Here is a 64,633-nt window from a genome sequence, read left to right on the forward strand (position 1 = left end):
CAGTCAGTTGAGTGCATTTTGGGAATTTAAAATCCATTATGGTGGGAATATTTACACCATGGTAATTGGCAAATCCTATGAATCAGGAAGTCCTCCTTGCCCTCCAGGACACAACCATTGGACATGAATCTTCTGTAAGTTGGAAATATTTTTTCCCAGTTTTTAACTTGTCTTTTTGTTTTGCTTATGATGTTTTTTGCTGTGCAAAAAATTTTATTGTTGCTGTTGTTTTGGATAATGCAAATTTCAGTCTTTTCCTTAATTGCTCCTGAATTTTGAGTTTCAGAGTTTCTCCAATTCCTCCATTACTGAAGAATCCACTCTCATTTCCTTCTAGTACTCACGTAGATTTATTTCTTTCAAAAAATTTTTAAAATCTTTGACCCATTTGGAATTCATCTTGTGTGGAAAAACAGATATAATTGTCTGGCTATCCACTTACCCCCATACTATTTATGAAGAGCGCCTTTTTCCTCCATTGATTTGAGATGCCACCCTTATCACATATTAAATTTCCAGATGCAATTGTTTTTGGATTTTTCTTTTTTTTTAAGATTTTATTTATGTATTTGACAGAGAGAGAGAACACAAGTAGGCAGAGCGGCAGGCAGAGAGAGAGGGAGAAGCAGGCTCCCCGCTGAGCAGGGAGCCCGATGTGGGGCTTGATCCCAGGACCCTGGGATCATGACCTGAGCCAAAGGCAGATGCTTAACCAACTGAGCCACCCAGGCGCCCCGTTTCTGGATTTTTCTACTTTATTTTATTGATCTATGCATTCAGGTCCCAATACCTTAATCTTATTATCCAGGCCTTATAATGTTTTACTAACTGGTAGGGCTAGCCTCTCTTCATTTTCTTCTTTCTCAGGGCTTTCCCAAATATTCTTGGTTATTTAATCTTCCAACTGAGCATTATAATAAAATTGTCTTAACTCTAAGGCTCCTTCTTTGTTGCTTTTGCCAAGTGTTAAAAAAAAAATACGGCCTTGTATTTTCTGACTTGTGACTCCTCTGGTCTGTACCCCCACTTTAGTGGGGACCTTCTCTTTCTTCCCCACCCCCATGTCCTTGTTCTGGGTAATTTGAATTCTACTCCCAGGCGTTTCCTCGCAGAGAAAGCATTTTGTAAACTTCATCTAGCACTTCTGGAAATCACTAATTCTGGTGCTGAATAGCTAAGAGATTTGGAACAAAACCATTTCCAGATTTTTTCAGCTATACACTGTAAATTAAAAAATACTCTATTTCATAGGGGTTTTGTTTTTGTACAATTAGAAATCATTTTCAGTCCGTTCTCAGTCTAACCAGCAACTGAGTATCAGCGGAATTGGACTACTGTAAGCACTCTCTCTGTGAAACACATTTGGCTGACCCCTCTTCTCCTCAAGCTCCTTCAGTGTTTCCTCCTCAGCCTCCAAATGGTAGGGCGCCCCAGAACTCAGATTTCAGACCTCTTCTCTCATCTAAACTCACTCCCTTAGTAAGTTCATACTATCTGGAGAATTTAACTGAGGACTTCCAAATTCTATATCTCCAGCCTGGGCCTGCACGACGTCCTCAAAATGTGTACCTCTAACCGCTTCCTTATCAACTCCCACTGGATTTTTTAGAGAAATAAAAATTTATTTTTATTTTCTTTTTTAAAGAAATAAAGCTATGTAAGTACTAGAAAGGCATCTCCAATTTAACTTATCCCAAAACAATTCTGATATTCTCCCCCCAGACCAGTTTCCCTTACAGTCTTCCCAAGCTCACTTAATGACAAATCTGTTCTCGTAGCTGAGGGGAAAAACTTTCTGTCCACTCTTGAATCCACCTACCCCTGGGTTCACTCATGCGACCACAGGGAGCAGCTCGGCTGGACCGGCTGGAGTGACAGAGCCAGGCAGTCTCTCTCCACACTGGTCTATCTAGGGCTTCTTCAGGCCCTGGCTTCAGCAGGATTCCTAGAGGGCAAGCCCCAGCATACAAGCCCTTCTTCTTCTTCTTCTTCTTTTCTTTTTTAATTTTGTTTATTTGACAGAGAGACACAGCGAGAGAGGGAACACAAGCACAGGGAGTGGGAGAGGGAGAAGCAGGCTTCCCGCCGAGCAGGGAGCCTGATGTGGGGCTCGATCCCAGGACCCCGGGATCATGACCCAAGCCGAAGGCAGACGCTTAACGACTGAGCCACCCGGGCACCCCATCATACAAACCCTTCTTAAATCTCTTCTCGACTTACAGCTTCTGATGTAGCAATAATGAGCTCCATGTCTTTGCCACTGGAACAAGGGAACTGGTCCCCCAGATGTCTATGTATGGCGAAATGACTGTGCCAGGTCCAGCTGCCAGGAGATTCCCACAGTGTGGCAGTTACTTACTCATTTGTAATCAACAAACTTTAGCAAAGCTGCAGTTAGTTGGCAGCTTTGCGGGGCCTGTTGATGTGACCACAACACTCAGCTTTTCCTCCCCAATGACAGGATGATTCCTCAGCTCTTTTGTCTAAATGCTTTTTTTTTTTCTAAGGCAAATTCCCCCAGGATTTTCTTTTAGGGCTCTTTTGCAGCTAAAACCTCACATGTCCCCAGCTTTGGGGAATAGACGCCTTTGCTCTACACTTTCAGGTCTCCTAGTTGTTTCACAACTTGTACCTGCCCAGACTTTTCCCATCTTTTGTTAGTTCTGTTTTGTAAATTTTCCAGTCCTTTCACGTATGTTCTTTTTCTTTACATAATCCCTTCCTTTGATTTCCTTGGGTTATTTTCATGTCCTTTTTCTAATCACAGGAACTGAATGTTTAATTCATTTGTTTTCACTCTTTCTTAATCATATTATAAGCCATTAAATTTTTCTTTTTTTTTTAATAGATACTGACTTATTTGAGAGAGAGAGAGCACACAAGTAAGCACAAGAGGGCAGGGAGCAGACTCCCTGCCGAATAGGGAGCCCAACTTGGAACTCGATCCCAGGACCCTGAGATCATGACCTGAGCCCAAGGCAGATGCTCAACCGACTGAGCCACCCAGGTGACCCCAAGCTATTAAACTATTAAATAAGTAAACCACCTTCTACCCATTAAATCCCCCCATCCAGTCACCCAGCTCAGATACTACCCTGTAGCTGGCATTGTACTTTATACATATTATATTTACAACCCATACTAATCTTCCATGCCCATTTTACAGATGAAATACGCACTCAGATGTCTGTCCTGGGGCGCCCGGCTGCCTCAGTCAAAAGAGCATGTGATTCTTGATCTCAGGGTCGTGAGTTCAAGCCCCACGTTGGGTGTAGAGATTACTAAAAAATAATAATAATAATAATAATAAATTTTAAAAATGTCTGTGTTGTGTTTCTCTTCCTGGGACATTTGACCATTCAGTTTCAAGGCTTCCCCCTAGACTGTGCCCCTCTCCCTCTGTCTCCTAATTCAATACTCATGGCAAATGCCGTTTCTTCAAAGTAATAGGTTAGTCAAGCACTGACCACCTGATCTAAAGCAGCCTCCCTCCACACTTTGACACATGCTATTTTATTCTGTTTATAGCACTACCTCAAATTATCTTGTTCATTTATTTGTTTCCTTGCGATGGTCTGCCTCCACCACTGAACTTTAAACTTCAAGGAACAGACATTTTTGTCTTGTTCAACACTGCGTTCCTGGGGGCTCCTCAGAGGAGCTGGCGTGCAGTAAACGTGAGTAAATATTTATGGAATCAATGGATTGCCGAAAGCAAATAATGCAGCGTGTGGAGGAGCCAGCACTTCTGGACTCGGCCGGAGTAAAAGCAACAGCTACTTTTGAATCCGAACGTGTGATCCTGGGAGGTAAGAGGCACCCCTCCATCGATGTGACTTGGAGCAGCTCACTGAATTTCAGCTAGGTGTCCCCTCCTGTGACAAGGGGAGGGAACGATCGTAGTCACCCACTGTGCTAAGACACAAATACAAACGTACCTCACAAACTAGCGTGAAAAAGCAAGAGAGGAGGAGAGGTGGCCCTGCAGCACAGGGGGAGGCAGGGACAGTCTGGTGACCCGGGATTGGTGGCGAGGGGGGCGCAGGGCTCGGGAGCGGCACGAGGGAGCGCCTGGGCAGGACCGGGCGCGGGGGGGGGGAGCTGAGGGAGGCGAGGGCGCGAGGGGGGGGCGCCGAGGAGGCCTCCGGGGCCCGCGGCGGCGGGGGGCGCGGGGGCGCGGGGGCGCGGAGGGGCGCGGGCCCCGCGTGCGCGGGCGGGGCGGGGGGCGGGGCGCGGGGCGGGGGCGCCGGGTCGCCGCGGGGCAGGCGCTGGAGCCGGTCGGGGGCGGGCGGGGCGGCCGCAGTGGCCGTCGCCTCACTTCCGGGAGCGCCTGGGCGCCGCGCCCGCCTTCTGTGCGCGCCGCAGCCTGCCGGCCAGCCCCGAACCCGCAGGCGAACGAGCGCGCGGCCAGGCCGGAGCCCCCCGCGCTCGCCGCCCGGGCGGCTCCCTCCGGCCATGGGGGCGTCCGCGCGGCTGCTGCGCGCGGTGATCATGGGGGCGCCGGGCTCGGGCAAGGGCACCGTGTCGTCGCGCATCACCAAGCACTTCGCGCTGAAGCACCTCTCCAGCGGGGACCTGCTCCGAGACAACATGCTTCGGGGCACAGGTGGGAGCCGGAGCCGGAGGGCTGGCGGTGCGCCGTCGCCGGGGCCGGGATTTGCGGGCGGGGTTGCGGATCTGGGGAAAGTGGGGCCCCGGGATGCGGGATCGGGGGTGCGGGTCCCGGGATGCGGGTTCCCGGATGCAGGTCCAGGGATGCGGACGCGGCATCCCCCTCCCGCCGCCCAGGGGAGAGACCTTAGGCAGCTGAGCAATTGCGTCCCGAAAGCTCCAGCCTCCGGGGCAGCTTTGGGCGGGTTATTGGGGGAAAAGACTCGAGAGTTAGGACAAGTTCGAAGTTCAAAGTTTAAAGTGAACTGCTTGGCTTTGTTTGAGAAGCACGTCCAGGTCCAGTCGCTGCTGCTCGCTTAGGAACACGTGCCCTTCCACCTGGAGAACTGAAGTTTGACCTGAAGGGTTTGCTCTTCCTTTTTTTTTTTTTTTTTTTGGTTGAACTCTGGGATTTTCCGGATCCACCCTTTCTCCCATAATCTGAAGGCCGGCTATTTGTGCTCGTTGCAATAACAAAATTGGCTTAGATCTTTGATACCCCAGAGATTTCTTAGGAAAGCTATTCTTGTGCGTAGTTATCTGAAAGACTGTTTTGTTTCTCATACCATGTAAATTCTAATAACTCAGCACCAAATCCAGTCAACAAACTCTATACTTTACAATGGATGAATTTTATGTTAAGCAAATTATATCTTAAAAAAGCTGTTATGTTTTAAAATTTTTCTAAAAAAGATTTTAAAATATTTTTCTTAAAGTAATTTCTACACCCATCGTAGGACTTGAACTCACCACCAGGAGATCCGAGATCGAGTCTCATGCTCTACCGACTGAGCCAGCCAGGGCCCCAAGAAAGCTACTTTTAAAAAGTCAACAGTAAGATGAGGTTTTTTTCCTCAAAGGTGTTGACCTTTATTTTCCAAAACAGAACTCATTTTGAGCCTCCTTTTAAAAAATTTTAGAAATAATGCCTGCACAAGGTAAAAAAAGGATCGGAAAAAGGACAGAAATACATGTAATGAAAAGTAAAGCCCTCTCTCCTTCCCTGCCTCAGTCCAGTTCTTCACAGGGGAACAGGACCTTGTGTTTCCTTTTAGAAATGTGTATTTGTGTACAGACACACGAGTATCTAGCCCTTACTTTATGCAGTATGCAATCATACTATGTATGTATTCTGCACCAGCGTGTTTTCACTTTATATCTAGGAGATTTTTCCACATCAGAACATAAAAATCCATCTCATTCTCTTCATGCTTGTATAGGTATCTGTTTTGCTGAACCTAGATCGTTTCTAGGTGGGGTTTTTGTCTGTTTCAGAATGTAAGTGAAAAAAAGAACCACCTCGATGTTTTTAGTTTGTCTCAAACAGTCTGGCAAGTGACTGCTTTTATTTTTCTCTTCTAGCATTGATCTTTTAGGAAACGTACTACAGTGTATAGTGTTTTGTGGTCAGTTAACACTTCTTCAAAAGGTTAAATTGTTTGGCCTGCTTGCTAAATGCTCTTCATGCAACATACTTAAGTAGTTAGGTAACAGTGAACAGCCTCTAACCAGGCACCTGGTGGGGGTAAGGTTACCCAGAGTGGGAAGGCATAAGGAATGCATAAGGGATTCTCTGAAGGATAACTGAGCAGTGAGGTATCACTGTGTGGTTAAAGAACACTTTCGGCAGCGAGTTAGGGTTCCATTGATTTGTGAAAACAAAGCATTTTTAAAAATTAAATTGAAAGCCAACGAAGTAAACTTTTTTCAAAATTAAGAAACAATGTTCTGTTTAGCCTTAACATCCCGGGACAGGCCCACTGTTCTCGTTCTGGCTCCATGTGGAGAAAGGAAGGCGGGAGGCAGGGGTGGGAGCATCCCTTGGAAGAAAGTCCAGCTTGCCTCAGGTGCCTGCCCATCTTTAAAAGGTCATTAAAAACAGCATTTCTTTAACAAAACAGAAAATGGAGCTTAGGGAGATGTCAGGAGCTTGTTATTACAGATGTTCTTCTGTATCTCAGGACTAAGAATATATTCTCAAATATTTTTCTCTTCTCTTTTTTTTTTTTTTTTAAGTGGGATTGGATATTTCCTACAGGATCAGAGCCAAAAAAGAGATGTAGTCTTTTATTAAAAATTACAGTTTCATATTTTTTGATACTAAAAGTAAAGTATATTATAAAGGAAGAAAAACATGTCATTGAGAATATAAAAAAGAGAATTAAAATCCGCATAATTCCACCACCCGGAAACAGTTACAGTTAACCCTTTAGTGCCTTATGTGCTTTTTTCTTTGTTTTTTACTTTGTTGCATCTGTATGTATTTGCAAAATTGTTGCATTCTAAATGATTGCTCATATACCTTTTTTCTCACTTATTGGGAGCATGTCCACCCACCACGAGGCAGTCTTAAAAATGATATTTAATTTTTTTATTTATACTTTTTTTAAAGATTTTATTTATTTGACACAGAGAGAGCGCATGTGCACACAAGCGGGGGAGGGGCAGGCAGAGCGAGAGAGAGGAGAGAGAGAGAGAGAGAGAGAGAGAGAGAGAGAAAGTAGACTCCCCGCTGAGCAGGGAGCCCCATGAGGGACTCAATCCCAGGATCATGACCTGAGCTGAAGGCAGACGCTTCACTGAGCCATCCAGGTGCCCCGAAAATGATATTTAATTTTAACCTTTTCCTATCATTGGACATTTACGTTGTTAACCATTCTTTGCTATAATAAATACTGTTATGCCTTTGTTCATGAACACTTGGCAGCATCTCTGCTCATTTCCTTCCAATATGAAATCCTTAGCGTGGAATTTCTATAAACGTGGTCCTGTCAAATAGTGCTGGGAAGGAGGGCACCAGTTTACTCTCAAACCACTATTTCATCAGGGTGCTGTGTTTTGTAACCTGGAGCTGTATTTTTTAACTAAGGTTTAAAATCAACGCAAAGGATGTAACAAGGACACTGGACACACGAGGCCACCTGCTGGCAGGAGCAGATGTGGAGTAAGGGTGGCCAGCCCTGACCCCGGAGTCAAGAGGCTGGAGCCTGACCCTTAGACATTAGGCCAGCCCTCTGGCTTAAAGATAAGCAACTGAGTGCAGGAGAGGTTGCAGAACTCACTCAATTACAAACAGCAGTTACGGGGAGACAAGATTGAACACCCAGGTCTCCTTCAGCACCAGTTAGACACTTTCCCTGATGCAGTGTTGATGGTCAAGAGATCATTCTAAGTGGACACAGTTTTTTAATCTATTTATTTCAAAGGATATTTGAAAAGCAACAAACACACCAACCCTTTATTTTTATGAACATGATAATTCATTAATTTGAAAAGCTGGGTCGCTTTGAAGAAAGTTATGCAGTAAGTAATAGTCCATCTGTGGCAGAAATTGTGAGGTGGCCATGGGATTGCCCAAAGTTTGAGAAACTGCCTTGTGGCTTAGCGCTTCTCAAAGACGGAACCCTGCACTAGATGGCTGATCCTTTCGAATGTCCTTTGTGCTCATCTGTATGTTGAGGAAACTGAACTCAGTAGAAAATCTTCAAAGTCTCTGTCAGCTCCCAAGATTCCCCAACAAAACTTTAATCATATCCACCTGTGCAGCATAAGCACCCCTAATGAGAATGATTTTGATGGTAGGGCAAATTATTTTTGTAATGGCAAAAAACCCCCAAGCCCTAATTTATAGGAGGCAATATATTTACATGGTTTGGAATTCCAAAAAATGTAAAAGGGCATTTAGTGAAAAGATCCTTCTAGAGCTATTTCATGTATATACAACCAAATGTTTACCTGTTCTTCCCCTGTTATTTCTTACACAAATGACAGCAAATTGTAATACTGTTCTGTACCTTTCATAATAGTGCTTTTGATAAGGATTGCCTCATTTTTAACAGCTTTATTGAGATCTAATATACCATATATTTTACCCATTTAAAGTTAAGATTTTATTTATTTATTTGACAGAAAGAGACATAGCCAGAGAGGGAACACAAGCAGGGGGAGTGGGAGAGGGAGAAGCGGGCTTCCTGTGGAGCAGGGAGCCCGATGCGGGGCTCGATCCCAGGACCCTGCGATCAGGACCTGAGCCGAAGGCAGATGCTTAATGACTGAGCCACCCAGGCGCCCCTAAAGTTTACAATTTAAGGGACTTTAGTATATGCACAGAGTTGTGCAACCATTAACACATTCAATTTTAGAACCTTTTCATTACCCCCCAAAGAGACCTCATACCCATTAGTCACTCCTGTCCCCCTCCCTCCCACCCCACCCCCAATCTGAGCCCCTGGCAATGCTGATCTACTTTCTGCCTCTATTGATTTGCCTAATCTGGACATTTCAGACAAATGGACTCATACAATATGTGGTCTTCTGTGTCTGGCTTCTTGCACTTAGCCTGAGGTTTTCAAGGTTCACCCATGTTGTAGTGTGTGTTGCTTCTCCATCCGTTATATTGCTGAGTGGTACTTCAAATGGATGTAGCAGATTTTATTTATCCATTCATGAGTTGGTGGACTTGTCTTCAAGTTCATACACTTTGTAACATACATCAGTTTTTTTTTTTTATGGCCGAATGATATAATTTTGTGTAGATATATCACATTTTATTTATCCATTAATCACTTGGCAGACATTTGAGTTTCCACTTTTCGGCTATTGTGAATAATGTTGCTTTGAACACTCATGTATAAGTTTTTGTGTAGATGTCTGTTTTAATTTCTCTTGGATGTGTGTGTGTGTGTGTGTGTATACCTTGGCATGGCATGCAACTGCTAGGTAAGATTGTAACTCTTTTTAACATTTTGAAAACTGCCACAGTATTTTTCCAGTTTGGCTACAGCATTTAAAACCCTACCAGCAACAGAGGAGGGTTTCCACTTCTCAACATTCTTGCCAACACTTGATATTATCTGTCTCTTTGATTGTAGTCATCCTGGTGAGTGTAAAATGGTATCTCATTGTGGTTTCCATTTCTATTTCCTTAATGACTAGTCATGTTGAGCATCTTCCCATGTGCTTTTTGGCCACTTGTATATCTGCTTTTTGTATTCAGATCTTTTTCCCATTTTTAAAAATGGGTTGTCTTTTCATTGTGTAAGAATTACGTCTTTTATTGTTGTAAGAATTCTTTAGATATTCTATATACAAGTTCCGTATCAGATACAGGATTTACAAAAATTTTCTTCCATTCAGTGGATTGTCTTTTCACTTTTGTTGTGTTCTTTGAAGCACAAAGGTTTTTAATTTTAATGAATCCAGTTCATCTATTTTTTCTTTTTTTTTTTAAAGATTTTATTTATTTGACAGAGACACAAACAGTGAGAGAGGGAACACAAGCAGGGGGAGTGGGAGAGGGAGAAGCAGGCTTCCCGCCGAGCAGGGAGCCCAATGTGGGGCTCGATCCCAGGACCCTGGGACCATTACCTGAGCCGAAGGCAGATGCTTAAGCGCCTTCATCTATTTTTTCTTTTGTTAATTGTGCTTTTGGCTTCATGTCTAAGAAACCATTGCCTGATGAAGAGTCATGAGGATTTATGCCTATGTTTTCTTTTAAGGGTTTTGTAGTTTTAGCTCTTAACTTTAGGTCTATGATTGATATTAATTTTTATATTTGGTGTGAGGTAGAGGTCTAACTTTATTCTCTTGTGTCTGGATATTCAGTTGTCCCAGCACCATTTGTTGAAAAGACTGTTCTTCCCCCCATGGAATTGTCTTGGTATCCTCATCGAAAACCAACTGATGGTAAAAGTGAGGGGTTATTTCTGGAGTCTCACTTCTGTTCTGTTAATCTATATGTCTATTTTTATGCCAGTACTGCACAGTCTTTTTTTTTTTTAAGATTTTATTTATTTATTCACGAGAAAGAGAGAGAGGCAGAGAGAGAAGCAGGCTCCCAAGGAGCAGGGAGCCCGATGCGGGACTCGATCCCAGGACCCTGGGATCATGACCCGAGCCGAAGGCAGACGCTCAACCATCTGAGCCACCCAGGCGCCCCAGTACTGCACAGTCTTGATTGCTGTTTTGAAATCCAAAGTGTGTGTCCTCCAACTTTGTTCTTTTTCAAGATTATTTCAGCTGTTCTGGGTCCCCTGCATTTCAATATGATTTTTAGGATCAGTTTCTCAGTTTCTGCAAAGACACCAGCTGGGATTTTGATAGGATTGCATTAAATCTGTTAGTCATTTTTGGAGGCTATTTCCATCTTATTAACTTTTCTAATCCATGAATATGAGATGTTTCTCCATTTAGTTAGGTCTTTAATTTCTTTCAACAATGTAGTTTTCAGATGGTCCGTTTTACACTTCTTTGCTGAACTCATTAGTTCTAACAGTTTTTTAGTGGACTGTAGGATTTTCTATATAGAAGATCATCTCATCTGCATATAGAGATAGTTTTACTTCTTCCTTTCTGGATGCCTTTAATTTCTTTTTCTGGACTAAGTGTCCTGGCTAGAATCTCTGATACAATGTTGAGCAGAAGTGGCAAGATCAAATGATCTTTTCTTAATGCTATTCTAATACTGATGAAATTAAGAACTTTTAAAATGAGCCCCATCCTCTCATTCCATTTGATGTCATTAGTTGAGGGCTTACATGAGGACTTGGTCTGAAGAGAGGTGAGCGAAGGGGCCAATCCCCGTTTTAGGAACTCAGCCTTGAAGCAGTGCAAGTTTTTACATTTTTTCCCCCAAACACTGGTGATGAGGCTGACTTCTGCTTCCCCAGAGCAGTGGTCAGAGCCTGGTCAAAGCGACAGAGAGGTGCGCACACATACTAAGTATGTGCACCTTTATAGCAGGTTATTTTATTGAAAGGATTAGAAGAATCTGTACAGTAACATGATAGCAAGCACTTACACTGAGCCACTTATAAATAATGACTACTTCAAGTTCTTACTTAAAAAAGAAGATAATTTCTAGTATTCTGTATGTTTTTTTCTGATAGAAAATTTGCAAAATACAGAACAGTGCAGATATATTAAAAAATCACTTATATCACAGAGATGACTGCTGTTAACATGGTGTCAGTAGCTTTCTATTATTTTTTCTATCTATACATTTGCATTTATATATTTTTACGTAACGGAGAATTTGAAATAGGTATAGATCATTTTGTAACTTCTGTTTTTATCACAAAAGTTGACAGTGCACATTTTCGTATGATGGTGCTATCCGGAGGTCCTCTCTAGGCTAGTGGTTTCCTAGGGGCCTGGAATGGGATAAAGCAAATACGCTCACTGATTGGTTTTTCCCTCCCTCCTCTGCTGTAGAAATTGGTGTGTTAGCCAAGACTTTCATTGACCAAGGGAAGCTCATCCCAGATGATGTCATGACTCGGCTGGCCCTTCATGAGCTGAGAAACCTCACCCAGTATAGCTGGCTATTGGATGGTAAGTGGTGTTAGAGCATTTCAGCTGTCCAGAATGATGAGCGTGGACAGAGAATGAGCATTTCGTGGCTACAGACACACATCTGGTGTGGGGTCCTCGGGGGGTGGGGCGCGCTGAGTGCTGCCATTCACCACCCTGAGGCCTTGAGCCAGTCATCTTCTCTGGACCTGCTTCTTCATCTGAGGAGAAAGAAAGAAGTGGACCGCACAATTCCTATGCTCCCTTCAGATGTGACTCGTTCCTTCACCCTCCTTTTAGAATATTTTATGAGGGGGGGGAAGGAAGGGTGGAAAGTAATTTGCAATCAGTTGTAAACTTTCTCCAGCCAGAAGTGTGGCGGGAACCTTGAGGAAAGGTTGATTTTTAGTTTTTGAAGAAACACCGATGTTTATTTTAAGGAATTGGCTCACAGGATGATGGGGGCTGACAGGTCCCGAGATATTCAGGGTGAAGACCCAGGAGAACCAATGGGTGGTCAGGCTCCAGTCTGAAGGCCAGCAGGCTTGAGACCCAAGAGGAGCTGACTTCTTTCCGTTTGAGTCCGAGGCAGGAAAAAGCGGGCGTCTCAGCTCCAGGGTCATCAGGCAGGAGGAACTCCCCCTTATTGGGGGGAGGGTCAGCCCTTCCAGTCTATCCAGGCCTTCCGTGGATTAGGGGAGGCCCACCCACATCAGGGAGAACAATCTGCTTTACTCAGTCTCCTGATTTAAATGTCACTGTCACCCAAAAACAGCCTCACAGACACACCCCAAATAATGTTTGACCAGCATCCAGGAGCCCCATGGGTCCAGTCAAGTTGACGCATAAAATTAACCAACCATCACAGTTGCCTTAGAGCTGTGATCAGCCTTCCTGGTATTACTGCTTTTGTTCAGATTGTTCATCATTAATTCTCTTCCTTCTTCCCCTCTCCCAACCTTCCGTTATTCTTTTTTTTTTTTTTTTAATTTGTAAAGGTTTTCCAAGGACACTTCCACAGGCAGAAGCCCTGGATAGAGCTTATCAGATAGACACAGTGATTAATCTGAACGTGCCCTTTGAGGTCATTAAGCAGCGTCTCACTGCTCGCTGGATTCATCCAGCCAGCGGCCGAGTCTACAACATCGAATTCAACCCTCCCAAAGCTGTGGTGAGTTGTTGTGGTGGCACAGACGGTCTCTGACTCTCTTGCCCTCCCAGATGTAAGTGTTAGGACGCCTGCTCCTGAGGGAATGCTCTCAGGTCATGAGGTGCGGTGGACGAGTCCAGTGCACTTAGCTTGTCGGTAAAGGAATCCGCAGGAACGATGGGGGTTTGTTACTCATTCAGAACCATTTACGGATTTCTTACTCTGTGCCGGGGAGTGTGTGAGGACTTGGGGTAAGAAGGATTAGTGACCGCTGTGGCTTATTTAGGGGTTACCGTTGGGATTCCCAGGCTATCGCTGAGTCATTTTGTATATATATGCAATTATTGAGAGGCTGCTTTTAGGAAGCCTTTTAACTCTAAGGACTGATACTGGAGATGACTCTGGGGTCTCAGGGCTCTGCGTTGGAATGATCTGTGTTTGGATTTGATTCTGTTTACTTAAAAGCACGCTTTTGTGCTTGGTGCTTGCATAGAGATGTCTAAAAATCACTTAACTGCTCATAAAAATATGCTTCAAAGATGAGATGTTTGATCTCAGCCTCTTGTAACTCCCGTTTAGGGCATTGATGACCTGACCGGGGAGCCTCTCATTCAGCGTGATGATGACAAGCCAGAGACCGTTGTCAAGAGGCTGAAGGCTTATGAAGTCCAAACACAGCCGGTGCTGGAATATTACCAGTGAGTATGTCGCTTTTCAGAACTTCTCTAAATGAAGTACTAAGTCAATTTTCGATTATCCATGCTGTACAGCTGAAATGCGAAATACCAGAAGATCCGATTCAAATTGGTTTAAACAGTACAGGAAGTGTATTAGCTTGCATAACAGACACTTCCAGAAGGTAGGTTGGGCTTCAGTCACGACTAGGTTTGATCAGAGTCTTGCCATTCTTTCAGCTCTGCGTTGGCTGTGTCTGTAGACTCCTGGCGTAGTTGCACGCAGTTTCCAGGAACAGGTGGGGCATCCTTTTTCGTGGAGAGATGAGTGATCAGCTTTCCCCCAAGTGAAAAGCCCCACATGTCACAAAGGGGGCACCAACGTGAACAACCACTGTGGTCAGGGAATGCCTTGCACTAACTGTTTTAGGCCTAGGTTACTGCCCGTTCTGGAACCAGCTCCTGGTTGGGAGGAAATAGGCTGGTTGGTTACCCCCTGGAGTGGGGAGTCCCCCCAAAGTCTGCCATCAGGTAGAGGGCAGGCAGCCGTGGGTGCTGGGGAGGAAGGTCTGATAATGCCCACCACCCGTGCCGTTAGAGGATGTTTAGAAGCCTCAGATGGCAACCTACCCTCAGATCATTTGTTTGGCCAATAGTCTTTAAAAGCTTATATCTGAACACAGTCTTGTGTGCTCGTTAGGGAGTTCATATGCCACAACAAATACGGGAACTATGCTGAATAAATATTTGACGCAGTGCCATCTGCTTACTCAGTCTTTCCGTCTGCTCATGGAGTGACTGCATCCCCTTTGCCTTCGTAATACTGACTGAACAGTGATTGTCAAGACAGCCCAGTGCTGTGGTTGGAGCAGATTCTGGATCCTGACTGCCTGAGTTCAAATCCTAGCTCATTGTTGATTAACTTGCTCTTAACCTCTTGCTTAACTGGGGGTAAGAATACAGGGTCAAGAGAGTGCGTTACTAGGAGTGACTTCTAGAAGTATGTCTGGGGCATGGTGAACACTGTATCATCGCTGGCTCCTACTGGTGGTGGAGTAATGGGGTATGCATGCAGTGACCCCTGAAGCCATAGTCTCCAAACGGTTCTAGGGTAGTACTTTCTGGAGGGTGAAATTACAAGGGAGTTGGCAATTCACTTTCTCCAGTGGCTAGTACTATAACTTTGTGGTTTGTGTAATGAGCTTGGCTCTGCAGGTGACCAGCTATGTATGTGGCCCTGGGCACGGTCTTCATTCAACCTTTGTGCCACAGATTCGTCATGTGTTAAGTCAGAGCAGTATTAAATAGTACCTACTGTATAGGGCTGTAAAGGGGATTGAAAGAATTCACAGAGAGGCTTACCACAGCCCCGACACCAATAAATCACTCAGTGGTAGTTGCTCTTTTTATTTACTCTGCTGACACCGGTCCTCATGGGTCAGGGCCAGGCCCCAAGAAACTGCACCTGCTCTACGTGGGTGAGGCAGAGCGCTGGGTAAATCATTGTTGCCATACAATGGGATATGTGCTTCTATCAATCAGGAACCTCATTCGCACCAGCTTCAGCAAAGGGGAATTTCTTCTAACTACAAAGTCCAAAGGTAGATCCTGGATCCAGGTTTTCAGACAGCGTCCTAGGCCTCAGTCACGCTCAGCTCCTTCTCCGTGCTGGCTTCAGTCTCAGGTGGGCTGTCCCTGTGTGAGCCCCCCAGCATCCCTGCTTGTCTCCTACCAGTTCGGCTAGAGTAGAAAAGAGGGCCCCTTTGCCAGGAACAGTCCTGGAGTCGGCACCCATTCACTCTGATCACGTCCATTCTGGAAGCTGGGGAGTGGGGGGAGTTCCACCCAAATGTCACAGACTGAGTTTGGTGAAGGTGTCATTTCCCAAATGAGGTTTTGTTAATCACTCAAAAAGTAACCAGAAGGGAGAGCACATTGTTGCTGGGCTGAGAACACTGCAAGGCTATTCATAAAGGTGACCACCTCGTGCAGCGGAAATAGGGGTTACTTCTGTCCAGAAGTGGGGAGGGGAGTTGGGAAGGCTGCAGAGAGGAAGTGTATGATCTGGGTCCCATCTTAGGAGACACCCTAGTCTATCCTAGTCGCTTTTTTTTTAAGATTTTATTTATTTGAGAGAAAGAAAGAGCATGAGCAGGGGGAGGGAGGGGCAGAGGCAGAGGGAGAAGCAGGCTCCCCACTGAGCAGGGAGCCCGATGCGGGACTCGATCCCAGGACCCTGAGCTGAAGGCAGACACTTAACCTACTGAGCCACCCAGGCGTCCCCAGGAGATACCCTAGTCTTTCCAGGCTTCTGGCTTTTGCTCCCTCTTGCCATCAATTGAAACTTTTCCTTCGAAACTCCTGCACATAGCGCTAGGGCTGGACTTAACCCAAAACTGAAAGTGGTATTTGCAACAATTTCAGTGGCAATCAGCATTGTTATTTTACAATACTGACAGTTGTGTTGTTTTTTAAAACTCAGCAGCGAGACATTTACAGAGTCATTAGGTTTGTGTTAACAAACAGCACAATGTTCTTACCCCAGAGGACCTATAGGTGAGGCTGGGTTTATTTCATAGAAATTAAAATGACAAATGTCCATCCAAGGGACGGCTTCAGGATTGTATGAGGTGCCTGCACTTGTGCCCTCAGTAATGAACTCAATTGTGACACTGGCTTGATTTGAAAACTTTTTTTTCCCCAGAGATTTTATTTTTTTATATGAGAAACAGCGAGAGAGAGAGAGAGAGAGAGAGAGAGCGCGCGCACAAGCGGGGAGGGGCAGAGGGAGAAGCAGACTCCCCGCTGAGCAGGGAGCCCGACATGGGGCTCGATCTGAGGACCCCAGGATCATGACCTGAGCCAAAGGCAGACGCTTAACCCACTGAGCCACCCAGGCGCCCCAAGAGTAGGAGTTACCTAAAGTTAGTCTTAACTCTGGCAAATTTGTAAGGTATCATAGAGGAATGCTTTTGTCTTCAGGGAAGCCTCTGACAATCAAGTGAAAGGTTGCAGAGGGAGGACTGATTCTGTTTTTAGAAAGAAACCTGAGTTCCTCGGGTGCTCTTAGGCAGACTTTAAGACACTTTGTGTGAGTTGGAGGAGGAGGAATGCCAGAATCTCTGGAGGGAGTGTGTGTGTTCTGAAAAGCAGCCCTGGTCACCTGCTCCTGCTCACCATCTTACCCCCAGGGGTAGAGAGACATTGGCAGCTCAGGTGGTGGCAACCCATACCAATCTGCCTGGGGAAAAATGGAGAAACAACAGGAAACACCAGAAAAACAGTTTTTATTACCATTTCCCCCAAATTCAAAAGGGGAAAAAATAAACCTAAGCAAAAAGCAGGAAACATCAAATATTAGGAAGTGGTTTTGCCAAGTGGGTAAGCAGACAAAGCCAAGGGTGTCTGATGGGCCCCATGTTTGCAAGCCTACTTCTTACCAGTTTGGAGATCTGGGCTGTTACTTTACTTCTAACACACAGTTTTATCAGAAAAATAAGGAATCTGAGCTTTAGAAAGGATTACGTGAACTATTATATTTAAAACACTGAGCACATGCTAAGTGCTCCTGTTTTTCAAGTGACCATTTCCGTAAGCCACAGGACACAAATGCAACTAAAATTTAGGTTTACCAATGCCAAGCCAATGGCTTTCTCTCCTGATCACAGACCATACTTACTGAGACCCCTAAATCCACATCATTTTTAATTTAAAAAAATTTTTTTTAAAAGATTTTATTTATTTATTTGACAGAGAGAGACACAGTGAGAGAGGGAACACAAGCAGGGGGAGTGGGAGAGGGAGAAGCAGGCTTCCCGCGGAGCAGGGAGCCCGATGCGGGGCTCGATCCCAGGACCCTGGGATCATGACCTGAGCCGAAGGCAGACGCTTAACGACTGAGCCACCCAGGTGCCCCAATCTACATCATTTTTTAAAAAAACTCTCCTCCCCCGCCCCCCACGTGGAGTTTGAACTCAGGACCCTGAGATTAAGAGTACACCCACTGAGCCAGCCAGGCGCGCCTCACATCATCTTTTGTTAAGAATCACTCTGAGTGCTGAAGACACAAAAAAGTCGTTATGTGGAATGTTTCAAGAACCAGTATAGGTTACCATTGCATCTACACGGTAAGAATCGTGATCCCAACATGCAGATTGAAATGAATATATATATATATATACTCATATATATAATAAAAATAAATGAATATATTATAAAGAAAAATTTATAGAGTATAAAAACAGAGATGCCATTTCATCATTGACTTTGTTCTCTGAAGAAGAATCCAGAGCTGAAAGGAAGCACCATAATACTTTACAATATCATGTCTCAGCTCAACCAGAGAAAACCTACACTCTGAAAAGATGTACTGTTGGATCCAAATGTGTTGTGTGGTCAAGTCTAAGAAACACATGGTCTAGGGGCGCCTGGGCGGCTCAGTCGTTAAGCGTCTGCCTTCAGCTCAGGTCGTGATCCTAGGGTCCTGGGATCGAGCCCCATGTCGGGCTCCCTTCTCCGCGGAAGCCTGCTTCTCCCTCTCCTGCTCCCCCTGCTTGTGTTCCCTCTCTCGCTGTGTCTCTTTCAAATAAATAAAATCTTTAAAGAAAAAAAAAAGACACATGGTCTAAATGTGAGTCTTCGCTAAAGGAGGCACAAGGGTGTGGAATCTTTCAAATGGTATGGAGGTCGTGAACTCTGAGAATGTCTGGAATGGCATACCCAAATTGGTTAAGAGTCCATTTGAGGCCATATTCCAACCAGGGGGAAAAGATCTTCACTTCATGTCATCAGATCATACTACACCCTGAAGGAAAGGGATCTGGAAGTGATAGTGATTTAACATGGATCCACAGATGTGGCCAGTCAGTCAGAACCTGCTCTTAAACATCTCACTCAGACCGACAGAGCATTTGAGCAAATCAAGAGCATGTAATCACAAGAAGCTATCATTTTTGAAAACTCTGATATGCATTGAAAACAAAATAGATCTCAGGGTGACTATGCCGTGTATTTATAGTGGTGTTGCTGTATATATGGATCTAGGATCTTTCTTCTCCCTCTAAATGTGTTACGTTCCTTATCAGTTAGGATTTATTTTGCTAAACAATTTGCTAACACATGACTCAAATTAAAAAACCAAACCCTATTTGTTTCTTTTGAATATAGTGTTTAAATTAAAGTAGAAAATTATAGGGGCGCCTGGGTGGCTCAGTCGTTAAGCATCTGCCTTCGGCTCAGGTCATGATCCCGGGGTCCTGGGATCGAGCCCCGCATCGGGCTCCCTGCTCCGCGGGAAGCCTCCTTCTCCCTCTCCCACTCCCCCTGCTTGTGTTCCCTCTCTCAGTGCCTCTCTCTCTGTCAAATAAATAAAATCTTAAAAAAAAACTTACAGGTTTATGACAAGTATATGATATGATGCTATGTAGGGGGGATGGCTGTTAAGAGTAACGCCTTCAGATTTTTTGTTTTGTTTTTGACACTTTGCCTTGTCTGTCTAGTTAAACATTTGACTGATACTCTGTTTGATTTTGGAAATATTCTAATGACCCAAGATTTGAATAAAGTTTCTCCCAGAAAAAAATCACTTTGAAAAAGCTCATCAGGAAGAGTCAGACCTGTAGTTTTGTTTGTTTGTTGTTTGTTTTTTTGTCATCTTTAGGAAAAAGGGGGTATTGGAAACCTTCTCTGGAACAGAAACCAACAAGATCTGGCCCTATGTCTATGCTTTCCTACAAACAAAAGTTCCACAAATAAACCAGAAAGCATCAGTTACTCCATGAGGAAAAGTGCATATAACCAGTGAGATGAGCAGAGACTCCTCACCTGTGCGTTTAGAAGCTCCTTGTTCTGAGACTTGCATGAATGAATTCTTCGACAGTTATAGTCGTTTCACTTCTACAGATTTTATTCTGGAAACTAAGGATGTGTCAAATGAGTCCGATACAAAGATTCATCTTTTTGTCTAAGTGGGTTTTACCCAGGTATCTTCTATGGGTGTGCAATTAAAAAACAATCAGATATCTTAACTTTTGAAAAATGTTCTAAAGCATAATTAAAAGACCAGTTGGTAGTAATATAACTTTTGTTCAGAGAAAACATTGGTTGATAAAAATTTTCTAATTTTTCTGGAAAAGCTAAAAAGAAAAAATTCCATGTCACTTGGTAAAGTATCTCATTAGAGAAATGTGTGTAGACTCCTGCCAAAAAACCGGCACTGTCAGTGCTTGTGCTACATGGTTTTGTGAGAAACTACGTCTATCAAATTCTAGAAAACAAGCAACTAGATATGCAGATTAGTTTCAGGGTGCAAATTCACTGCTGCCTTTACACTAAGAAACTTATAAGCTTAGCCGTATATACTGTATTTATTGTGTAAAACAGACCTTCAGTTTACTCAGAATTTTCAGTCTGCTATAAAATTGTGTTAAATCCGCATATAGGAAAATACTCAGGTTAAGAAATATGTGCTTTAGGATCTACTTGCCAGTTTCTCTTTTTGATCACTATGTAAGGTCTGCTGTGATGAGTAACAAAGTCCAAAAAGAAAAGAAAACCTATGGCCCTAAGTAAAGTAAGCATACTTGGTCGTCAGGAAGTAGAAACGGATCAGGTATGCTTGGGGAGAATTCCCCTGACACACGCAACAATCATAATTAGTAAACTAATCAAATTAGTTGCAGTTAAAAGGATTTACGTGAAAGGTTGAAAAGGACCAGGAAAGTAACTGAGTTTGCTGAAGGAGTTCTTTATTCCTAATCAAAGCAGTGGACCCCATCCTCTGGCAGGGAGAGACCTCTGCCTGTGTGTGGACGTTGAGTAGCCATTTAAAAGTGAAGATGATTTGCTTTCTTGGTGGGGCAACAGGGACGCCTGCTCCCGTCCTGTGGCCTGGTAGGAAGAGTGGGGCGAGGACAGGCAGAGCAGCGACCCAGCTACATCTTCACTGGCCTATTCACTCTTCCTTGGTGCTAACCCCAGTGCAACAAGTCCTCGTACAAGCTGCTGGGGAGTGCCCTTGAACGCCTGGCCCATGGTATCCCTGGCACTTAAAATATAAATGCCAGCAAGTGGTTCTTTATGTATTTTGTGGGGAAAAAAGTTCTTTTCTTTTGATTTTTAAAAATTTAATGTTGATCTTTCAGAATGGACCAAGGCTTTTAAGGATTATAGGACACATTTAATTCTGTACAAAACTTTCTGTAATGCCTTATTTGAATGTTAGTATTATGTGCTTTCTAAAACTGTTGAAAACTACTAATGAATTATCACTAGGTTACCAGGCATACATGAGTATTAGTGTACTACAATAAAATTAAATTTGGAACCGTGGGTGTTACTTTGTCTTCGGTATTCCACGGGGCCCACCGCATCCCCGATGTCTCCCTGGCTTCTGAATTGATGACTGCTTTCTAAATTTTTTTAAGATTTTATTTATTTATTTGAGAGAGAAAATGAGATAGAGAGCATGAGGGGGGGAGGGTCCGAGGGAGAAGCAGACTCCCCGCTGAGCAGGGAGCCCGATGCGGGACTCGATCCCGGGACTCCAGGGTCATGACCTGAGCCGAAGGCAGTCGCTTAACCAACTGAGCCACTCAGGCACCCTGATGACTGCTTTCTAATAACTGTCTTACAACAGTATATAGGCTGGTTTCATTTGAAGCTGTTATCTCCTGCTATAGGATTGCAGGCATAATGGCCTTCTTAACACACGTAGATTTGGAAATTAAGAAGAGGGGTAGAAGAACATGGCTTTGAAAACTGAGACTTCTTCCCTGTGACCATTCCCTCCCTACTCCTAAAACACTTCGCCCAAAGTTTTGCACATATATCCATTACTTTGGGGAACACCTGCACTATTACTTTTTTCCTTTATTAAAGCAAATAAAGAGAACTTGTTTTATGCTGAATGAGTTGGTGTCAGACCATCCTGATGAAGGCGGTCATTGCTGAGGAGCACATCCTGCTAAAGAACATAATGCTCAACGGCCATCATTACGATTTATGTGCCACATGGAAATATGTCTAGAGCTGAGTGCCATGGCCAGGGGGAGCCACCATCCTTACAGGCTAATAAGGAGAACAGTTCCAGGCGCCTGGGTGGCTCAGTCGTTGAGCGTCTGCCTTCGGCTCAGGTCATGGTCCCAGGGTCCTGGGATCGAGCCCCGCATCGGGCTCCCTGCTCCGCGGGAAGCCTGCTTCTCCCTCTCCCACTCCCCCTGCTTGTGGTCCTGCTCTTGCTCTCTCTGTCAAATAAATAAATAAAATCTTAAAAAAAAAAAAAGAACAGTTCCTTAACCCGTTACCCTATTTTCCAGAATACCACAGTTATTCCATAAGCAGAATGTGCTGTGGGAAATGCAAACTGGCAGTACAATCCACAAATTTTCTCAATTTCATTTGAAATAGATTACATACTCACTCAAATTTCTAAACCCCAGGCCACAGCTACTTTCCCCCAGGTATTTACAAGGGCATCCCAGCAAAATAGTTTGGACACTTCATAGTTTGAGATAAAACTTATCTATGTTAACAACAAACCATGGTAATTACAGACTAAAGGTTAAATTGCTATAATGCCTGCAACCAACAGCAAGAATAAATTTGTAGTTTAAAACATGTAAATCGTGTCTTCTCATGTACAAAAGAAATAGCTTTCTTAGTTTTGCAACTCAAGGTTTTGATTTTGGAGGTTATTAGTTTAAAAATTTTAAAACAGTAAAAGCCAACCACTCTGTTTTGAGTTTTTTTTTTTTTTTTCAACTAATGATCATGGTTTTTCCATATATATAGCACTGACTGAAGTTCAACTGTTAACGCCAAATTGCACTTTGGAAGGATTTTACCGAAGTAAATCAACTTGGTGATGTTTCATATTTTACCAAGTGTTTGAAGAGAATCATGCTGTTTTAAGAAACCAAGTTAAAGATGCAGGATTTTTTTATCATTTTGATACTTAGAAAAGAGAAAAGGTCAAGTCTAATTCTTCAAGGCTTATGAGAATGGTTTTGACATCATTATTAGATGCTAAGCAATTCATAATTGTTTATTCTTTTGTAACCACCCCCCCCATCACCTTACCTAGTAAGCAAGCAAATACTTATTCCATGAGTCCAATTCTCGGAGACCTGTGAAATGGTACACAGTATCTATTACAGATGGGAAATGGATGCAAAGGATTTTAGGAATTTTTAAAATGTGTATGATATAGTGACGAAACTGAAATGAACAGTCTGACCTTAATCCTGACAAATACATCTCCGTCTCATATCAATTTAAGAACTGAAATATGTGATTGATCCTGAGAACAGTATATTGACATCTTCTTATTTTTCTCTGAAAATGCCCCAAGGTTAACTTCAGGATCACTGCCTAAACCCACAATCAATTTTTTCATCCTTTAAGTAAATCTACTTATTAAACCAGACTCATGTTCTTTGATCAGCATGTTAATTCACTTTTAAAAGGGAACAGGCATGTTAATCTAAAAGAACACCCAATTTTCCTAAAGAGAAGTTATAGGACATTATGAGCTTATGCAGAATTGGAAAGAGCCCACTAATGGTGTAACTGGATGAGAATGTTACCCATTTATCTCCTAGAGACGAATTTTGGATCAGCATTATCTCCACTACCGTGGATAAAATGACACCGAGTTAACGGGCAATAAATGTAGTAGCTACTTAATTTTTTAAAAAATCTTTTATTAGAAGGTTAATTTTATCAGATGAAATAAGAATCTTTGATGGATACTTTGATGTCAAAATGTTTCATTCATCTGTTGGGACATTTCATCTGTCTGGACAGCCCAGCAAGTACGGACAGCGCAGCAAAATTCAATCTGAAATATTATTTATTATTTATTAAGAAACAGAAAAGAGGACATTTTTCTTAAAAGGGGTAGTTCTTAGTACTAAAGCAAAATAAAGAAAAATAAAAAGGGCGTCAATTTACTGTTCTTAGTACTAAAGTACTGCTAAATATGTCAAAGTTAAAGTCTCTAAGTGCAAATCATGGCATTAGGGGCCCCCAGAGTAAACTCAATTGTATGTACATACAACACACTTCCCTTTGAAAGTAAAAAATATATATATATATAGCTACAATCTTAAATAGTTCTTCAAGAATTCCTGTTTCAGAGAACACAACCAAAAAACCCTTCAGTAGTTTACTCAGTTTGTTGGTCATCTTGTTCCTCCCAGTACTTGGTCATTAACACCTCTAACTTAAAGGCAAAGGAGATTCAAAACAATTTGGGTGCTTCCAGGCAGATCCTGGGGAAAGGTGAAGCTGAGGAATGGGAGGTAATGGCTCAAGTAACATTTCTGTGACATGGGGGATTTCCAGTCTCTATTTGACAGGAAGGGAAAAACAAGAGCTTACTCTAGAACAGGAAAACAAAACAAAAACAAACCTTCTATAACTAGGTCATTAGTTTAAAAAAAAATTACAGGCTGATGAATACTACCATATAAATTAGTCAAACATTTTATTATAGAGTATATATTTTTATCAAAAGCACAAAAAGTTTTATTCTGAAAACCAGGAAGATTGTGATGTTACAGAAGTACGATTCAATAATTCCAGTCCATTTCTATGGGTATCATGTGCCTTATCACCTCAGTTAACACAAGGTGCAAATGAGGCCACGGTCACAGGGCTGATCACATGGGTCCCTTAGCATTATTTGGTTTCTCAAATTGAGACATGTACTCCCAATCCCAGTCAGCCCGTCTTCCAAATGTGTGCTGCTACTCTCAATGGGACTGAGCCAGAGACTATACCCAATACACAGCAAAGCCCATGTTCCCCTAAGTCAGAAGATGAATCCTCAATAATAAGGACAGCATAATTAGCACTGTCATCTAATTCCAAGTGAATACTCAAATACCCTGGCACATCTGAAATGAATTCTATAGGAAGTAGTAAAGCTCAGAAGCATTCTATGGTAACTGACCTAAGGACAGAAATGACAAATGTAGTAAAAGCCATCATTACCAACAAGGATCACCAAATTCTTAGAAGTAAGGAGTTGGCAGCTCGAGGCAGTTAGGTCTTCAAGATTTCTCCTGCCTTTTAAAAAAGTCCTTGGGCTACATGAGAATGAAACAAACAACCATGATTTAAAAAATCAGATTATTCTTCCTGTTTGTTCTTACAGGCCATTAGTATTCTTTTAAAACTTGCTCCCTGAGAGATCCCAGACTATGTCAAGTAAAGAAATTAAGAGTGAGCTTGAACTTGATCTTATTAAAAAAAAAAATCTGTATTAGTTTTATCACTTTTTATATTACTATAACCCTTAATACTGAAAAGTCAACAGGGTAAAATTAACTTCTAAGTAATGCAGTTTTAAGAATACATAGGGGATAAAGTCAGTATCTATATAAAAAATGAGATTATAGTCAAGGATTTAACTGATGGTGTCGAAAATACAAATGTAATATTATTTTAAAGGGAAGGACTTTGTTTTAATTTTTACCACCCAGCTTATTTAGTAAAGTAGATTATCAACTACTGATTTATTGCTTTTACTATGATGCAACACCAGACCTGACAGCGAAATTTGCAGTAGGATACAAGTACATTTTTATCTTTAATCATTTTTGTAGAGTAGGACATGTACATATCCACATAAAAAGAGACTGTAGCAGATGCCTCCTAGAATCAACCAGTTCTTGTAAACATTGCATTTGTGCAGATTTTCACACTCTGATTCCAAAACTGAGAACAATAAGATTAAAGGCAAATTTAGTAGCCAAAAAAAAAAAAAGTCCAGTTTGACTTCCTACAACATACGGTACCACTCCTCTCTTCCAAAAAAAAAAAAAAAAAATCAAAAAACCTAGCAGCACATAAAAAAAATTTTACAAAACGTTTCAGTACTCTTTTTTCCCCTCCCATCAAAACCGAACAAAAATAAAGTGCAGCACCCATAAAAGTGTCAAGAAAATAGCCAAGTTCTTCCTTCCTTGTAACAAAATAGCACTTGGCCTCAGCAGTCTTAACCAAATCATACAGTGTCCATCATTTTGGATTCATCATCTTCTTTATGTACCACTGAGTTTAAACTGCAAAGAGCTGTATTGACAGAATACTGAAGATAATCTGGATTCTGGGGGGACAAAAAAAAGAATATAGGGAAGAAACAATGGATGATAACAGTTTTATGCCAGTGTACGCAACTACATACTCAGTTTCACACAGTCTACTTCTCTGCAGTGTAGTACAAGTAAAGTAGGTGGGGAAGAAAATGGACTCTGAATTCAAAATTGGGTTGAAACCCAAGTAGATAAAGAAAATAGACTGGACCACTTGTTCCAAAGAGGATGTGACAAAGACAGATATATGTAAAAACAGAACTGTAATAAACACTAACTTTTTCTTCCTTTTAACAAAACTTGCAATTTAAATTATTTAATCATATAAGGGTACATCTTCCATGTAATTCTATGTACAAAGCTATTGACAATTTAAAAGATAAATACGGCTTTAAGTTGGCAATGTGTTTTAAAGATTACTATCTAATTACCACAGTAAATATTAAAAATGCAAAACACTTGAATAAGGAAAAAAATGCATTTACCAAGTAAAAATTATAGCTACCTTCAGAGTCTATCTTGGCTTTGCAAAGGTTAAAAACAAACTCAAATGAGAAACTATTAATCTTTCGAGAGGTACTTAGATCCATATTTTAAAAATCGAGGATAAAAGAACATTTTAATTTGGATTTTGCTTATTTTTTATTTTATTTCATTTTTTAAAAGATTTTATTTATTTGACAGAGACACAGCGAAAGAGGAACACAAACAGGGGGATTGGGAGAGGGAGAAGCAGGCTTCCCGCCGATCCCGGAGCCCAATGTGAGGCTCGATCCCAGGACCCTGGGACCATGACCTGAGCCGAAGGCAGACGCTTGACTGAGCCACCAAGGTGCCCTGGATTTTATTTTTTAAACTCATAAATATACTATCTGTATATTTCTAAAGCTAGGAAGAAAACCTTATTCAATAAATGCAAAAATAAAACTATTATTTATTAAAGCACCATGACTAAGGACATTAACCCTTAAGACCCAGGACCTTAGGAAATTCTTCCCTAAGAATTCAATTTGTCTATTCAGTTGTTCTGAATATCTGCTAGCTACTCAGAGTTTTACCACCGTTATCACCTGGTTTCATTTGTTTTTGTTTATTTTATTTAATGACCACCAATGAGGAAAATAGTCCAAATGGGAATAGATGTCTTAAACTTTCCCATCCCGTAGGGAGGCATGGTTTTCAAAAGATTCTTTTTTAATAAAGTACAATACGTTGTGATTCCATTATCTGTAAAAGTCAAAAAGCTAGCCAGAAGCCAGATTATCCCCCATCAAGTCTTGATGAAGGCACCAATAACTGACTGAGGTCTGGAATACTACAGTAATTTTGGACCTCAGTTCTAATCCTGCCTCTACCACCTAATGTAGTGCAGTCCTTACAGAGAAAACTACTCATCACAATTTAATAAAATTAAAAGCTGGTCTATAGGATAAACCTAAGGTAACTGTTACAACACCTCTGTCCAAGAGGCCTTGGTTTAGTTCTCTCAAAACTAAGGATGATGGTATTTGCTTACTTCACAAGATGGTATTTGCTTATGTCAACTGAAAAAATAAATAAAAGCTGAAGTTATGCCAATTTAAGTTTTATAAAAAATTATTAAGCTCTCATTACATTATCCCATTCTCCAAAAAAAACAGAGCGCTAAGACCTTTTCTGACAATGCAAGCCCAATTCCAAAGGCCTTCAGAACAGAGCTTACAATTTCTCTACCAAGACTGGACTGGAGTCCTCCAGAACTCATCATCCATCTCCCTGAGAACTTAAGACCTCATCATGGACTTAAAAAAACAAAAAGCAATCAACATACCTAACCTAATCTACACTTAAATTCCACTGATTACCCCGTATTTTCATCTAGTAGCATTCTCAACACATTTCTCATCCCAGTGACTAGTTCTCTGTAAGAGCACATGACTGTGTCTCCTGTCCTGTTTCTAGCATATGATTCAACAACAATATTAGTGTGGGTGAAGGAGTTGAAGTAGGCTAGAAATCCAGGACTGGAGTATTAGCCGTGTCATCAGACAAACTGCTTAACCTCTCTGAGCTTCAGTTTACTCATCCATAAAAATGAATGAAAATGAATCACAGGGCTTTTGAGAAGATAAAATGAAGCAACATATGAAAGTGTTTTGCAATCTATAAACTGTATATAAAAATGGGATATAATTACTACGGTACGCTTTTCTCCCCAAAGCTTCCCATCACCCAGTCTACAGTCCTTCTGGGCATCTAGCTGAAATTTTATCCAGCCCTTCTCTCCCTCAGGAGGACTAGACCAGGATGCTCAACTTCTCCAACCATGAGGAATTAGCCCAAATGAATTAAGTCTGAACAATCCTGATAATATCAGCAACTTTAAAGTGTCAAAACTGTATAGCCCCAGCCCCCCATCTTGCCAAGGGAGGCCGAGTAGCAGCCTCGGCAGCTATCTGATATGTGCAGTAAGAACTTACTTCTCTCAAATTAGAAGCGACTTGTTGATAACACAGGCCCCTTAGGATATTTTAATGTATATATTTTCCCTCTTATGTTTAGAACCAATAACATCCTTCAAAGTCTTTTTCTTTTTTCTCCTTTGTTTTCATTATGTGGTATCTTCATTATAGGTTTATATATTGGACTTGACAGTGTCTTACAGTCATAAAATTCCCTTGGAAAGACTACTTCCCTGTGGGCTATTTCTCAAAGTATGGAAGAGAAAATCATTACTATATTTAAAGAGCATTAAGAGATACTCTGTAGGGGGCGCCTGGGTGGCTCAGTCATTAAGCGTCTTGCCTTCCACTCAGGTCATGATCCCACGGTCCTGGGATCGAGCCCCACATTGGGCTCCCTACTCAGCGGGAAGCCTGCTTCTCCCTCTCCCTCTCCCCCTGCTTGTGTTCCTGTTCTCGCTATCTCTCTGTCAAATAAATAAATAAAATCTTAAAAAAAAAAGAGATACTCCATAGGACAAATGGAGGTGCAATATTACTTATATATGTAACTGAGGGGAAATATTACTAATTATGTAAAAATCAAGACCTTGATTATTTCTATCCTTGAGAATTAGTATTTCTGGCTGAGTTGAATATTATCAATTGCTTTCCTTAATTGTCGCTTTGGCCTATGACTTATGTAACTGAAATGGTGAAATTATAGAGACATAAGGTGTAGATATTGAAAATCTCAATCCTACCACTTTATGAGATTTAAAACTACAGGGCTTTCCTCACACTGTCTTCTGAATGAGTCTGCCCTTTTTACTGTGTAGGCAACAGACTGAACTGGCTAAAGCTGGTCTTAGAATCTTGGGGCCTGGAAATGAGAAATGACTGGGCTCAATTAAAATGCTACTAAAATCAACATGGGCAGCAATTTTCTAATGGTAACAAATCTTCTGACAGAAATCCTTTCATGCTAGAAACACAGCTTTATCTAGATCTCACAGCAGAGGCTCAAAAGGTTAGTGACCATTACTAGCAAGAGCAGCTTAGCAGAAGGTGCATTAATATATTAAAAATGTTACCTCTGGCAGGCAACGCCAACATTTCATAAGATAATACTAAATAAACTCATGAAACAAATCACCCTGGTTGCCACTTGGATGTAGGCTCTGAAGCTAATTCATCCTAAGAAATTTTTTTTTTCTTAAGATTTTTTTATTTAAGAGTGAGCGCCCATGTGAGTGTGCAGTGGGTTGGGCGGGGGGCAGAGAGAGAGAGAGAGAAACTTTAGCAGACTCCACGCTGACACCGAGCTCGATCCCATGACCCCAAGATCATGACCCAAGCCAAAACCAAGAGTTGGGCACTCATCTGACTGCCCCACCCAGGCACCCCAATCCCAAGAAATTCTTAACAGTACATTTTGCTGAGAATGAGATGTTCCCCAGGAGCCATCTTAAAAAGTTTATGATTGAAATGATCAATAGGTAACACTTGCCCTTAAGAGTGCGTAGGTACAACTCATCTCTTCTATATTTAAAGGAGTGGAATTTGGTGTCTCTCTAAATACCCAAGAGATGGAAGAGATTTAGTGCCAAAACATGGCATGAAATGAAAGTTATCTTCTGAGGTGAGAATATTTAGGGGCGCCTGGGTGGCCCAGTCGGTTAAGTGTCTGCCTTGGGCTCAGGTCATGATCCCAGAGTCCTGGGATCGAGTCCCACATCAGGCTCCCTGCTCAGCGGGGAGTCTGCTTCTCCCTCTGCCTGCTCTGCCTGCCGCTCCCCCCTTCCTTGTATGCGTGCTCTCTCTCTCTCTGACAAATAGATAAATGTTAAAAACAAAACAAAACAAAACAAAAATTTACTTTTCCAACTTACCTGTGGTAAGGATTCTAACAAACCTATAGATCCCACACTAGAATGAGGAACATGATTCTGAACTATCATAGGTTGAAAACTTGGTGATTGAGAATAAAGTCGGACTCTTGACTTGAAAGCTTCAAGTTCATTTTTGAATGCTTCAAAATAACCTTCTTCCTCCGCCTGGAAAACACACAAAACAAAGACTCTGTTTTTCAAGACTTCCAGACCACAGAGTAAATTCTAACAAACATATCAGATCTGAAGTGGAGGAAGTGAAGATAAGATGAATAGTTTAAATGTACGTAGACACCACCAAGATGCCTGTCAGATTTATGAAAACTACCTGTTTTATAGGAATATTAATGATTGGTTTGCTCCATTTCCCTCTACGCCAGTAAAACATACACACACACACAAATACGTATGTATACACACAAATTTAACAAAAGTAGGAATTCTCTGTATTGCTCTTGATTCTTGACAGGATCCAAAATAGTTCTCATTTAACCTCTCACATTGCCAAGCAACAACCAAGGGATATTCTTACCACCTTCTAATTCTCCATCAATTAACGGTAGGGCACTGTTAGCTGTTTCTGTAAATCTCCAGCTCTATACTCCCTATTTGTAAAACAATGAAAACCAAATAAAATTCAACATTCAATTCCATTCTGGAAGTTCCTTAGTGTTTTAGTGAAGCAAATACCTTTTCAACATTATGGAGAGAAAAAAGTATAATAAGTATTATGTTGCAGGAGGGGACCTTCCTCCAATGATGTATGACATAATCAAGATTCTTTTATTTTTTAAGATTTTATGTATTTATTTGAGAGAGAGAAAGAGAGAGAGAGAGAGAGAGAGAGCATGAGAAGGGAGAGGGTCAGAGGGAGAAGCAGGTTCCCAGCCGAGCAGGGAGCCCGAATTGGGACTCAATCCTGGGACTCCACAATCATGACCTGAGCCGAAGGCAGTCGCTTAACCAACTGAGCCACCCAGGGGCCCCACAATCAAGATTCTTGATGTAAAACACCCAATTGGCAGTAGCCTCCACTTAGGTTTCCTCTGCAGATAAGGAATGACACAGTACTTATCCTATGCTAGGACTTTAGGCTTTAAGTTCAGGTGATGGAAGAGCTTTTGTCAAAATCTCATTCTATAATATCACGGGGCCCATTTGTGTGGAAAACTATTTTTTCTTTAATGTAGTTTAGGTTATGTAATCAATTAAAACCTGTGAGTTAGTTATTTAGTTATTAACATCAATATCTATACAAATCACACAGACAATATTCTGTGCTGCCATTCTACCTTTTTATGAATTTAGCAATCATTTCCCTAATTATATTATAGCATTTCACTTTGATCAATATATGGTACTTGTAGAGACATACACGCTATTAGCCTTCATATCCAGAAGTAATCCTTCTCAAATGGTTATGCAACAAGCTATGAAAGAAGCCAAGTGGTACAGCTGCTGGCTTTACTGCATGCCGAAGGCCTGGGGATTTAGATCTAGAGAGACTTGACTAATTTTTGCTTTAAGTAACCTATTCTCTATGCTAATTTCCTAACTTGTAAAATAGAAATAATAACCCTCATAAAATTGTATGAGGATTTAATGACTTAATCCATGTAGAGTGCTTAGAATAGTACCTGGCACAAAGTAGTAAGTACCATGAAAGTTAGTTATTCCTTAATTTTAAAAAATTATTGTTAAGAACAAAATGCTAAGATTAAAGACTTTTCAGTTCTATTCTGACAAAGTAAATTTCAAAGACTAGACATAGGTTGGCTATGTTCCATTATCCTATTAATAAGCACTAGTTTAAACATATCCAATCATATAAGGTGAAGAACAAAGTATGGTTTTTATTATGCCTGTGTGTCAAGTGAACATTTAGAATAGTCATTAGAAGCCTAACTAAAACACCAACTCAATCATTTACTTATTAAAACTCTTACTGTTTTGGGAAAATTTCCTAAATGGCTGCACTTTACAAGTGTTTAAAGCACTTAAGGTAGGGCTACTATCAACCTGATGTATTTTTTTAAAATTTAATACATTTAACTTAATACATTTTCTTCCTTTATAAAAGGGAATATGTTCATTGTAGTTTAATATAAAAGAAAATGGAAATCATGTGTAATTCTATCACCCAAGAATAATCAAAGTTAAACTTCTGGTATATTTCCTTCTAACGTCTAACTGTGTATGCTGAAATGAATCATATATATAAAAAAAATGTAAAATACCTATGTAGTTTACTGGACAAAACCCAACTATGTACCCACAGAACTTAGGAAATGGATCATTACTAGCTTCTTACAAATCAGTTCCCAAGAGCGTTTCTTCTCCCTCCTCTGATGTTACTTTCTTCTTAAAAGTCACTCCTTTGCCTCTTCAGTTTTACTGCTTACTTATGTACCCTTCAACTATATATTGTTTAGTTCTGCTTGTTTTGCAACTTTATAAAGAATACAGAATATGTTTTAAAAGCTACTGGATATATCATTCTGTGACTTGTTTTTTCCCCCACACTCTTGTTTTTTCATCCACAGTAATGCTGGTTAATATTTACCCAAATGAATATCCCACTCATTCTACTGTCAACAGTCACTTGGGTTGCTCCCAGGCTTTTTGCAATTAGGAACAATTCTATTATGAACATTATGGTATGTGGTGGGTGCACATGTATAAGAGCTTCTCAAGGGCAGCAGTTCTCAAACTTCAGGGTCTCAGGACTCCCTTCACACTGTTGAAAATCACTGAGGAAACTAAAGAGCTCCTGATTATATGGGCTATTATTTGCCAATGTTCACTGTGTTAGAAAGTAAAACCCAGGAATTTGAAAAATATTATCTAAAATACAACAACAAACCCATTACATGTTAACATTTATAACATTTTTATTTTAAAAAACTTTATTTCCGAAACAAAAATATTTAGTGACAAGTCTGGCTTAACAGAAGATAGCTGGATTCACACATCTGCTTCTGTATCAAATAACATCTTCGTGTTATTATGAAAACAGCTTTGACTCAAGGCCTCCTGAAACCAAGTCTTGAAGACTGTTGGGCGTCCCTGGACCACGTGTTGAGAAATCTGTTCTCTAGTATATATACCTCTGGAGAATTTCTGGTTGGACTGGCTGCCTTTGATGTATATGGGCCAAAGAGGTCTCAGCTAAGGCTTAATCTTCCCACTTAAAAATATTAAATAGTTACTTACTTTGGCTTTCTGGAAAAATAAACGAAAACACCCTCTTGGATCCACATTACAGTTTTTGGCCATTTCCATAATAAACTGCATTACAACAGCCTGATGTGCTATTTGTTCCATTAGAGCCCCTTTCTGAAAACAGACAGATTAAAATTATGAGAAATACCTCTGGAAATTTAATATTGTGATTACTATTTGGATTTTAAAACATGATTTTTCAATAGGTTAAAAAAGAAAAGGGTTTATAGTATGTGGGAACAAGAGAGATGAGGCGGCAAAGAAAGCACACTGGAGAGAAGTTTCCATATGCTAACTAAGACAGCTAAAAATATTCCCACAGTAAACTCAAGTAGACCTAAAAACAAAAAAAGTATTAATTCCATTTAAGAACCTTCCTGCTTTCATTTAAAGTAACATAAAAGACAAAACAAAAAAGTAAATCAGAATTCCACTAAGGTTCCAGAAACTCAAGGTTCACACAATACCTGCTCAGCTTCTAGATGAAAACACCATAAAATAAGATATTTAGCAGTCTCTTCACATACAAGGTATGGATGGTCAGATAAAAATCTCTGACTATCATCCCATCGACTCAACATACCTGTAAAAAAAAAAAGAATTAAACCACAATTGTCAAATACTCTTATAAACAAAGAAATTGGTATTTTAAATGATTCTCTTTAAAGACAATTCATATTACCACAGCAATTTGTTAATGGTAAAAGAGCAAATGAGAGTGATAAAACTTTTTTTTTTAAAGACTTTACCTATTTATTTGAGAGAGAGAGAGCACGCATGCACATATGAGTGGGGTGAGAGGCAGAGGGAGAAACAGACTCCCTGCATGGGGCTCCAGGATCATGACCTGAGCTGAAGGTCGTAGACGCTGAACGGTGAGCCACCCAGGCGCTGCAATAAAACTCTTTTAAAGCAATACCAATATATTGGAAATAGCTTCCCAAGTTCACAAAAAGTTTGATTTCAGATAATTAGTCAGGTTAAAGTAAGGTGACTAGTATAAAGCCAAAAAACCCTCCATCTGGGAAATGCCTGAAGTTCCAGGCAAATTGAGATGACTGGTCATTCTATGCTGAATTGAGTACAAATGATTTCAAGAGACTCAGTATTATTTACTCACAGAATACAAATTTTTCTACTAGAAAGATGGCAAAGAGGGGCGCCTGGGTGGCTTAGTCGGTTGAGTGTCTGCCTTCGGCTCGGGTCATGATCTCAGGGTCCTGGGATCGAGCCCTGCATTGGGCTCCTTGCTCCCCACTTCTCTCTCTCCTCCCCGCTTGTACTCTCTGTCTCTCTCTAATAAATAGAATCTTAAAAAAAAAAGATGGCAAAGAAAGCAAAACCTCAAGAAACTGTATTTAGCAAACACTTAATAAAACAGAAAAACCACATTATCTCTAATTTATTTAAAAATGTCTAAGATGATATGGTCAGACACTGACAGCACGGAAAACCAATCCAGTAGTATTATAACAGTAAATATACTTAAACCATTTCAGTCATGTAAATCATTTAGGAATATTTATAACAGAAAACAAAATCAGTTAAGCATACTTGAAGGCAGATACCATTTGCTTCAAAATATCAAGCCAATCCAAATACTACTAAAGGTCTATCTTGATCTTTATCCAAATTAGTAAGAAATCTCATGAAAAAGTCAATGCTATCATGGAACCAGCAAAGTGCTCAGCTTTTAATTTTGTACAGTAAGCCTTACGCTTGAACAAATTAACTACATTAGCTTTAGACTCTTAAGACTCATCCAGGGGCGCCAGGATGGTTCAGTTGGTTAAGTGTTTGCCTTCGGCTCAGGTCATGATCCCCGGGTCCTGGGATCGAGCCCCACATTAGGCTCCCTGCTCAGCGGGGAGTCTGCTTCTCCCTCTCCCTCTGCCCCTGCTTGTGCTCACTCTCTAATAGATAAATAAAATCGTAAAAAAAAAAAAAAAAAGACTCATCCAAAGAAGTCTGTATGTCACTGAATCATTATGGAAATTTTATAAGGTGGTCTCAACAGTTTGGCAGTAAAGCTTTCCTCTAGACACAAACTGAACTTCTATTAAAGTTCCATATTAGAACACAAATAAGAACAAAACTCAAAACTGAGGACGAATGTCTTACTGAGAAATACACATTTAGCAACACATGGGAATCAACTGAAAATAAATTATTAATTTCCTCGTTTAAAAAAAAAAGAGGGAGTAAGCATTTTAGCATTTTCACATAAAGAGTTTTACAAGCTCTATAAAGTATTTTCCCAACACTTTGGATACAGTGATTAGGGCATTTTAAATTCTGAGAACAATGATTTTGAAAGTTCTTAAAACTACTCCTCAAGGTATACTTAAAAAGTCTAGTAACTTCTAGGGGTCAGATCTAAAGAAGGCATAATCTTTCTTATACCTGAAGCCATAAAATAAATCCTATGAAGCAGTTTTGCATTAGCTTTGTTATACTCCTGAAGAGGTAGTATTTCCAACTCTATCCACCCTCCATAGAGAGAGCATTGCTTCTGTTTACTTCTCCATGGCAGCATCATGACTTACTGAGGCACCAAAATCCTATCTATTTTGGTTTTTTTTTTTTTTTTTTTTTTAAAGATTTTATTTATTTATTTGAGAGAGACAGAATGAGAGATAGCACGAGAGGGAAGAGGGTCAGAGGGAGAAGCAGACTCCCCGCTGAGCAGGGAGCCCGATGTGGGACTCGATCCCGGGACTCCAGGACCATGACCCGAGCCGAAGGCAGTCGCTTAACCAACTGAGCCACCCAGGCGCCCCTATTTTGGTTTCTTTTACAGGAAGGATAATATGAAATGGTTAGTGACACTTATAGGGATCATGAGGAAGGGTATCATTAAATGTTACAATTTTTAAACTATCCATTTAATAACTAAGACAAAATTAATACTTGAAGTTGACCACAGCTTTTCTTTATCTGAGAAATACCTGTCATCACTTGATTTCAAAAATGCATTATCAATTATGAAATTGAGGTTAGGTTACAGGTAGTCCATACACGCCTATGTGAAAACAGTGTGGAATCTTATGAACAAAATACTTAATCAGTGGCTTTAGTGGAACAGAACATAGCTGAAATTACTAATGTTATTTTGGAATTTGTAAACAAACTTACAAACAGGTAGAGAGTAGCACAATCTAGCATGGCGACTAAGCAAGCCACCTCTGGAAACCAACTGCTTCAGTCCGAAAACTGGCCTTACCGCTTACCATAGAGATATGCCTTGCCTGTCTCTATGCCTCCCTTTCCTCTTCTGTAAAATAAGGCTAAAAACAGTATCTCACTCAGAGGGTTTCTGTGAGAATTAAATGAGTTAATACACATAAAGCACTTGGGACAGTGCCTGACGAGAGTAAACATTAGGCAGTATCAACACAAAAGGGAATAATTCATTCTTTCATTAAATATTAAATACTTTGGTTAAGATTAATCTAGTCATTTCAACTAGCCAACCAATCTCTGAATGCTTGAAAAACCTTACTTTGACAAATTAAAATTTTTTAATTATGTGCTATAAAATACCTATGTATTATTTTCCTCAGCATCTAAATCCCAATCCATCCACTGGCTCTCAGTATTCCACCTAATTCCCGAAACGGTCCAATACACACTGTTACTGATTTCCCTTTCTTCTTTCGTTATACTTACAGAGTAATAGATTTGAATCCTTTAAATTATACTAATCATTTTAATGTCTCTACCTGCTAAAAAAAACTCCCAAAAAGGTTGTAAATTTTTTATTTTTAAGATTTTTCTTTATTTATTTGACAGAGAAAGAGGGAGAGACAACAAGAGAGGGAACACAGCAGGGGGAGTGGGAGAGGAAGAAGCAGGCTTCCCGCGGAGCAGGGAGCCCGATGTGGGGCTCGATCCCAGGACCCTGGGATCATGACCTGAGCCGAAGGCAGATGCTTAACGACTGAGCCACTCAGGCGCCCCAAGGTTGTAAATTTCTTAATGACAGGTAAATGACCTCTTTTTCTGTATTTCTGAAGTCCCAGGGCTCCTGTATTTCCAATCACCTACCACCAGACAACTATTTCTACCTACATGCTTGCACATAAACTAATCTTATTTGAAACTAAACCCATTTTTCTCTCCCTGCCATCTATGGTGCTTCCTAGGCTCCATGTCACCCACTCAAAAATTCTAGAAATTCCTCTAGACATTTCCATTCTTCCCACATCAAACTGAACAACAAGTACTGTGGTTGTATTATTATAAACTGTTAATACAGTTTATAATAAAATCAATAAATTTTCCAATGTTAAGCTATCCTTCAATTCTTAGGATAAACCCTTTAAAATATTTTTTCATATTATAAAAATAATGTATATTCATTGTGAAGAATTTGAAAAATCCACAAAAATCATCTGCAATCCTACAAAAGAAAATTAATGTTAACACTTTAATATATTTCTTTCTGGGCTTATTTTTTAATGACTTAAACAAAATTAGAATCCTATCATACATATTAATTTTCTACTCATTTCACTCCACATTCTACTCAAGAGTACTTTATAATGTGTTTTTGAAAAGCAATATGTATGTGCTTACACTGAGGAGACTGAATATCCACCTTCCATACAAATGAGAACGATCCATCATAGTATTTATGCAACCATTTATAGCTTTTGATAAAATTTCCAGTGACAGCACCCTACAGACTCAAAAATGTTAAATCATAGCTAACTTTGGCTGGAAGTGAACAGACGATGTGCCATGAAAAACTGCTAGATCATCAAAAAGCCACTCTGATGATCACAAAGAAAGTGATGTCAAAGATGCATATGACATTGAATAAAACTTTTGTGAAATTTTTTTTAAAAGATTTATTTGTCAGAAAGAGAGCGTGCACAAGCAGGGGCAGTGGCAGGCAGAGGGAGAGGGAGAAGGAGACTCCCTGCTTGAGCAGGGGGCACGATGTGGGACTTGATCCCAGGACCCTGGGATCATGACTTGAGCGGAAGGCAGCCGCTTAACCGACTGAGCCACCCAGGCGTCCCAACTTTTGTGAAATTTGAAAGAAAACAGACTTTGTTGCTAAATTGGTATTTTATGTTTATAAAATATGAATTAACCAAAGTAAATAAATTAAATACAAATGTAAGGGGGAAAAAAATCAAGATTTCATTGCTTTAAAATACTCCATGGTATGATCGTACCATTTATCATTAAATGATAAAGTCCACCTAATTATAAGACCAAAAATAACATAAGACAGTCAGCAAACACCATAATGGAAATGTTAATGTTAAGTACACTTGAAACCACAGAGAAGTCCCGGTATTGAGCCCCTGGAGCCCTTCACAGCCCCCCTATGTATCAGGCCCATGTCTTCCAAGAGTCTGGAATGAATCCAAGTTTGAAAAGCCTCCAGTCGGAATCTTTAATTACAGCTGCTATTCCAGATGTGTTTACTTCAAAGAAGTGTATCACTGTAGTCATAATTCTGACAAATGCTTTTTCCCCCCTTTACCACAATAAGCATATAACACCACAAACATTTGCTTCCACCCAGCAGGAACAGCATTAAACTTTCACTATCTTGCCTAAGGTCTCTGTCAGCTCTATGCCACAATTTAGTCCACAGGGACTTTCACCATCTCATCATCCTGCACAATTACCAGCTGGCCCACTTCATACTGATGGAACTTGGTCAGCAGGAAGTAGCAGGTATCCAGATGTCCTGGTAAGATACACACATGCCAGAAAGTGGGGAAAAAAACACATAAAAATTTGGGAGCCTACTACCTTAGTAAAATTTCTGGGGATGCAAGGAGCTGTGGCAAGTAGGTATCTCCTCCAAAGGAAAAAGCCAGTGTACATTTCCATTAAGAAACAGGCACAATGTGAATCTGGGAGTAGCTATCAGGTCTGGTTGGCTTTGAAGACAGTAAGGCTCTGGTTAGTATTACAGGATGAGACACTGGAAGCCCCCAACACGCAATGGCAAACCACTGCTTATTAATCACTTATAGATGTCAAGTCAGCCTTTTCCTCAGCCATCTCCCTGCTTGCAAAATATAAGCTCAGGGGCCATGGTGGCAGACTTGAGATTATGCAGAGATTCAACGGCATGGGATCTCCCCATTAAGATATTCCAGTATAGCCTCTGAATACCTAATTTGCCAGTAGCAGAAACCAGTGCTGAAAACTAAATATGGCACCAATATGCTGGATGGACCAGTCAACCATCAAGTAACAGACTGATTATCTTGGTCCCATTTCATCTTGTAGAGAGCAGTGGTTCCTCACTTGAACAAACCCATTCTAGATCTGGTATTGCCCTCCCTTCTTGCCATGCTTCTACAAGTAATACATCTGTGATCTTACTAAATGAGTTATTTAGTACCATACCACATTAGTTCTTGACCCAGAAATTCATTTTACAGCAAAAGACATGAAGACAATAGGCTCATGAAATTCACTGGTCTTATAAACATCACTACCCAGAAGCAGGTTTTATAGAATGGTTAAATGTTTTATTGGAGACTTAAACATAGTTATACTGCTAGGTGGGTTACAACACCTTGTTGAGACTGGGTTATTTTCCCCACACAAAATTGTTTCTTATTGAGACATTCAATTTACAGCAAAAATGAGGGAACTGTTTTGCACCTACTAGGTTTCCCACAGCTCCAAAGCAACTAGCTTCCAGAATGCCAACTGGGTGACAACACCTTAAAGGATGCCATTCCACTAGATGCAGTGGAACACACAGGTCTAGGAAGCAAGGACTGCAGGTGGGAGTGGCAAATCACCTTATCACAACTAAGACTCATTTCCAAAATGTTTAAAAGTGAACTTTGTTCATTTCTTCAGGTTCTATCCTTGAATTAATCTGAATACACAGTCTGCTTTCTTCTTTCAAAACAAGAAATATGAGAAAAATGAATCCTTTATGAATAAACTACATAAAAAGGGGGAAAAAATCTGAAGTACTATCCACTGTCTTAATAAAACCGAAGGATGAATGAAATTCTAAATGGGGGGGGAAACGCCACTGGAAATGTATTTCAAAATGCCACTTAATAAGCTTATTAACATACTACAAATAAAAACTATGTTTACGAAATTAACATATTACTTGGGATCAAAAAAAGATGCCTTGAGCCTTAACCCCTAACATTTCCCAGTGGCATTTTGACCCCCGCAGCACCACACGGCTTACCCAACACAGCATGTTGTCTCCTGACTCTGCCTTTGCACGCAGTGCTGATGCTCGCTTATCCATAGGGAGAACTCCTAGGTGTTCTTCATAATTTAGCTCAGATGTTCTCTCTTGTGGGAAGTCTTCACCACATCAACCCCCAGCCCACTGTCTTTCCCCAATAGACAAAACTAATTTTCAGTACTTCATATACGTATTTCTATTACTATGTTTATCTGAATTGCAGTTGAAGGAGCTGCAGGAATTATACAGGAACATATCCAAAACCTGAAAATAATGAATGCTAATCTTATAACCATAAAATAATCAGATACAACAGAAGCAAAAAGGGAAAATGACAAAAGCAAAGACTAGTTGGGTGATGGAAAAAGGCTATGGAGTAAGCAAAGACTGCGCCTTAGAGAGTAGCATTATATAATAATAGATTGAATTTTGCTTCTCTTCTTGATTTAGTTTACTGTCAATCTATTTATGACCAAAAAACAGTTTAAAGCAAGAGCTATGGGTGCCTGGGTGGCTCAGTTGGTTGAGCGACTGCCTTCGGCTCAGGTCATGATCCTGGAGTCCCAGGGTCGAGTCCCGCATTGGGCTCCCTGCTCAGCAGGGAGTCTGCTTCTCCCTCTGACCCTCCTCCCTCTCATGCTCTCTCTATACCATTCTCTCTCTCCCTCAATGAATAAATAAAAATCTCTATAAAAAAAATAAAATAAAATAAAGCAAGAGCTATACAACTGTGCCAGAAGTAGCCACAAAACTGGAATTGTGCCATTTATCTTCTTTTTGGTCCTCATTTTATAAATACACTTTTTGTACACATATTTATGATATCAAACACTTTATTTTTTTTTTAAGATTTATTTATTTTACAGAGAGAGCGCAAGCAAGCAGGAGGGCAGAGGGAGAGGGGGAGAGAATCTCAGGAAAATTCCCTGCTGAGTGCGGAGCCCAACCCAGTGCCCAATCTTACGACCCTGAGATCATTACAGGAACCGAAATCAAGAGTCGGACTCTCAACCGAATGAGCCACCCAGGCGCCCCAATATCAAACACTTAGGAAACTAAGCAGCAGACTTACCGAAATGTCTTATTTTTTGTTCGTACTTCTGCATAAATGATTTTGATTTATCTTCATCTTCTATTTCTTTTCTTTTATCTTGATTAATAAAACTCTAAGAAAAAAATTCTTGAAGTTAAAATCAGATTTTATATTCACTGACTATTCTTTCTCAGATACTGAATGCCTAGCAATGCTTCCTATAGACACTATAAAAAGGTGGTATAGTATTATACTGATACTATATTATTAAATTTATCTGTTAAACTCTTTTAAAAATTAAAAGTTTATTTTTTAAAATGGTACGTGTGCAAAATTATAGAATTATTTTAGAAATCATACCAAAAAATCCAAGTGCATTAAATGGAATTTCCATATCAAAGTATAGAAAGATCCTTTACATGCATAATATATATTTCACATTATTTATTTCCATTAAATATTTGCAACTCTAGCCTAATCTTTGGAGTTCTTGCTGGAAATAAACTTAGACATTCAAAGTGTATAAAATACATTTATTATAACTTCTTTGCAAAGACATAAACCTAAAATGGACCTTTGTTGTAAATCTTTCTTAGGAGAGGCCAGTTTGATTCTGAAATCAAGTACAGATTTCTATTAAGGAGGTGCTTATTTTCACTTAATAAGCCATAAAGCCCAGACCAAGATGAAGTTTTTATCTGGCCAGAAAAACTGGCAGAATAGTTTCTCAGAACATTCTGTGATCGCATTTAAACCTTGTGATCATCACTGCCAAAAACAAAAAGCACAAACTAGCTCTCTGCCAGTTTGTAACTCAAAAGCACACAAGTTTATATATTTCAAAATAGAAACATTTCCTTTATATATCCTGCTATCTAGACCAGCACTGTCCAATAGAAACATAATCCAAGTCACAAATATAGTTTTGTATTAGCCACATTAAAGAGCAAAAAGAAACAGATGAAATTAGTAACACATCTATTTAACCCAACATATCCAACATACGATCATTTCAACATGTAAGACAAAAAAAAATTATTAATGAAATATTTTACTTTTTTTGGTACTAAATTATTGGAATCTGGTGTGTATTTTACACTTACAGCACATCTCAATTCGGACTAGCCACATTTCAAGCGCTCAATAGTACATGTGGCTAGTGGCTATCGAGTTGGACAGCGCAGATCTAGACCAGTCCTCTCAAGTCTCAAGCTCCCAGACAAAATCAATGTACGATTTTGAGCAAATGACTGGAACATAAAGATAATCCTAATTAATTTGTGGTGTAAATGTAGGCTATGTCAGAACCTAAGTTAAAAAAAAAAACAGTAAAAAAAAAAAACCAACAAAATAAAAGCAGAGACAAATGAAAATATTTCCTTTGTGACCACTGTGTTAAGAGACATTAACTTTATAAAACAAAGAAACACTGCACTTTGACCATTCCCTCTGGAAGAAAAAAAAAATATTTTAAGTAGTTATGGTGTATAAATGCAAACCAGAAATAAATGCTGAGAAGACGTGCTCCTTAGAACAATATATACAGACACAGTGAAAGAAAGAAGTGTTACTTTACACATTAGTAAAAATGAATTTCATTGCCCATTTCTTCCTCAGATGCAACAGTCAAAGAATAAAGCCTACATAATCCAGTGAGAAAGTGAACACTACTCTTCATAACTGCTAACTTGGCAAAAGTGCTGTACTAGTCCATTCGGTAATGTTGGTAATGCTAAATCTGGATTATTACCTGAGGTTTACTAAATACATACTGGTAAGTAACAGTGAAAGACTCTACAATAAATCCAGTATCTACACATTAGTGTTACGAAACTGATAGCAAGCTGACAGCAACATCGGAAAGCTCTTGTAACGTCTGAGCTTTACCACATGCCTGGCCCTAACCTGTGGGCTTTTAAGAAATTACCTCAGTCTTCATACTCACCCTAAATTGTTGAAGAAACCGAGGCTTAGAGATGTCAAGTGACTTGCCCAAGGTGACAAAGCCAGCAGCATGTGACAAAGCTGAGATCTGAGTCTGATTCCAGAGTCCACCCTTACATTCAGTGTGCTATGCTACAGCCATAGATTTATATTAACGACTACCCACATTTGACACTATTGGGGATACAAGTTTCTGTAACAAACACTTTTCATAAACTGTCAAAACTGAATACTGTTCAAAAGTTCTGTTGCTTTGTTACCAAATATGCACAACTGGTTTGTACAAACACTTCCATTTTCTCTTCTTTCATTATAATCCAATAAAAAGTTGTACCTTGTTAAAAACATCCTTGCTAATGGCATCCATGTTCCACAGACACATTCTCTCTCTTTGTACTAGAGCTGCTTCTTTCTGCCGCCATTCTTCTTCACGTTGCCTTAGCTCTGATACTGCTGTTTGTGCTTTGGCATGTTCCTGATCCAAGGACTCAGAGTTATGCAGGGCTAAGCTACCAAGTTTTTGCTGAGCTTCAGCGAGATTCCATTTGCATGCCACAGAGCTCTTCACAAACTCTTTCTGCTTTTGACAAGCCAGTTCAATTCCATGGCTATACATCTGGATAAGAAATGAAGAAGGCAAGGTGTATGTTTATGCAGAATTCAATTTTCTTTTAGTCAAGCATTGCTGTACAATATTTTTGATACATATGCATTCTGCCTTCTATGTATGCAGTTATACTTTTATATTATAGGTCTTCTTTCATCAACTAGAGTCTAAACACTTCTTCGTTAACCTATACTGCTCTCGGACAACTAACAGCAGCAAAAAGCCCGATAATTAGCACAATGTTCTGCCTATAGCTGGTGCTCAAGAAACATTTGATTTACAGCCTCACAGTCCTAAAACAGCAGAATAATGAGAACAAAAGCTTCAATCTAGTCCATCACCTTACAACTCAACATGCTGAAAACCAGATCTTTAGAGTTTTGTTCTGGAAGTTCCTCACTGCAAAGAACCTTTTATTTAGAAGTAATTACTTCTTGGTTTCTATTTTCCTTCTATATTATCCCAATCCCTGGTGATCTGAGAAGTTCTTATATGGGGAATTTCTGTTTATAACTGACTCGATCAGACAGACAGACATTCTTTAACTTAATCCTAATCAAAATAGGCAAAATTATAAAAACAAAAAAAATCCACCAAAAACTGGTCCATCCTGGTGACTGACTGTTCGAATCAGAAGCAACAGTAATTAAATTTAAAAAAAAATTTTTTTTAAGGTTTTTATTTATCTGACAGAGAGACAGAGAGAGAGCGAGCACAAGTAGGCAGGGTGGCAGGCAGAGGGCGAGGGAGAAGCAGGCTCTCCGCTGAGCAGGGAGCCCGACGCAGGGCTCGATCCCAGGACCCCGGGATCACGACGTGAGCTGAAGGCAGACGCTTAACCAACTGAGCCACCCAGGCGCCTCAGTAATTAGTTTTAATATTTACTAAACCACTACACTTACAGCACTGTGATGGGTGTTTAAGTCCTTATATTGTTCAGCTCTATAAAACAAAAGCTGAAGGCACATTCTTTATGACTTCTCAGCCAAAATGCAGATCAATTTTAACTAAGTATTCAGAACAATTTTACTTCAATCTGTTCCCTAATCTGCGTCACTCCTCAAGTACTTGTAATTTCATACCTCAGTTATATATAGTCTTTCTCATCTGAAGTCATTCTCCACTCTACTAGACTTGGAGTAATTTCTCCAAAAACCAAATCTGATAATTTCACACATTCTTAGAGGCTTGGGATAAAGCACAAATTGTGGCATGGTCCTTCGTGATCGCACTTCCTATTATCTACCTACACTCAGTTCTAGCTACTCTCCTACTTGTTTGCTTATTCTTTCCATCCCCCGCTCCTTTCGAGGTGGCAACCCCTATCCCCCAACTCCTATCCCCATTCCAGACTCGGGCATCACTTCCTTAAGTTTTCTCTAATCCCTTCCCTTCCCACTCAAGGTTTGCATACTTCTTAGCGGTGTTTTCACACAATATTGTGCTTATTTGTTTACTCAACCAGCAGCTTCTCGAGGGGCTACAACTCCATAAATCTCATATGCATAAATGATTCCCCACTTCCTGGAACAGACTAGTGGTGGCAAAGAATTCTGAGGCAAGTAGCATGAAAGGCCTCTACTTTTCAGCTGAGTCTTAGATTTCTATTGCGGCAAATGTGGACACTGTTGCTATTCAGGTGATTTACTCATTTAGCAGGTTTGGAGCCCAGGTACCACAAGGCCCTAACTAACCAAGTGAAATATTTATTTTTATTTTTTGCTATCTTAGATAGGATCAAGAATAACTGTAGCCTAGCTATACTTAAGAAGGGGCCAGGAAAAGGAGAATAATAAAGCTATAAAATTTGTTTATTGTAAGACAAAGCTATACTAAGAAAGGCAATACGGACAAATGAAAATACCTTGCATTTTCAAAACTATGTGGGAACAAATATTCATGTCTCAAATCAAACACAGAAATCTTATTTCTAAATTCTAAAAATGATTCATGTTAAATTCTTCTCCGCAGACTACACAGACAAACATCTGGCCATTTGAGCTAACTATCCAACATATACTGAGACGATTAAGGAAAAAAAAAAAGATCACATTTTACCTATGAACACACTGAGGTTTCAGAGGAACATTAAACATAATATTTTATTTTTTTAAAAAGATTTTATTTATTTATTTGACAGAGAGAGACACAGCGAGAGAGAGAACACAAGCAGGGGGAGTGGGAGAGAGAGAAGCAGGCTTCCCGCCGAGCAGGGAGCCCGATGCGGGGCTCGATCCCAGGACCCTGGGATCACAACCTGAGCCAAAGGCAGATGCTTAACAACTGAGCCACCCAGGCGCATCTAAACATAATAATATTTTAATGAACATGAATTCTAAAAGGAACTGCTGGCATTAGGTTTATTAGTGCAACTTTACATTAAAAATGCTTGAACATGATCTCTAAATTCTGAGTTGCCTTTTACTTTAACTGGGTATCAGAACTATACATCACATATGACACTAATCTGTCTAGATTCCCCACGTCTGGTAAAATTAAACCAGAACTGTTTTTGAAAAAAATTATAAAATGTTTATCATTTTAATTAAATATTTTATTCTTTCCAAATATTCCAATCCAAAAACTTAAGTCCTAAAGTCAGCAAGACAAGTAAGTGGGTTATAAACACATGAACTTAGGATTAGTAATCAACTTTGCAAATTTTAACACCAAAGGTAGTGTCAGCCAGATGGTTTTACATTACATCACAGGATGGGAAGTGCAGCAGGTAGGAAAAAACACTGTACTAGGAGTCAGAAGTGGGTTCTAGTTTTAATTCTGCCACTAACTAGCTATAGGATCTGAGAGAAATCATTTTTAATGAAGAAGATAAGCCTATTTGCTCATAAAATCACTTTCAGCTAAATAAGCTTACAATTCCAAGTGCACAAGTAAAAAATATACAGATCTTTAAAAGTTTGTTTGTTTATTTTAGTAATCTCTACACCCAACATGGGGCTCAAATCCAGGACGCGGAGATCAAGAGTGGCATGCTCCTCTGACTTAGCCAGCTGGGTATTTTCCAGCTTAGATATTTTCTAAGTTTAGTGTTTCTCTTAGGTTACTTTTGTGATTGAACCACAATGCATGGAAATTCTGGAGACCTCTTATTCTCTTCATATGCCTTCAAAACTGACAAGCACAGCTGCTGTTCATATTTTTTCCCTCCATAACACATTCATTGTATGCTCATATAACACATTTTGTATATAAAGATGATACTAGCGATCCATAATTAGGGGGTGACTACTGACCTATCAACTCTTTCTGGCCTCCTAAAAAATGTCTTGCACTTTCCCACAGACTGACTGGCCGAAGTACAGTCTATGGTTATGAAACAGCATTTTTCTCCGTGAAGCCAACTAACCCAATGAGATGGGCATAGGACCGATGGCCTTACACTTAATTGGCAAACGATTTAAATAACTCATCTTCACTAACTGCTAGCAAGATGAGCCTAGAGAAAAACTGTTAATTCAGTTAAGCTCTTAGGTACCCCGTTTTGCAAGAAGCCAAGAAGGCAGAGAGACACCTATAACCCTTTTCACTTAACATGTTAGTGTTTAGTCTGTGTTCCTGAAATATACCTCCAAACACACTCAGATTAGGAGAAAAACCAGGACAAGGTGATAAGGGTATGTAAGCCCTCCCTAAGACAGGACCCAGAAAAATCCCAAATGGTGTGTCCTTTGGATAAGTTTCAGATGAAAGAAGGCTGGACTGAAAACCACAAGTAGCACCAAGAATCTGAGGAAGTCTGAAGGAAAAGGCAAACGTGTGCCTGTATGTTGTCACTGGAAAATGATATGAAGCAAAACATAACCGGACGGGAAAAATGGTCACGTTAAGGAGACAGATTTACACCAGCATCAAAAGCGAGGTTTACAGAATTTATTCAGATGTCAGAAGTCAGTGAAATTGGATCCTAAATCTGCATAAAGTCAGGAGCTCAGTAAATTACCGAAATACAACCAACCAGTCACTGTTCCTAACTATTAACCGTGCACAAGTATCAGAGCCTTCAGCAGAATAACGCGCTCGGATAAAGACACGCACAAGGGGACAAAGGGTCAACGTTATAACGTTAGCCGCCCCAAATCTGGGTGCTGTCAGAAGCGGGGAGGGGGGGGGAACGTCTTCCAAGGATGGGAAGGAATTATTAGCCAAGGTGAAAAGGTGTACGTGGAGGTGGAGGTTGGGAATATATGACCAGCCCCTCTTAGAAGCCCTCAGAAGATGCTACAATAGCCGTGGGATGAGCATCAAGCTCCGGACCCCCGGGAGTGAAATGGGGGCGCAGAGCAGGGCACAAGGAGGGTCGCAGAGACAGGGGACTCTGGGGGCCTGGCGACGGCACCTCCCCATCCCCCTCGCCAAACGCGGGACCCCTCTCACCTGCGCGCCGCCGCCCGGCAGCTGCGGGCAGCGGGGAGAACTGGGGGACACGTCCAAGTCACTCTCTTCCTCAGCCTCACCCTCGGCCCGAGGGAGGCTCCAAGGTCCTGGCGGTGGCCACGGCTGCTCCATGTCCCGCGGCCCCCAGCCCTAGAACCTCCACTGCCAACGGACTTGGCGTGAGTTGAACCTGCTGCGCGGAGCCAGCCGCCCCAGCCGGCCGGGGCCGTTACCCAGAATCCCTCCGCCGGCCGCGACGCCGACGCACACCCCGCGCTAGCCTGGGCCGCAGACGGCGGAAGAAGACGGACTCGCTTGGCGACGTCACTTCCTGTTTGGGGGCGGGGCCGGGAGGGTGGTCCCGGGGCCTGCGGGAAGGGGGGTGGGTCTGGGCCTCGCCTTTGAAATTCCGTTCCCTGAAGCCTTTGAGTACTGCCAATTTACCCCTCAGGGCACTGCGGGTCTCGTAGTGTCAAGTTGTTGTTGCCTAGTGTTCCCTACGCTGTGCGCCTTGGTCTCGGACGTCGAGAGATGCGGTGTCTACTTTGCAAGTTGTTTACAAACTGCGACTCCTTTCTTTACGTTCATCTGTAAATGAGGGTTTCTGAGGCCGAGGTGGGCGGAAAATAGGGCAGAATTTTGAAAAGCAGGGCAAAGTTTTCTCTCATCTCGAGTTCCAAGCTCCAGGAGTTTTGCGTGAGTTCGCTGGGAGGCGGGCGCCGAGGATGAAGGACCCAAGCAAGCGCGGCTCGGAAATGCAGACGAGGGCGGGTGATCGCGGACCAAGCCGAGGTAGCCCGTGTCCCACGCCATCTCCTGCAGTCCTGAAGGCCTGCGCTCTCGTTGTGCCCTTTGTTGAGGCGAAGAAACACACCCAACGTGCGCAAGGTCACACGTTTAAGGAGAAGACGTGTGATGGAGCCCGGGGGTCTAACTTCAAAACGTGTACGTTCAACAGTACCACGCTGCTGCCCTGCTCATGATTACAGAGACCCGAATAAAAACGAGACGCGCCATTTTTTCAGTCTCATAGCCTGACAAACTTTGAGGTTTGTCAATACCGAGTGTTGACAAGATGTGAGGAAATGCTGTTAAAGAGATTGTGCTTTGTGTAACCTTTCTGGAGGGGTGATTTGACGATATCGGTGGCTTAAGGGCTTTGATTCAGCAATTTCACTACCAGGAAATTATCCATCGGTTATTTTTGTACCAATATCCAGTGATTTATCTACAAAGATGTTTATTGCAGCAGTTTGCAGGAAAAACCAGGAAACTAATTGCCCATTAGTAGAGGAACTTAAGTAATAAATTATGGTCTATTAATACAATACGATATCAGTCTTTAAAAAGAGTAGATAAGTATGTGCTGATATAGAAAATCTCCAGAATGCGTTGAGTTTAAAAAAAATTTGCGGAATTAGATATATTTGTGTGTGTACGTATCTACAGCTATCTACCTATCAAGAGCGAATGATCCAATCTGTATAAAAATACGTGCGTGTGTACAGAAAATTCCTGAGAGAGAGCAAGAATTCTTAATGATGGTAGATCAGGCTGGGAGGAAAGTTTCTGAGTTTCTTTGCTTTCCGTTTTTAGTTTTCCTGTATTATACGGTTTGAATATTTTTCAATGAATATGTGATACCTTAATAATTAATTACAGATGACAGTTCAGAAGCACTGTGGGGCTAGGGAAAGCCACAGGAGTTAAAACAGAGAGGGAGGAAGAAAGGAAAACACTTTTTTCTCTTTGTTTCCATGAAGGCACAAAGTGCTTTGAGCAGTGCCTAGCTTGAAGTAAGCTCTATATAAATGTTAAGTATTGTTGTTTTATTGGTTTTCCTCCTACCTGTCTCACTACTTCCCCTCAGGCTCTTTTGCAGGCTCCTCCCCTGCTAACAGACCTCTAATTTTAAAATTCCTCAAATTTTGGCCAGTGGGGAGGACCTTATCTGTTCTTGTGGCTTTAAATAACATCTGTGTATTGACACCTTCCTAATTGAAATCCAAGCCCTGACCTAATGTGCTTCAGACTCATTTGTCTACCTGCTGACTTGACATCTCTCTTTTTTTTTAAAGTAGGCTCTACACCCAATGTGGAGCCCAATGTGGTGCACCCCCGACGTCTCTCTTTGAATGCATATTTTAAATTTAACATTTCCAAAAAAACCCTCTTGATCCCAATCCTTCCCCAAACTTCTTCCTATTTTCTCCATATCAATAAATGGCACCACCACCAATCCCAAAAGAGACCAGCCTTAATTTATCGCCCTCCTTCCTCTCCCATGTCTGAACCAAAGTAAATTTTGTTGTTGTTTTAAAGGTTTTATCTATTCATCTGACAGAACAAGAGAGCACAAGTAGGGGAGTGGCAGGCAGAGGGAGAGGGAGAAGCAGGCTCCCCAAGGATCAGGGAGCCTGATGCGGGGCTCGATTCCAGGACGCTGGAATCATGACCTGAGCCGAAGGCAGACGCTCAACCATTTGAGCCACACAGGCATCCGCAAATTTTGTTATTTTTACTCTCAAATACATCTTGAATCTGTCTACTTCTCTCCAGTTGTAATGCTTCCTCACTAGCCCAGACACCATGATCCTTCCTCGGGTCTACTACAGTAGTCTTCAATGTCTCTGTTCCATTTTTGCTCATTACAAATCTCTTCACAGTTACCAAAGAGACTTAAAAATATATGTATATAAATCAGATCATGCCACACCCCTGCTGTATCCATTAAATGCTTCCAGCACAAATAACAGAAACCCCAGCTAATAGAAACTTAAACCATAAGGAAAATTATTTTCTGTTTAGCAAAAAGGGTGAAGATCAGTGTTCTCAGGATTGGTTTAGCAGTTTGTTGATCTCCTCAAGGACTCAAGTTCTTTCTATCCTTTCCACCATCCTAAGTCTGTTGACTCTCATCTTCAGGCTTATGGTTGCAGGACGGCTGCCATAGCTCTGTACATTGCATCAAAACAGGACAACAGCCAAACAGGAAGAGAAGAGGCAAAAAACTTTATTTACTTGGGGCTCTACTATCAGAAATAAAAATGTTTCTCAGAAGCTTCCAGTGACTTCCCCTTATATCTCATTGTTCAGAATTGGCTTAAATAAATTATGATTCACTCCCTGAAGTGAGACGCATTGCCACCCAAGCAAAACTGGAGCTCCATTAGCAAGGAAGAAGAGCTTATGGCTATTAGGTAAGCAATCACATTGTCTGCTCTAACTTTGAGTTCCGATGCTATCTAATGCCAGCCAACTCTTCAGTGTCATCTCTTAACCTCCTCTGTCCCCTGCCCAGGTCTCTCTTCGTATGCTCACTGGCCTCCTTCCGTTTCTCAAACATATCAGTTCCCTCCCTGACTCCTGGCTCTTTACATTTTGTTGCTCCCTTCACTGGCCTATCTTTTCTCTAGTACTTTAAAAGCCCTGCTACCGGTCATGCTTTTCTTTTTAGATCTTAGATCAAATGTCATCCTCTTAGAGAGGCCTATCTGTCCACTGGCTCTAAATTAGGTTCTTATTCCCTCTCCAACCTATAAACTTCTCTCTCCCCCCCAACACCCGAATTCCTTCCTAGTATTTGTCATACGGTTATTATCTTATGTTCACTTACTATCTTCCTCCTGCCCAGGATGTAGAGCCCACAGAGGCATAGACTGTTTCTTGTTCACCGTTGTACCTCCATTGTCTAAAATAGTACCTAGCACACGGTACGTATTCAATAAATACGTGTTGAATGGATGAATAAAGAATGAATGAATGGAAACAAGGATAAAAGGAAAGGTGTGGGATTAAATAAAGACAGAAGAGATGGACTCTCCCCCTGCAACATGGGTCGTGTTCACACCAAAACCGTGAAGAAGGTGGCCTGAGTCATCACTGAGAAGTGCTACACACATCTGGGCAATGACTTCCCCACCAACAAGCGTGTGTGTGAGGAGATTGCCATCATCCCCAGCAAGAAGCTCCGAAGCAAGATCACAGGCTTTGTCACACACCTGATGAAGTGGATTCAGAGGGGCCCAGGGAGAGGAATCTCCATCGGGTTGCCGGAGGAGAGAGAAAGGAGGGATACTTACATGCCCGAGATCTCTGCCCTGGATCAGGAGATCCTGACACTAAGGAAATGTTGAAACTCTTGGACTTTGGCAGTCTGTCCAAACTGCAGGTCACTCAGCCTGCACTTGGGATGAATTTCAAAACACCACGTGGAGCCGTTTGAATATTTTTGCTGTGCTGTAATAGCTTCAATAAACCTTGGACAACAACCTTAAAAAAAAAAAAGAGTGAAAAAGGAATGGAAAGAGATATATTTTCATAGGAGAATAAAGGGTGGATATAATGACATCATCTTAGTCATTGCTGACTTTGGGGCCTAAATCCTTCGCTTGAGTTCAGTGGATACTTTTTACGTCTTGGAACTAAATCAGACTCTTTTCTGCTTTCTTAAATTGGATCATAAATATGATTCCTAGGGAACTGCTTTGGTCATAATTAGCCTACTGCTCCCATGGCCATAGAATTAGTCAGCTGACACTCAAAGGAGCAAATTAGTTTTTCCTGAGTAGAAATTACTTGAAAATGAAAGGATATGGACTATGTAGTCCAGAACGCCCAAGGGCAGTCCTTGTGGAAGGGTTTGTGTGGTATTAAGTAAGATTGAGCCTACAAAAGCCAGTGAATCAAAGTAGAAGCCAGAGTAACATATGAGTCTGACTCATAAACTCTAATAAAGTTTGTGAAATAGATCGCATGCGTGAGTCCAGATCTCAAATGACTTCAAGATTGTTAAAAGCTGTTCAACTGCAATTTAATTCCTTCCTTGGATGCTTTCCTGATACTTGGGGAAAATTCTGGAGAAGTATGAGCACTTAAAAGAAATACTCAGATTGACAGCTCCTGTTTTGGATATTCATGCAGAGGCCACTATTCTTATAATACGGTGCTTCTTTTTTCCTTAAGTGAGTTTCCCTCTGAATCACTTGGAAAGTATTATGTATCTCAATAATTTTCTTAATCTGCATTTGAGGTAAATAGATCCACCGTGTTTTCTCTTTAAGTGTCTGTAAGAATTCCACTGAAGGGCATTTCATAGTGATACTACTAAAAGTCCTCTTGATGGGCTATTTTAGGACAGAAGGAGGTTCACATAAGGCCATGATTGCTTTTCTTATTTAAGTACATGTTAAATTTTTTTTTAAAGATTTTATTTATTTATTTGACAGACAGCGAGAGCAGGAACACAAGCAGGGGGAGTGGGAGAGGGAGAAGCAGGCTTCCTGCTGAGCAGGGAGCCCGATGTGGGACTCGATCCCAGGACCCCGACATCATGACCTGAGCCGGAGGCAGACACTTAACCATCTGAGCCACCCAGGCGCCCTATGTTAAATATTTTTAAATTGTTATTATGAATATGTTTATACATGAAAGTATAGAATTATAATAGACACCATATATCCATCACCCAGATCAACAGTTACGAAGATTTTGCTACATTTGCCTTATCCATTCTTTTTATTCATTTGTTGCAGCATTTGAAAACAAAATCTTAGACATCAGGTCATTTTACTACTACATATTTTAATATGTAAACATATATCTAAACAAGGTTGATATTTGCCTTGCATAAACACAAGGACATTATCAGACCTATCAAAATTAATCGCTTGGTATTATCTAATGCCCATATCACAATCAAATTTCCCCAGTACTCTCAAATATTCTGTTAAGTTGGTTTGTTTGAATCAAGGTCCTGTCCCAATGATAGCTACATATTACATATTACATTTGGTTGTTGGATTTCTGAAGTATTGTTTAATATAGAGCATTTTCCCTTACCCTTTCCCCCCTTTTTTTTTTCCTTAACGTCACTGACTGGTTGCAGACTAACTGGGTCAGTTGTTCTATAGAATGTCGCACATTCCGGTACGTCTGTTTGCTTCTTTGTGGTGTCACGGACATGTTTCTCCATCCTCCATATTTCCTTTAAGTGAAGTTAGCTCTAGAGCAACACTGTTCAATACAAGTTTCTGTGACGATGGAAATATTCTACTTGCCGTACCCAGTCTTGTAGCCACTAGCCACATGTGGCTATTGAACACTTTAAATGTGACTGGTGTGAATGAGGAACTGAATTTTTTATTTTATTTAGTTTTAGTTAATTTAAATTTAAGTAGCTATATGCAGCTATCTTATTAAACAGGGCATAAGTGTTTCTTAGGTGCTTTTGTGAATCACATAGGGAGACAGGATGCCACCTTTAGTGATGTTAAGTTTAATCAGTGGGTTCATTAACTTTTTAAAAAATATAAACTTCATCTTTATGCAGTTTATGAGAATCAAGAGTCCAGCATTGTTCACTGAGCTTTTTTATACATTCATAGTAAAAGTTAGAAAGGTAAACTTTTCTGTATATCAAACTGTTGGAAACTAAACTGTTAACATTTCAGAGAAAGATTTTGGAGAAGGCCTATATAAAACGATTATTTCTTGGGTCTCAAGGCTAGGCCTGTGCTTTTTTAAAAAAAAATTATTTGAGAGAGAGAGTGATTGAAGGGCGGAGTAGAGGAAGAGGGACAAGCAGACTGCATGCCCAGCACAGAGCCCAACAGAGGCCTCCATGTGGGGCTTGATCCCACGACCCCCACATCACAACCCGAGCTGAAACTGAGGTGCCCCTGGGTCTGTGCTTTAAAAAAAAAAAAAAAATCAAGGCGCCTGGGTGGCTCAGTCAGTTGGGCATCTGCCTTCAGCTCAGGTCATGATCCCAGGTTCCTGGGATCAAGCCCCACATCGGGCCCCTCCTCAGTGGGTAGTCTGCTTCTCCCTCTGCCCCTCCCCCTGCTCCTGCTCACTCACTCTTTCCCGAATAAATAAATAAAAATCTTTAAGAAAAATCAGTGATCTGAAAATGCATCATTGCTGAAATAATCCAGATTGTTTCCTGTACTTGGATCTTTTTTTTTTTTCTTTTCAGCCATCTCACAAATGCTAATGAACAGCTTACTTCGGAAACTCAATCTGCTGGTGTTGTTCACATTTGCTAATGAATAATTCACTGTCTCAAAAGATTGTAGGCCTAAAAATGAGTCTGAGTCCAGACATAAACTAATGGCCCAGAACAGGACCTTGAGGTCTTTTTCACTTACTATTGAATACAGCTTCCCTTGGAGAGACAATTTGCTCTAGTAAGTGGGCATGAAAGTGCTGCAGAGAATAGCCCCTCTTTCCTTACCTTCTGCTTTGTCAGATCACCCAGGTGGCCTTTCTTTGTACTGTAGAAAGGAACTGATGTCAGGATAGAGGGCAGGACAGTGGTTCTAAAACTTGGTTTGACTAACTCTATCCCTTCCAGACTCTGGTGAAAACGACAGCCTCTCTTCCCAGAAAAATGCCCATATACACATGCAGGAAACGTTGCTATCATTTCAGGGGCTTTAGGACCCCTGAGACGGCCAGGGGTCATGGGATAAGACACACTGCACTGGGAGCAGAAAAGCAACCACACTTGCAAGGGTATTTTCAAGGCATGCAGTATATAGGATGCTGCCCCAAAAAGCTCAAGAATCCAGTGCCTGGTCCTCCCTAGTTACCCAGATTTAGCCTTTTTATTGTTTTATGTTTTCTACTTGTTTTATTTTTTTTTTTTAAAGATTTTATTTATTTATTTGACAGAGAGAGAGACAGTGAGAGAGGAAACACAAGCAGGAGGAGCGGGAGAGGGAGAAGCAGGCTTCCCGCTGAGCAGGGAGCCCGTTGTGGGGCTCGATCCCAGGACCCTGGGACCATGACCTGAGCCGAAGGCAGACGCTTAACGACTGAGCCACCCAGGCACCCCTGTTTTCTACTTGTTTTAATTTGTTTTCCTATTTGGACTAGATAATGCAAATACTTGGCAAAAATATTCAAAAAGTACCTAAGGATATTCAATGAAAAGGAAGTTTCTTCTCTCTGCTCTAGGGCCCCTCCTCCGAAGAACCCACTATTAACAGTTTCTAGTGGATCCTCTGAGGAATATTCTGAGCATGTATGCACATATCATATCCCCTGTCTCTTCCAAGTGGCAGCATACTTCCACATTTTTTTCTTCCATGCTTTTTGCCCCCATTAGTCCTATATTTTAGAGAGTATTTGTTGCTATGATGTACAGCTCTGCTTTATTCATTTTCCATGCTGCATAGTGTTCCATCTTTTTTTTTTAAGATTTTATTTATTTGTTTGACAGAGAGAGACACAGCAAGAGAGGGAACACAAGCAGGGGGAGTGGGAGAGGGAGAAGCAGGCTCCTTGCAGAGCAGGGAGCCCGATGTGGGGACCCTGGGATTATGACCTGAGCTGGAGGCAGACGCTTAACGACTGAGCCACCCAGGCGCCCCACATAGTGTTCCATCTTAAGGCTTAAGCATAATTGATTGAATCTGCCCCTACTTAATGAACATTTAGGTGGTTTCCAGTATCTTTTTAAATTTTTTTAAAAATGTTATTATTTATTTATTTTTTAAAGTAAATTCTACACCCAATGTGGGGCTTGAACTTACAACCCAGAGATCAAGAGTTGCATGTTCCAGTGACTGAGCCAGCCAGGTGTCCCCAGTACCTTCTTTTTTTTTTTTTAGATTTATTTATTAATTTTGGGGGGGCAGAAGGAAAAGGAGAGAGTCTTTTTTTTTTTTAAGGATGTTATTTATTTGACAGAGAGAGCGAGAGAGCACAAGCAGGGTGAACAGTAGAGGGAGAGAGAGAAGCAGGCTCCCCGCCAAGCAGGGAGCCCGATGCGGGGCTCGATCCCAGGATCCCTGAGATCATGACCTGAGCCGACCTGAGCCGAAGGCAGATGCCCAACCATCTGAGCCACCCAGGTGCCCCAAGGAGAGACAGTCTTAAGCAGACTCCGTGCTAAGCAGGGAGCCCGATACAGGGCTCAATCTCAGGATCTTGAGATCACGACCTGAGCTGAAACCAAGAGGTGATCGCTTTACCCACTATACCACCCAGGCACCCCCACCCCCCTGCCCCAGTATCTTTTTAAACTACAAATAATGCTGCAGCATGTATTTTTGTGTATGTGTGAAAGTATATTCATACACACCCATTCCTAGCAGTGGAATTGCTGAGTCAAATGAAAAATTTTGATAGACATTAACAAGTTGCTCTCTAGAGAGGTTACATGTGGTAGGCAGAAAAAGAGCCTATCCATGTCCTAATTCCTGGAACCTTTGAATATGTTACCTTCTGTGGCAAAGGGGAATTAACATTACAGATGGAATTAGAGTTGCTAATCAGCTGACCTTAAGATAGGGAAATGATCCTGGGTTATCTGGATGGGCCAGTTGTAATCACAAAGATCCCTAAGGAGAGAACCAATGCATGGCAGTGTGATAAGGACTTGGCTCAAATTTGCCGGCTTTGAAGTTGGAGGAAGGGAGCTAGGAGCCAAGGAATGCAGGTGACCCTTAGAAACTGGAAAAACAAAGAAAGCAACAAGGCAAAGAATGCAGCCCTGCTTTTAGCTTTGCTTTTAGCCCAGCGAAGTCTGTGTTGGATTTCTGACCCACAAAACGAAAAATAATAAATGATAAATTTGTCTTGTTTTAGGCCATTAGAGCCTTCTCTCTTTTTAAATAGTTTCCTCCTTCACATGAGCACTCCTTTCTACATTATTTGAGGAATGTTTACAATTTAGTGTCTTATCATTCATGTTTTTGGTTAAATGGAAAATTTGCAACCGTAATTATCTGACTGTTACACTTTTGTTCTTTGCTAATTAACTCTTTGGAAAATTCCCATGTGGGACATGGACCATGTTTTTTTTTTTTTGCCAGTGGACAGGATGTGAGCAGGATGTGCCGAGGGGTCATTTCTGTAGTGCTGATATCACTGCTGACCAGCCTAAACTGCAAAAACACTGTGGGAATAGAAGTTGGTCAGTGGGATTTGTTTTCTGCCACCAACATGGCAGCCTCAATGATTCACTACTTTGCAAGACGGGCCAGAGGCATTGTGTATGCAGAAACGTTTACATCTCCATGGTAGCTCAAGTGACCATGGTGAGTGAAATTAACAGAGCGTAAATATTCCTCATCAACTCATTTAATACCTCCACAGACTAGCAGTACTAGCTGTACCTGGTCTTTTCTCATTCTGCGTGTTTAGTCCGCCCTGACGTGGTGTTGGTTCCTAAACTCAGGAGCTTCGCTGGGTGAAATCTGAAACTGGCTCCTAGACGTAGAGGACAGTGAGAGACTGAAGAAAGCGGCAGGCCACTCAAGATTAGTAGGTGACCGTTTTTTGTGTTTTTTTTTTTTTAATATTTTATTTATTTGACAGAGAGAGACACAGCGAGAGAGGGAACACAAGCAGGGGGAGTGGGAGAGGGAGAAGCAGGCTTCCTGCGGAGCAGGGAGCCCGATGTGGGGCTCGATCTCAGGACCCTGGGATCATGACCTGAGTGAAGGCAGATGCTTAACGACTGAGCCACCCAGACACCCCAGTAGGTGACAGTTTTAATAAGCAAGGGAAATTACACAGGAGCCTTGTCTTAGGCAGCCACAAGATGAGTAGATCTCTGCACCCACCCACCAGAAACTTAGAAGTTTATTTGGAGGACTTAACCGGGTTCACTCACATATACCATCCAGATGGTCTCAACAGCATTTTGCTGTCACAAGGCCTGTGTTCTTCAGACGACTCCTGTTGTGAGAATGGTGGGTAGAATGTACACTCAAGGACAGTGGAGGGGGGTGAGGAGCTTCCAATTGCCCTGGTCCACCTTGTGGGTCAACCCATGGTCATTGTCCTCTTGATGACCTCCTCTAACATGAGGGAACCCCCTAACCCCATACGTTGAACCCTACAGACTGGCTTGACCATCTCTGCATTTAACATCTCTTCAAAGATATTTATTGAGCATCTGCTATGCTAGGTATTTAGAATATAAACTCTTAGCCATGCAGAACTCACAGTTTATGGAGACAAATAATCAACAATCACAGGAACAAGTGTGAAAATGCTATTGTGGTAGTTGCTACAAAGAAGAGACACATGGATCTGTAGTCAGGAGATTCCTCCTTGTCAGGGAGAGCAGAAGAAAGGCCTGGGTGAAATATGTAGATCTGTGTCCATGTATTTGTATGCCACCATAGGTAAAGGGCATAGAGTAAGTAAAGGACCTAGAAACATTGCATAGCCAGGTAGAGGAGGATGAACAGAGAGAAAGAATGGCCAGAGAGTTGAAGGGAAACCAGAAAAGGGCTTGTATCCAACCAGAGGAGCCAAGCAAGGAGAGTGCAGTTAAGACTAGTAAGAGCACAGGATGGGACGGTGTGTCTGTACGAAGCAAGGATTTCTATGCCGCAGGGGCCGTGAGGTGGTAGGGCACACCTGGATTCAAGTGTGGTCCTGTTTCCCTTTAGCTGTGTGGCCTGGGGGAAAAAGCTGTCTGGCTTCAGATCTTGCGTCTGTAAAATAGAGATGATACCTTCCCCCAAGAGTTATTGTGGAGATGAATTAGCATATGCAAGGGGTCTAGCACTTTGCAGCTTCTCAATAAAGATTGTTTCCTCCCTTTCATTATGTCTCCTTCCACTCATTTATTCATCTGTTTTAGCTGTTACTCTCCTTGATGACTTAGCATTGGTTTTGGTGACTTATCTATGAGGGTCAACAGCCCTCCTGTTTCCATATACCCCTGCACTCGCCTGGGTACCAGCAAGCTGTTGTGAGCCAACAAATCAGTTCTCCGGATATGGGAGGGAGCCAAGCATACACCTATGCGCCTCTTGGTATGCAGACATACAGAGCAACGGGGGTTGTGTAAGGACATAATATACCCTCCTTCATCATACCGAGCTTTTCCATAGGAACTCCAATTACCAAAGTGAATGCCTAATTCTTGTCTCAGGACATGTTTGTGCACTTGCATTCCTGCAAATGCGGAAACCTCCAATTGTTTAGTAATAAATGACTCATCACAATTTCAGATTTCTTTCCAGAGACAGCATTGACCCTCCCAGATTTTTCAGATTGGCTAGAAGCAGCCACTCCCTCCTCCTTTCCTTCATTTTGGTCTGTCAAGTACAGTGAATGGACAAAAATGCAGTTTTCCCTACTGGTTAAGAGCTTTTCCTCTGCCTGCCACCTCTGATGGTTTTTACCGTGTGGCCCTGGCTTTGGCAACCACTGTTAACGATTAACCGCTGGGAGATAACGTAATTCCCTGCTTGCCTTAGGTTAACTAAACGTCAGAAAAGAGAGACGGACAAATATTTCCACTGCCAAATAGAAATACAAGGATAGGGGCGCCTGGGGGGCTCAGACGGTTAAGCATCTGCCTTCGGCTCAGTTCACGATCCCAGAGTCCTGGGATCGAGCCCCGCATAGGGCTCCCTGCTCAGCGGGGAGCCTGCTTCTCCTGCTGCTTCCTCTGCTTGTGCGCGCTCTCTCTGTCAAAAATAAATAAAATTAAAAAAAAAATACAAGGATAATTCTGAGATTGAAACGGTTGGTTTCTTATTATTGACGGAGGCCATGTTTTCCAAACCAAACACGAGGACATAACATTTCACAAGCAAGAGAGTACTTTCAGGGACAGGCTACTCTATTCATTGGAATTGTTAAAGAAATTCCAGGGCTCGGCAATCACATAGCTACTCAGCATGGGAAGCACTTAAATGATAACGGAGCTAATGATCATATTCCCCTTTCGGAATGGACCCTGTAGACATTTTAACATACTGACGGGGGCCATAAAGAGAGGTGACGGGAAGGGAAACTGGAGCTCTCCCGGCATCCTGCAACCCAGCCACCAGCGCGGCACCGGGTCCTTCCGCGGCCGGCGCACAGTCCGGGAAGCCCGCTTCGGCACTGCGCGTGCGCCGAGCCTCGCTCGCGTTCCAGGTGGAAGGTGGCGCGTTGGAGCGTTCATGGCAACGCCACGCTTCCGCCTTCTGCAAGCCTTGGCTCCAGCTCCCGCCCTGTGAGACCCGTCCGGGTAGGGGGAACCTGGGCTGAGTCCGGGGTGGGGACGGATGGGGGGACGAGGGGGCTGGGGGCAGGGGAAGCTGCTGGAAACGTTTGCCCCAGGGAGTGAGCTACACTAAGAAAAATCAGTCCAAGGCTCAGCACAAAAGGATCTTTTCATTCCAGTCCTTTCGCCCACGCAGGGAACGATGCCTCTGGAAGTGGTGGTAGAACTACAGATCCGGGCGGTAAGAGAAGGCGGCGAACCTCCACTCCTCGCTCCAAATCAGACTCTTTCCCCCAGGGTTCCTAAATGGTCGCGATCACGTACACCACCTCCTCCCCGCCTCACGACACACACATCATCATTATCTTTTGGGGCAGATCGTACCTCTGTGTCCCTAAGAGCTCTACCTTGGTCTTCCCTGATTTCTTTACCTTTAATTCAGCCCAACCTCTTTCAACATTTTTGCCCCCTAAAGGACTTGTTTGTTAGCTTTATCCTAAAATTGTCTGTTATTTTAGAATAATCCTGCATTAAGTCCAAGAAGAATTTTATTTTTTTCCCCAGGATAAAGATTTGTGAAATAATAATAATAATAAAAAAACCCCAAACAACCCTCCTTTAAATAACAAGGGAAGAATTCAATTTCAGAAAGCCCAATCACTTCCTGATAACTTGCCACCTCTGTGAACCAATGGAATATGTATTTTTTAAAAATATTTTATTTATTTGTCAGAGAGAGCGAGAAAGCACAAGCAGGGGGAGCGGCAGTCAAAGGGAGAAGCAGGCTCCCTACTGAGCAAGGAGCCCCATGTGGGGCTCGATCCCAGAACCCTGGGATCATGACCTGAGCCGAAAGCAGACACTTAACCGACTGAGCCACCCAGGCATCCCCTAATTGAATATTTTCTAAGTATTTCCCCTAGAGATGGCTCTGGCTTGCTAATTCCAAAAGGGGTCAGTCAGTCAACTCTTGTTTTATAATTATCCACCGAATCCTGCATAAGTGAGGTGCTGTGGCAGAGTGACTGCATTGTTCCTGTTTGGGGTCAGTCACTACCCTGAATTCAGCTTCTGTGTTCCAATCCTTCCATCCGTAGTTGGTAACAGACTGTCATGCACCTTTGCCTCCCAGCTTATAGGGGCTTCTCTACCGGCCGTGATTACAAGCACAGTGTCAGTAAGTTTTGGCCACGGAAAATCTGGTGAGCCTCCGTACAAGTGACAAGTGCTGTGGTTTCATGATACATGCAGTTCTGAAAGACAAAAATGTCCTGGATTTGTCCCATTTCGCTGAGAGCAAGTAGGACTAGACTCTATCAAATTGTGCTACATCGAGTGCTGCCGACCCTCAAAATTTTGCAGTAGGGGGGAGGAATTCTTGAGAAGCTGAGTGATAAAGCGGTCTTCCACCAAGGCAAAAATGGAAAAAGTTTTCATCTCACTTCATTCAACATTACTGGTTAATTTTATTTTCATTTTTCAAAGGCATTCCTCAGTGTACAATTAATTTACAGTAAAATCATTTTCTACTCTAAAGTGTTTCAGAGACATCATTTGAATTGATCTGTGCTTTAAAAGCCTGCACTCAGGTCCCCAACGACTAAGACAGGGAATTCCAGAAGTAAAACCAGGAACCAGAAGATAAAACTGTGAGCTCCCAATATTCAGACTTGTGAACACCGCAAAAGGAAATACTGCTTTCAAAAAGATCTGGCCTGGATATTGCCGGATTAAAACAAAAGATCTAAGATTAAACAATAAAGCAAATCACTTAGAGCTTTACAGTTTGGCTGATTCAGCGAGAGAAGAGGTAGTCTTGCGTTCAGGATGTTGTGGGAATACAAGTGATTTTATTTTACTTTGAGGAGTTCCTCCGTGTGCCTCTCACACTCAGAAAGCTCACACTTCTACCCAATCAGAGCCCACTTGTCACACCATTCTCCAGATTCCAGTGTGCCCCTCTACGTGACAAAGGCCATAATCCTCTCTTTCTGTAAATGTCAAAATAATCCGTAATTATCTGAAAACACCAGTGCCAGAGGTAATTCAAAAGTTCTTATTTTTCAGGTAGGACAGCATTTAAAGCACATCCCCTTCTTGGTCTTCCCTGCTCAAAGAATAATGAGCAGAGTCCATCCTGCATTTGGTGATCTTTGGTCTTGTGATTTGGGGAGGCACCTATGGATAAACTGCTTTAAATGTGAAGGTCAATGTAAAGGGAAATTTAGGAGTTAGTTATACCTTGTGCCTGGTATAGCAGTGGGCTCCCCTGATGAATTTCAAGTTAAATACTGTTACTAAAGTGTGCTGTATACGGGGAAATGGAATTCCATATGAAAAAGTTTAATATACAGGGTCATCCTTGTGATACATATAAGAAAGTTTATGGCCTTGCACTGCAAAGAACCAAGTTATTTTCCTATTACCTAAGTAGAGGAGCACTATTGTTTATTCAGTAGAGATGATGGGCAGCAGAGCCCCATCTCCCACCATACTGGCCCACTGACATAGTATGTGGTAAGCCCACCCCCAGACTTGCAGTTCCTGAGTCCTCAGCTTTCCGGTCCTCTGTCATGCCATGCTATTTGTCATCAACAGAATTAAGCATTCGGTCATAGTCCCATCCTTCCATTTCCGTGGGCACTGTAGGTATGCCCACCTTTAAGTGTTTCTTCTTCAAGTTAAGTTCTTGGCTTGTTCTCTAAATGCATAAAGATAATATTGGAGAGATGGGAAATAAATATCTATTTAAAGAGTTTTTGAGGAGGTAGAGGGAAAGGAAAGCAAGATACGTACTATAATCTCTCTTCTCACTACCCAATCCACAAAGATGGAAGAGACAATATACTAAGAAAGCTTATCAAGAAAATCAGGATTAAGAAGACACTGTGGCAACAGATTTTCAGGGAATAAATGAGAAAAACCTATGTCTTAGACTTTTAAAATACTGTTTAAAATCTACCTCAGGAAAAGAACTAGGATTAGTAGGTGGTTCATCTGCATGTATACTGACAGAATCATAGGTTTTTTTTTTTTTTTTTTCCAAAGTTCACTTTACAAATGGTATGTTGACTTACAGGATGACTACAAAAC

General features: G+C 41.4%; 2 protein-coding genes and 1 pseudogene across 11 annotated transcripts; 2 read left to right on the plus strand and 1 right to left on the minus strand.

The window, feature by feature from the left end:
- The first annotated feature begins 4,352 nt into the window (after nucleotides 1-4,352).
- Nucleotides 4,353-33,466, plus strand: AK3 (adenylate kinase 3). Of its 6 annotated transcripts, none has more exons than XR_015766880.1 (6): nucleotides 4,353-4,606; nucleotides 11,863-11,982; nucleotides 12,939-13,111; nucleotides 13,670-13,788; nucleotides 26,547-26,694; nucleotides 33,191-33,466. XR_015766880.1 is itself a non-coding variant. In XM_028117316.2 (6 exons), exons 1-6 carry the CDS (start codon nucleotides 4,456-4,458, stop codon nucleotides 19,565-19,567), a joined length of 849 nt encoding a protein of 282 aa, XP_027973117.2. In that variant the 5' UTR covers nucleotides 4,353-4,455; the 3' UTR covers nucleotides 19,568-21,088. The 6 variants fall into 6 exon arrangements, 5 of the variants coding, with proteins under 5 accessions (XP_027973117.2, XP_087875148.1, XP_027973120.2 ...); XM_028117316.2 differs by lacking the exons at nucleotides 26,547-26,694; nucleotides 33,191-33,466 and adding exons at nucleotides 15,307-15,448; nucleotides 19,424-21,088; XM_088019022.1 differs by lacking the exon at nucleotides 33,191-33,466 and having other exon boundaries at nucleotides 26,547-26,804.
- On the minus strand, nucleotides 21,977-48,857 carry CDC37L1 (cell division cycle 37 like 1, HSP90 cochaperone). Of its 4 annotated transcripts, none has more exons than XR_015766879.1 (8): nucleotides 48,574-48,857; nucleotides 43,906-44,187; nucleotides 41,667-41,760; nucleotides 33,864-33,979; nucleotides 33,388-33,510; nucleotides 30,175-30,339; nucleotides 24,760-25,876; nucleotides 21,977-22,889 (listed from the first exon to the last, which is right to left on the minus strand). XR_015766879.1 is itself a non-coding variant. In XM_028117315.2 (7 exons), exons 1-7 carry the CDS (start codon nucleotides 48,703-48,705, stop codon nucleotides 25,775-25,777), a joined length of 1,014 nt encoding a protein of 337 aa, XP_027973116.1. In that variant the 5' UTR covers nucleotides 48,706-48,857; the 3' UTR covers nucleotides 23,614-25,774. The 4 variants fall into 4 exon arrangements, 2 of the variants coding, with proteins under 2 accessions (XP_027973116.1, XP_087875147.1); XR_003611453.2 differs by lacking the exon at nucleotides 21,977-22,889 and adding an exon at nucleotides 23,445-23,602; XM_028117315.2 differs by lacking the exon at nucleotides 21,977-22,889 and having other exon boundaries at nucleotides 23,614-25,876.
- Nucleotides 48,858-48,961: 104 nt separating this feature from the next.
- On the plus strand, nucleotides 48,962-53,329 carry LOC114219783 (small ribosomal subunit protein eS17 pseudogene; annotated as a pseudogene). The gene is made up of 2 exons (XR_003611458.2): nucleotides 48,962-51,773; nucleotides 52,208-53,329. The product of XR_003611458.2 is annotated as a small ribosomal subunit protein eS17 pseudogene (transcript).
- Nucleotides 53,330-64,633: the final 11,304 nt, after the last annotated feature.

Source organism: Eumetopias jubatus, unplaced genomic scaffold (genome assembly GCF_037043125.1).
Source record: "Eumetopias jubatus isolate StellerSeaLion01/CBP00866 unplaced genomic scaffold, mEumJub1_p1.0 scaffold_15, whole genome shotgun sequence".
Classification (NCBI taxonomy): Eukaryota; Metazoa; Chordata; class Mammalia; order Carnivora; family Otariidae; genus Eumetopias; species Eumetopias jubatus.

What these genes read in the sequence shown, in the direction of transcription:
- AK3 (XM_028117316.2), top strand. Translation starts at nt 4,456, where the DNA reads ATGGGGGCGTCCGCGCGGCTGCTGCGCGCGGTGATCATGGGGGCGCCG. An exon ending in CAACATGCTTCGGGGCACAG is followed by an intron (nt 4,607 to 11,862) that starts GTGGGAGCCGGA and finishes CCTCTGCTGTAG; the next exon opens with AAATTGGTGTGTTAGCCAAG. An exon ending in CGTGCTGGCTTCAGTCTCAG is followed by an intron (nt 15,449 to 19,423) that starts GTGGGCTGTCCC and finishes TGTCATCTTTAG; the next exon opens with GAAAAAGGGGGTATTGGAAA.
- CDC37L1 (XM_088019021.1), bottom strand. Translation starts at nt 48,705, where the DNA reads ATGGAGCAGCCGTGGCCACCGCCAGGACCTTGGAGCCTCCCTCGGGCC. An exon ending in GCAAGGATGTTTTTAACAAG is followed by an intron (nt 41,761 to 43,905) that starts GTACAACTTTTT and finishes TTTTTTTCTTAG; the next exon opens with AGTTTTATTAATCAAGATAA. An exon ending in TATTTTTCCAGAAAGCCAAA is followed by an intron (nt 30,340 to 33,387) that starts GTAAGTAACTAT and finishes TGTGTTTTCCAG; the next exon opens with GCGGAGGAAGAAGGTTATTT.